At 37.5% G+C, this 68,551-nt stretch overlaps 1 long non-coding RNA gene across 1 annotated transcript; it reads left to right on the forward strand.

The window, feature by feature from the left end:
* Positions 1-46,834: 46,834 nt before the first annotated feature.
* LOC108640674 lies at positions 46,835-60,644 on the forward strand. Its single transcript, XR_001921371.1, has 3 exons — positions 46,835-46,943; positions 57,843-57,954; positions 59,599-60,644. It is a non-coding gene; the product is annotated as an uncharacterized LOC108640674 (long non-coding RNA).
* The last annotated feature ends 7,907 nt before the right edge of the window (positions 60,645-68,551 follow it).

The following is a 68,551-nucleotide window of genomic DNA, read 5'->3' on the forward strand; positions in this document are numbered from 1 at the left end:
CAGAAAACAGCATCATGCACATACCTTCAATGCATTTGTACTTTTTTATTTAATGCTGTTCCTAGATTTTGTAATGGTACCCTGACATTGCTTCTTATACAACAAAAATCACTCACACAATTTTGAAAGGAGCTTAATGAGCAGTAATACATGTTGTTATTGTTTGCATTTGCTATTTATGTAAAACCATTAAGTCACCATGGAGATTAGAGGCAAATAAGACCATCTCTTATAAAGGCTGCAGCATAGAAAAGACACAACTAGTCAACCATGGGAGTTGGAAACTGAGGATGTATGACAGAATAAAAAAAAAGTCTAGCTAGGTTCAAGGTTAAACTAAAAGGTGAGATTAGATAATGCTAGAAGAAACAGTGATAAGACGTGAGGAGAGCATGAAGTGATGTAAGGACAGGCATTTCTGAACATAAGAGGATTTTGCAAAAAGGCATAGCCAAGGTGTTTTTATGAAGATAGTAACAGTGACATTGAAAAGCTATATTTATGACAATAAAACCCACACTGTCACAAAGAGATCTGTCTTAAGTAAAAAAAAGATCAGTAGACTTCAGGAAAGATCTTGACCATTTTGAAAGTTCAAGGGGACCTTGTTTTTTATTTGGAAGGGGTGGGAACTTTGTCTCCAAAGATGTGTTTCATGGGTGATCAATACTAGATTTCACAGCCCTTGGGCTAATACTGGGTCTGCAGAGTTGAACTGTAAGTTTGATCAAAAACAACCTAGCTACCCTCCTTTAAGTTTAAAAGCACAGTAATTTATGTAGTTTCCTTCCTGATCCATACATTCATCTGCTTTGTATATGTCGTATGTCAACAAATCTCTGTTGCCTGCATTCAGGATGCATAACCTCAAATCCATATGGAAGTATTTTTATATTATAATTACATATTTATGAGTTTGAAGTGGGATCAAGCAAAAATTCAAAATTATTTGTGTTTATATATAAAGATAAGTAGGCTAAATAATACAGCCTAAATAATACGTTTTCTAGTTTTGGTGGTTCTAAGTTTTCAAAATATATCTTATTGTTATGTGTCTGATTCATACAGGCTACCCAAAAACATTTCCCCAAATCCAACAACCAGTACAGTACACATATTTATGGGGAAATCAGAAATCACCCTATTACCCATGTATTTTCTTTCCTATGCTGACAATTCCTCAAAAAGTTTTCTTATGCTGTTTGCTTATTTGGATAAGTTATAGTTTATTTTCTGTTTTGTTTCTTCACAAAATGTTGACATGTTTTTTGTGGTGGGTCACTTATGATGAGGAAAGGGTCAACAGAAAGTTTTACAAACTGAAAGACCTAGTCTTGCTTAGGATATCTGGACCCTGGCTGCCTGACCTGTTCATTGACTGTGCTTTCTAATTGGGCTGTCATTGTTATCCAACCAGCAGTGTAATGTTGCTAACTGCTAGTTTAGTCAGAACATGAAAATCAATCTGCCAGTAAAGGGCATAGCAAATACCATGCCTATAGAGTATTGTGTATTTGGCCTCGGCATTCAAAAGGAGCTTTTTTATTTCTGCTACTCTGGTGGAATTCTGTAGATTTATTTCCAAACTAAGTGACTTATAGCTTCTGATACTGTCTTTTGAATGTCTTTTTGCATTGCATTAAAAAGTGTTTTTTGATGTAAGACAAACTGCAGAACACATATGTTTAAGAGGTACGTGACAAAAGAATGCCATACTCCTTGAGTTGTGGTAAAAAGTTGTGCTGTGCATCCTAATGTTTTTCTCTGTAATTACAGCAGTTTTTCCTTTCTGGAATAAAGCTTTAGAGAGTGTGGGATCTACTAGAACTAATAGAATACATGAAAAAAGCAAGTGACGTTGTGCAAAAAAGTAGAGAAGAAACAGCTCATTTTTTCCTGCATAAGTTTCCTCCTAGCTATGCTGGTTTTGGCATTTTGGAAAAACAAAACAATTGATCTGATCTGAAAACTGCATGAAAAGCAAGAATACTTTCATCAAAGTGAAACTGAAAAAAAAAATAAACCCTTGACTTTCCTATACTTAAGTTTGTCAGATCCAAAAGAAATGAGGCAAAGATGTACTTGGATTGGAACTTGATTATAGAAATTACTTGGAACTTAGCCTGGAAATGGTGCTAAGCCATCCATCCCCATTGTTTTGTTTATCATACTGCTTTCTTTTCCTTTGCATCTTAAGCCCTATGAAAACGTGAAAGGTGTTTGCTCTTTCTTTTTCTTTTCTGTTCTTCAGGTAGTAAATAACAGAAGCTTGTTTTAATCAGTTAAAAATAATTTTATTGCAATGTTTGTACCATTCTTTTTGAGACCTTATCTCTAACATACTGATACGAATTCAAGAAGTAAAAAAGACAGAAATATTTCTATATTATTTCACCACAAATATAATGTAGAATATTAAAATTATCTCAAGAGCTAGTGATTGGGTTTTGGCACAGAGGGTAGTCAATCATATGCTTAGTGTACTGTGTACTGTATACCTCTTTTGAAAATGATCCAAAGGCCACTAAGTCAGTGAAGCTCCAATGGCTTTTTAATTGGTTTTAAATCTTTCCGCTAAACAACTGGGAAAGAAGAAACTGAGAGAGAATATGACCAAGGTCGTTAGACTAAAAGGTTATAAATTGTGGATAACCAAGGAAGAGCTGTTTTCTTAAAAAAATATAAACTCCAGGGAGTATCATGTAAGACTAACAGGTGGCAGTACAAGGCAAGGAAAAGGAGACATTTCTTTATGAAGCATCTAGGTAAGATGTGGGACTCCATTGCCATGGAAAGTAAGAGATGCCAGATGTTTACAGAAGTACCAAAAGCAATTGAACAAATCCTTGTAAGGGGGCTGAGCTATTAAGCACACAGACATAATGCCAAGCTCAGGATGTCTGTGATCCATACATTGCTAGAAGCAGTGCTCTGGGGAAAAACTGCTAGGTATCTTCCCTGCTCTGCTTTTCACTGCAAGCCTACTGTTAACCACAGCCAGTAACAGGTTGCCTGACAAGGTAGACCTTTGGCATAACTCACTAGATCTCTTTGTAAGTTCTTAAGTAACTGTATGAGCATCACAACTGGTGAATCTGTTTTTCTATGGATGTTTGACGCACATTGGTTCTGGCAAATGAAAGATGTGAGCTCTGATGTTCTTCCCTGAGATTTGAACTGTAAATAGTGTGCTTATCTGTTGTTTCATAATATCTCAAAAGTATTGATCATGTTCTGCAGCTTTTTTCTCAGAAAAGTAATATCTTCAACACACCTATTTTCATGAATAATGGTAGGTATTTGTTATCTCTGAGCTTACTCCCCTTTTGGGGGAATGTAAATATAGTAAAACTTGGACAGAGGGATCTGAAATTTTGTGAGTAAAAACATACATGGAGATATATGTAGCCTTGATCATATAAGCTTTGTTTAGTTTAGAAAGGAAGCTGAAAACAAGATGTCTAACTGTTTCTCTGTAACAAGCACAATAAAATACAGGACAAGATGCAGTTTAATATAAGTACTGTACACTCACACTCTTACAAACCAAACAATTAGACATGGTCCACACCCTACAAATCTTGCCATCTAATTAGGATGGTTTCAGTACAAACAATTAGAAGCCTGACAGTGGGAGCAAGAAGGGTTACAAGAGCTTTATGAATGTGAAAAAAAATAGCTGGTATGAAGTATGCTAAAATGACAAATGATGTGAAATTTCCTTCCAGCAGCGCACTGTGAGGAGGATTAGCTGCTGATAAGAGCTAGGTAGCTGGGATTTTCATTATTCGTGGGACTTCTTTATGATGAGATATTGCTCTGAATACTGTGCCCTATATTCTGAGGTTCATCTTTCTTTCATAGGAAAATTCCTTTGAAATCTTGGGTTCAGTCAGTTGTACAAAGGGGGCATCTTTTCCTTCATATGTATCAGGCTTACCAGGCATTTACACACAATTGTAGGGTGGCATATGGTCCTCCAGACATAGAGGAAATGCACAGCTGCCACTAAGAGTGTGGGTCTATACCAAGGAGTAGGGGGAACATCGATGCAATGCCTAATATTTAAGAGGAGAACTGTGGAACCTGTACTTTCAGAAATAGTAGAGCAGATTTCAAAGATACGTATAATGTGTGCTCTGTAGTTTGACACATTAACAGTGGTTTGACATCACTAGAATTCTTGCAAGTGACCAAAAGCAATAAAGAATTGCACCACAAATGCTTAGACATACTAAAGACATTTATCTGAACTCAAGTTTTATAGCAAGTTTCCTTCTGAGGGAGAAAAAAAGGATATTAATACTTCAGCTAAGTTTGTATTAGACTAATACCAATTTGTCATTTTATCTTTATTTGATGATTTATTTATGAGGATTATTTCATTTCAAGACCTATACTATTTTCTGAGTGCTTACCATTTTAAATACTTCTATACCTTGTGCTGTTAAGCCTTTGAACATACAGACAATATACTTCTCTTACATCTAGATTTCTTACATTATAGCAGAAAGCAAACATTTTTAATTTATCAAAGAATGTCTTTCATTTCTTGCCTGCATTTTGTTTCCTTTATAAATAATTTTTATGTACAGTTTTAGAAATATAAACAAATCCTCCATGACATTCTTTCTGATCATTAGTGTTACAGTCTCTCAGATCAAAAGTTTTGCTGAGTTTCTTTGTGAACATGAAAAGTCCTAATCCACACACTCAAGAAACTTGCATTAGAAATCTTTTCCTTCTCTTGTTTCTGGTCTCAATAAATATGAAAGATAAGTATGATGAATAATATAGGTCTCTTCAGATATCCCTTAAGTTTAATGGATATTAATTAGTCAGTTTAAAAGAGGCTGAACCACCCTATATGTAACTAGAAACGAATGTTGGTGGATTTTTCCTAAAATTCTGAAAATTCTAATGTTTATTTTGATATTATAATTGTTACTTATGTCATGTAAAATTATTTTTTCAGCAAAATGCAATACGGTTATTGTAATGATAATAGATAAAAAAATAAGTGGGGTTCTTCGGGGAACTGACTCATTATTCTGCTTGCAGGTTGCTCATATTTCCAAGATTAAAAGCAGAACAAAACTTATTACAATGAAAGCAAATGGCTACAAAAGAGATCTCCATTAATAGGTAGATAATGAATAAATATGATTTTATGGAATGTGTGGAAAGAACGAGAATACCTGTTCTTTCTCTTCATCCTACATTTTGTGCATTCAGAATGAACTATCCCCCAACCTCACAGCATAGGGAGCATTGTGAAATTGCTGTCATGTCCTTATTATCTCTGCCATTTTCTCAAAGCTAATTCAAAATTTCCCTTCATTTCTTCCTGCTTGTATTCCTACTGTCCCTGGCCTGTCATACCTCAAAATTTCATGTTTCTCCCATCTATCAGTATTTCAGAGGATTCACTGTGTAAGTCTTTCACCTGTGAACTCTGAAATTTTTCCCTTTTATCAACAAACAGGCCCCATTTTTATTTTATTTCATGACTGTAGTGTCAAATTTAAGTAACTTAAGTCTTGTGCTCTCTCATGCAGACTGCACTGGCCATTTTTGATGAGCAGGTAAGAGACCACTTTACTACTTCTGTGTTAAAAGGAGTCACTAAATAAGCATGCAGATTGCATCGTGGTTACATCCTTGTGCCTTTACATGACCTGATGCATTTACTCTGTGATTCAGTGAGTATGTCACAATTTTGGGGGGATTCATGCCCAAGGATGTAGAAAAAATTGATGCCTGGAACCTACCTTTAGGTTGATTCTTTTTGCTCTAATGTGACAGTCATCACAATCATGAACCTAATTAATGTTTGGGGCAGAGCAAAAGCTCAACCAAAGACTTTTTGAAGTCAGTAGTACAGAGGATCTCCACTCTGTTCCTAGACTGGAGGTATGAATTATGTGTCTAACCATTTAAACTCCTTCTAAGTGTCTTCCAGAGGCCAATTTATACCAAGCCTGAGAAGGTATTTCCAGAGGGTGCTTTATTCTTTACGGGAGATTTTATGATTGGTGTCTATCTTCCGCTGTTGATGGTGGAGGGATCTTTGATTGGACATCTGCACTGTTGAATCATATGAATTCTGCTTGAAATTTACAGTATATTGCAGATGAGGCTGAGTCCCTTTAGCCTTTGAAATGATTCTTAATAATGTTAAGCACAGAGGGATATGTTTTCAAAGACATTTAGATGCTTAGAGGTATCTAATGGGATTTTCATGCTCACTAAAGCAGACTGGACATCTAACTTCAGTTGATTTACCTGAGGTAGGTAATTATTCTGTTTGCTTATATGTTTTTTTTTTTTTCATAATGCCCCTCAGCCCCTTTTTATAATTTTGATCACAAGTGTTATTTCATTTCCAAAGAATGTGCCCTATTTGTATCTATTTTGGTAGACTATATCCAGGTAAAATGTGTTAAATCTCCATCTTTATATTATGAGCAAAAGAGTTTTCATTAAGCTCTTGTACAAGATCATCAATTTTGCAGTGTAGTCTGGTGGACTGTCATGTGGAATCATCACTTTTCCAGAGAGCTGCTGGTACTTTTACACTTCAGCTACCATACTGTGATTTTTTTCTGTTGAGTCAACTGAAAATATATATATGAAAAATGTCATGCTCTTTGAATCAGGAGAGTAATTTTCCATGTAGTATAGTATAGTGTTTTAAATATGGTGGACACCAAAATATTATGCTTTAAAGGACTGGTGGTATAAAGCAATATCATTTATTCTTTGTTGCTATTCCCATGACAATAAGAATCCATTCAGAAACACTTTCTGAACAAAACTTCTGCTACTGCTAATGATGACCACACAGACAGGAAACATCCAGTCTTACTACTCATTTACCTTAAATAGTTTCTTTAACCATATCAACATTTATTTAAAATAATGACTACCTGATTTATTCCAGTGTTCCAGTTTTCACTTTGCTCTCATTCCGCCAGTCTGGAGTGACAAGAATTTTCTACTTGTCTTAACTTTCTTTGGACAATAGATTTTATTTTTATAAAATGTTATTTTTAAATGGGTGTGTTTTTAAAGGACTATTTGTGAATAAAACACATATACTTGATAGAATTTGAAATAATTTTTTGTCAAATCCTAGATAGACATACCTGTGCTCTGGAAGTTACTACACATTTGGAATCTCGGTTCCTTTTCTGTGTCATTTTGTCTACCTTGTTGTTTCCCACTTGTAAGGAATAGAGTGATTCATAGTCAATTAAGTAGTGGCAACACATATAAAAAAATAAGAACTGCTTAGATTGATTTATGCTGAAAGTCACTGTAAGTGCAGTGTGCTATTCCTTAGCACATCCTTCAGAACCTGCCTCCCTTCATTCTGCAGCTGTAACACAGGTCAAATGGTTACTTGTTCCTGCACTCTGGGCTTCTCACACCCACCTTGGTCAGAGGTTTTGCAGCAGTGAGAGTTACAGCCTCTGGAACTACCTGGCAATATGGCTGGATGCCAGGGCAAGATGCATGGTGAAGAAAAAAAGTCTATGAAGATATGATGATTCTGTAATTGCACACTCAGTTTGCTGCTAGGAAATTATCTGCTCTGGTAGGATCACCTAGGAACTGTGTACATTGAATACACACTATTAAAGCCTGTGTCTGACTCCATTAGCACAAGACAGAGAAACCCAAATCAGTTCTAAAGGCATTTTCAAGCAGCTGCTGCCACAAAAAATACAATATTGGCACAGCTTTTCACATGTGTAAAGAATATGAAGCATTATTTTAAACTTCCATCCCAATTGCACCTTATAGACAAAATGCTAACTTGAGTAAATTTTAAAGCCAGTTATGTAACAGGGATTCCATAAAATAGCTCTGAAATACTTAAAATGGATGTTAAAAAATTAGAAATCCTGACATGACAGCTGCAGTAATAATATCTAGGTTAGGTTTTGCTAGACTTTCCTCTGTCCTATAAGCTCAAAAATACCAGTCTTATTTTTTAAATATCTTTTCATAACCTAGGAACAACATTTATTACATGCCTTTAACATTCAGTAGCTATATACTAAAACCATATGCCCTTGAGTACATATTTTGTATGTATAATATAATGGAATGATTTCCTACTGAGTTAAGCAGCATTTATTTTTCTTTGTCTTACCTGAACTATGATGGACCACAGGCTATCTGAATGCTGCTGTGGTAAATTAAACCTGACCTTTTCTAATGGGAATTCCAATCAGTAGGAAACTGTGAAAAATAATCTGTACTGGTGCTTTTCCTGTAGACTTGAAGTTTTGTGCCCTTCAGCAGATCTCTAAGGATATTTTCCACCACAGTATACTGGTGTGACTAAGGAGGATTTGGGGACAGTCCAGGTTCTCTCATTGTCGTGTTTTGTCTTAATGTCAGACACTGGCACCTTTCTGGAATTGATTTTATTTCTTCATGTAGTGAGATCTACCTGTAATCTTTCACTAACGTGTGTAGGACTTCTGCAGATACCCATTAACATTCACTCTGTGTTAAAAATAATTGGTCTTCCTTATAATGGATGTTGTTGAGAGCAGTATTCACTAACAAGTCCCATATATGGCTTGTTTAATTATATATGAGTGAAAGAGTTACAAGCTCTAATTTGAAAGTCAGTCATAGAGATAACATGAACTTTACACCTGTCATGAAACACTAGAATTCAAGACCCAGTTGTGAAGTAAACATTTACTTCCTTTATATGTTGTTATGGAAAATTATTTCTTTGAAATGTAGCAATCAGATTCTGATAGCCTGTGTATTGGCAATGCTAAGAGAAAGATTGCAGCTACATACTGGAAGCTGCTGTTCTATGTACTTCCCCAATTAAAAACCTCTACAAAGATGTTTAGAACACACTGGCATTCAGAAATGCTAAGTTAAGGCTGTTATATAGTTGAACTGTTCCATATGTACTTCATATGAATAGGCTGACACCTGAAAATTGTAAACTGGGTGCTCGATTGCCAGGCTGGTTTCTTGACAATAAAATGTTTGGCTGAATGTCAGTACAGGAGCCTAATGTCTGGATTATACAACTCAATAAGGCCCTAATGACCCTAATGGTATATCCAGATAAAATGATATTGTCTCAATCTGAGGATCACTGTCACATAATGACCATCCTCAGGTATAATGACTCTGACTTCGGTTTTAATTGATAAAGTGAATTTTCAATCATTAGAGTAGTTGTGATAGGCACAATTCTTTTAATCAATCTGAAAATGGACTTGGCTTTTTCCTGTTGGTGTGTCTGTGTGTAGAATTTAATAACAATTCATCATTAATTTCATAGCTTGAGAATTAAATTCATAGCTTGAATTTGACAATGGATTTGCTTTGTTCCCATTGGAACACTTCAGAGACTTGGCTCAGTGCAAGCAGGAGCAAGTCCAAACTCCTTTGATGCAGAAATAGCAGTGCTACAGCTACTGCAGGGAGATTAAGATGAGAAGAGGAAAACATGAAAAATCCAGTTAATTGATCTTTTCCAAACATGATCAGTGAAATCATGCACTCTGTTGAAGGCAAGAGTAGCTTAAGATTAACTTCAGACAAGAAGACATTTTATTCATGTCATCAGTTCATGTGGAAGGTAAAGAAAGCAAGACTGTTACATATTGTTTCTGAGAACAAAACCACTTTTTTTTCTTATGGTGGTATCTGGAAAGACCAAACAAGAATTTGGTCTAAAATTTTTTGTACATATGGAAAGTAAGGAGAAAACCTGGACTTAGGGAACTTTATCTTCCTGATAAGAACTATAAACGGATGTATTACACTTGGAGACCTCAGTTACAGAAAGATTAAATTACTCAAAAGATGTCTGTCAGAGCCAGGAATGAACACAAATCTTCTGAGTTTCAGTCCGGTGTTTCAACTGCAAGACAAGTTCTTCCCACTTTTCATCTATGTTTCCTTTATGGTTGTAAGTGTGATTTGCAGTGTAATGAAGTATTTGTAATAGGTTTTAACAATACCAGGACTGCCAATTTAGTTGGAGTTCATGCTGGAACACAGATGTATAAACATGCAAGTAGCAGATCAAAAGGAAAGCATGGGGGCACAAAAGCATTCTTGCAAATGTCTTGTGAGAGAACTTAGCTCAAAGAAATTCTCATGCTTCTGTATCAGGACCAAACTATCCTAGTTACATGAACAAATAGCACGATATGACTTCAGTTTGAAACAGGATTTGGACAAAATGATGTAGCCAAAGATTTACCTAGCTTCCCAAATTAGTTTGAGGGAATGAATGTTTTCTGGCATTTTCCTTTTGTTTCAACTTATTGCTCATGCTTGCGATATATTTGTGTAAATTAGAAAACACTGTAAATTATACAGTCCTTTGTCAGATCATTATTTGACTTATTTCTGTGGAAAACTGTTGAAAAAAGTGGCACAAATAGAAAAAAAAAGATTGAATTTAATCTTATCAGAGAAGATGACTTTTTTTTCAATGAAAGTGTACATTTTCTCCATGGGAAGGTGGTAAGGTTAGGAGACTTGGCAGGGAGCCAGAAGTCCCGTCCCCCCCCAAACCTCAGGGAGAAGAGGGAGAAAAACAACCAAGAAAAACCGAAACGAGAGAGACAGCTAAAGCAATATATATATAAATAGAATTACACTTATGTTACAGTTATACACAATTGAAATATATATACAATTTCACAAGGGAAAGGGAAGGGGGAAGGGAAAAGGAACAAAACCAGAATAGAATATATATATATCCCAATTAGTAGCCCAATATCTGGCAACTAAAATAGTTAGCAAAGAAATATCTCACTACTCTCCTTGGGACAACCGAGAATCACTCTGGAACGATCGCCGGCAACCTCCGTCTCCCAGGGTCGACAAGACCTTACCAGGCCTCACTCCTCAACACAACAGACTCAACAGCAGGGAACCTGCACCTCCAAGCCGCCGGAAGGAAGGAGGGGCAAAGGCCTCTCCTCCTTTCTTCTTATAGCCCAGCTTACATAAAAATCGTAGGGAATACTGGGTAAATCTGGGCCCTTCCTTGGTTACAAACTGGTCACCAAGGAAGGCCTAGACCAAACTACCACAGAAGGAAAATTAAGTTCCTGAAAGTGAAATTATTTTTGTTTCTGCAGAAATTGTAAAATCATTTTATATTTGTGTGTTACGTTCTGAGAAACTTTGGGGCTTATTCATTCTAATGCATGATTTACTTCAATTTATGATTCAGAGTAATGTTCAATGATTACTTTCATGGAAACCAATTCAGAAGGGCCATTCTTGTAGTAGAGACAGTGACATTTCTATCCTTGTAAAATTAAAGAATGAAGATAAACACTGTTTCTAGGGAAATATTATCTTTTCTATTGTATAATGTACTGTAATTAAAAAACTTAAATACTTGCAACTACATATTCCTCAATGAATGAATTAACTATGAAAGAAAGTCTGGGTTTTTTTCACTGAAAAAACCCTTATCGACAAGCTTGAGCTGTAATTCTGCAAACTTTTCTCTGCTTGAGTAATCCTATGAAGCTCAATGGGGCTACACAAATGCATAATCACATAATTGAAAACATAGTTTTAAGTATAGTTGAGCATTTAGTACACAAAGAAAACAGACTGTCAGATAAAATAAGAAAGTAAACCCTTTGTTTCAAATCCACAGTGGATTTTTCATAAAGGCATACTTGGAAAATTTCTGTTGTTATCTCTATGCCTTTCACAAGATGTGTACCTGTTACTGTCCTCCAGACAGAAGATGTAAGTGAAAACCACAAAGTTATATGAGGATGTAGGGCTGTGCTTTCTTAGTCATGCTTTAGCCAACTTCAGTGCTTAAGATTTGGAAAACAGAGTCCATTTCACTTAACAGATTATGGTACTGCCAAGGCAAATAACTTCATATACTTTCTGACAATGTAACTTTAACCTATTTTAGGTAGTAAGATTATTGTAACTGTAATGATTTGGGACTGTAAGTGATGCAATATTTACAGGTAGAGATGGTATCTTTTTAAAAAAAAAAATCTCATATAATTGGAAAGATGCTAAAACTTTCTGACAAGATCACAGAATCAGATTTTGTAATTTAAACCTGAAGAAGAGTTAATGTGTTCAGGGCTGCTTGAAAAGATTGGAAGACTAACCTTTTCACGCAGCCTATTTTAACTTGGATCTGTGGATATCATCTCAGAAATCAGATAGGTGTGTGTCCTACCTATTCAGCCCTTGATTTCTCTGTTTGCATCCATTTTTTTTTTTCATGGCTAGGCTTCGCCAACGAAGATTTGGGAAGGGTTCTACCCACGTTTGTTGCATGTTGCATCCATTACTAGCATGGATATTAACTACATGGCAGTATTTCTTAGTATTAGAAAGAGAACAGAAAGAGACTTCCAATTGATTTCACATTTGTAGGTGTAATTGCTTTGGGTAAACAGCTTTCAGTAAATGCTACCCTAGACTAGCTGGCAAAGGTAAGAGTGAAGAGCTCTGTAAACCTATAGGATTCCTTTTGTTTTAATGCCCTCACTTTTATTGGTTTCTGAAATGGCTTTTCCTAGTTGTGCTGTAATTTTTCTTTTTGTATTATATATTATTATTATATATTATATATGTATTATTTAGTAGTAATATACACTACTAAGTACAAAATGAATGATTGTGACTTATTTTCTAAGGAAGACAGTATTGAGTTTTGTGGGTCTTAGTATAGGAAGATTTTACTGTCCTTTCCATGAAATTTTAATAAATCAATGAGGAGATAAAAGTAATGGGATTTACTCATAACTTGCAAATTTCTGTCTGACAGTTCCATACTTGAATAAATGTTAATGATTTTTATTTGATTAATTCTTGAAGAGGACTCCTAATTTGCATCAAGGAAGGAAGAATGTACACATACCAGTAATTTGATGGAGGCAGGTAAATGCTAATTGTTTGCTGTGTTGTCCCTAGAAATTAATGCTTTTAAAGAATTATTCTGATCATCTAACTAAATAAAAAAAAGAAATTAAATTTAGGAAAACTAGCATACTCACTGATAAATTGTCAAGCAAAGTCTATCCAGTTTCTCCCAGGATCATAGTGAATTTCACAGTTAATTTCTCTGTTTTCACTATAGTTGTGGAGAAAATTAATTGATTAAAAAAGAGGAATCAAAAATTCTCATTAAAATGGAAAGATTTCATAGAGAAAAAAGGCTGTTTTGTATGTATCAGTTCTGTATGTAGTTCTGTTGTCCATGTGCTCTAATTCTTTAAGCTCATCTTTTTATTGGCATTGATTAAACCTGTGGTAAAGCATAACTCTGAGTGCTAAGTATATATAGCAGACAATAATAATAAAGGGGTAGAGAGTATTCTAAGGGATATTAAATTGAATCAGTATTTATTCTAAATAGTGCCTCTTGAACTTTCTCAAAGAAAAATTCTTTAAGTGGTAGAGAGCAGGCTAAGGATATATATACTTTTCAGGTTTTTTTGTCAAGGTGTTGACAGCCTCCCACTACCTAAAGGGGTCCTACAAGAAAGCTGGAGAGGGACTTTTTACACAGGCATAGGACAGGAGGTGATGGGTTTAAACTGAAAGAAGGCATGTTTGGATTAGATATAAAGAAAAGATTCTTCACTGTGAGAGTAGTGAGGCACTGGAACAGGTTGTCCAGACAAGCTGTGGATGCCCCATCCCTCGAATTGTTCAGGGACAGATTGGATGAGGCCTTGAAAAACCTGGTCTAGTGGAAGGTGTCCCTGCTCATGGCAGGGGGGTTGTAACTACATAACCTACAAGATCCTTTCCAACCCAAACCATTCTATGATTCTTCACAGGCAAAAAAATAACTGGAAAGAACAATTTTTTTTAATGTAAAGGGTAATGACATCAGTACCCACCAAGACATTCAATAGCTCACAAATTACTGACTCTAGATCATAAACTGCTTTACTCTAGCAGCTGTATTGTTCTTTAATGAAACCAGCCACTTTAACAGCAGAAAATGTAAAGTCAAGTAAATGATGACTGAAATGTCTGCTAGCATTTTCTTTAAACTGTGATTTCAGTTTTAATTTTTTAAGACTTATTATATGGAAGATTAAAGCACATTTTTCAGTGTATCATTTAAATCAGTCATGAATAAGTTGATACCAGTGGGCTATGTGTTTGAATATTTCATCACAAAGTGATGGAGCATCTTATCTTCCTTGTTAGAGTGCTTTTACTCACCAGTCCATTCTGCTCTCTTATTTGATGTGACCTGAATAAAGAATGACCAAAAAGTTCAGCAAGGACAGAATAAAAAAGCCGTATCAATAGAGGAAAAAAAAATTCTTAAAGTCCTGATGATATTATTGCCTTAATTCAGTCAGGGCTATGGAAATAATTTTCTGAGTTATTCAAAACCATGTAATTATGTTTGACTTGCACAAATATAATTTAGTAAAGCAAAGTAAATATTTCTTCTTGTAAACAGAAACTAAATATAGTTAAAATTGATTTTTTTTCCTGTAAATTATGGACCTGACTCTTCAACTCAAAATATTTTTTGGGACTCCAGTCTCTTGTCAAATTAGGGAAGAAACTAAAAATTGAAAGAGAAGTCAGTGTTTCTAGAAGCACTTTCCTTTCTTCATGATTCTCTTGAGATCAGAAACTGGAAAACCTTAAAAGACATTCAGAAATGTAAGGTTTTTTCTCTAAGTACTGTAAATCAGCTAGAACACTGTTTTATCTATAGGGCATTAGAATCAGTACAACAGTGTTCCTCCCTGACTTACTACTCATCATGGCTGGGCTTCACCAACGAAGATTTGGGAAGGCACTACCCACGTTTGTTACAAGCCTGCTGGTGGCTAAAGAGGCCAATACGAGATAGGCATGTCTGGTTGCAAAAGGCACAGCAGAAAGACTCCTTAGGTGGTATATTCTGCAAGACACGATTCTTTCTGCATTGTTTTTTCTCCTCGAGAGTGATCCTGCATGCTTTCTCAAAGGAAGCAGCAGCATTATAGATGCTGCTGTGTGTCTCCAGACCTCCCGATTGGAGGCCAGAGTAGACCAGTTATGTTGATCAACATGGCCAAGGCTGAGATGTTGTTTCAGAGAGTCCTTGTATCTCCTCTTTGGGGCTCCTCTCTTGTGGCAGCCGGTGGCAAGTTCACCATAACTCAAGATCTTGGGGAGGCGGTGGTCCTTCATCCTTGAGACGTGTCCTGCCCATTGCAGCTGTGTTCTCAGCAACATGGTTCCAATGCTTGTGACTGCTGCTTGTTCTAGAACAGACATATTAGTCACATAATCTGACCAGTGGATGTTTAGAATTGTATGGAGGCAGCGTTGATGGAAACGTTCTAGGAGTTGCAGGTGGTGGCAGCAGATGACCCATGATTCAGATCCATATAAGAGAGTTGACAGCACAACGGCTCTGTAAATACTGATCTTTGTACTTTTCTTCAAGTGTTTATTTCACCAAACTCTTTTATGAAGCTTTCCGAAGGCACTGTATGCCTTTGCTAACCTGTTGTCTATCTCTCCATCAATCTTACCATCCTAGGAGATGAGGCTACCTAGGTAATTAAACTGCTGGGCTGATTTGAGTTCTGATTGGCCAATGGTGATGTGGGGATGATGGAAGACTTCCTGAGGTGCTGGTTGATAGAGAACTTCTGTCTTCTTTAAGCTGACTTCCAGCCCAAAGAGCTCAGCAGAGTCTGCAAAGCAGGATGTTAAACGCTGCAGAGCTGCTTCTGTGTGGGCGACAAGGGAGGCGTCATCAGCATAAAGCAGCTCCTGGACAAGATGGTTTAAGGTCTTGGTGTGGGCCTTCAGTCACCTTAGGTTGAAAAGGCTTCCATCAGTACGGTATCGAATGTAGATACTGTCGTGATCATCGAGGTCTGCTGTGGCCCTTTGGAGCATCATGCTGAAAATGATTGTGAATAGGGTTGGTGTGAGAACGCAACCTTGTTTCACACCACTGGTTATTAGAAAGGGCTCAGAAAGTGCATTGCCATATCTGACTTGGCCGTGCTGATTCTCATGGAGTGAGATGATCATTTCAAGGAACTTGGGGGAACAACCTAAGCATTCCAAATTCTGCCATAGACCTTTTCTACTCACAGTATTGAAAGCCTTGGTGAGGTCAACAAAGGTTCCATAGAGACCTTTGTTCTGTTCCCTACACTTCTCTTGCAGTTGTCTGAGAACAAACACCGTGTTTGTGGTACTCCTGTTGGCTCTGAAACCACATTGGTTTTCAGGTAGAATTCCTTCTGCTATAGCGGGTATTAGTCTGTTCAAAAGTATTCTTGCCAGGATTTTGCCAGCAATGGAGAGCAGAGTAATACCACGGTAATTTGAGCAGTCTGATTTAATTCCTTTCTTCTTATACAAAGTGATGATGACTGCATCACGAAGGTCTGATGGTAGTTCGCCTAGTTCCCAACAGGGCACCACAAACTCGTGAAATTTCGTATGGAGTGCTTGGCCCCCATGCTTCCAGATTTCAGGTGGAATTCCATCAACCCCAGCTGCCTTGCCAATTTTCACCTGCTGTATGGCCTTAAGGGTTTCTCCCAAAGTGGGGGCAATATCCAATTCATACTTCACTGGTTGTTGTGTGATGGACTGAATGGTTGTGTCTTGGACTACCCAGCTAGTGCTGAAAAGAGTCTGAAAGTGTTCAGACCATCGATTCAGAATGGAGGTTTTATCTGTTAGAAGCGTTTGCCCATCAGCGCTGAGTAGAGGACTTTGGACCTGGTATGCTGTCCATATGCTGTTTTCAGGGCCCCATAGAATCCTCTTTGATCACCTGTATCTGCGCATAATTGAGTTTTTTCAGCTAGATTGATCCACCACTTGTTCTGGATGTCACAGTTTCTTGCTGCATGCAAGACGAAAGGCAGCTTTTCTTACATGACAGGATGGCAGTGCAAGGTGTGCTTGGTGAGCAGTTCTCTTCTTCCTCAACAATTCCTGGATCTCTTGATTGTTTTCATTAAATCAGTCCTTGTTCTTCTTGAGGGAGAACCCTAAGGATTCTTCAGAGGACTGCAAGATGCTGTTTTTAATATGGTGCCAAAGTGTTTCAGGAGAGGCATCTATAGAATCTATGGAATGGTTTTCGAGCCTAGTTTGAAGATTTACCTGGAATCTATCTCTCACTGTGGCTGATTGAAGCTTGTTAACTTGGAGTCTCCTCCTTGGGATACTGCCCCTTTTAGGTTTGAACTTAAGATTGAAGTTAAGTTTACAGCACACAAGTCAATGGTCTGCTTGGCATTCTGCACTAGGCATCATGCGGGTATGGTGGACATCGAGGACATGTCTCTGTTGCACCAAGACATAATCGATGAGGTGCCAATGCTTAGATCTAGGATGCATCCAGGTTGTCTTCAGACTATTTTTCTGCTGAAAGATAGTATTAGTGATGGTGAGCTGTTGCTCTGCACAGAATTCTAGCAGAAATTGACCATTATTGTTGCAGTTTCCAACACCATGCTTGCCTAATACTCCTTTCTAGGCTTCAAAGTTCTTTCCTACTCTGGTGTTGAAATCACCATTGTCATAAGGATAATGATCTTATCATCTGCAGGAACCTTTTGGTTAAGGCGGTACAGGTCGGTGTAAAATTTATCTTTTTCGGCATGGTCAGCATGGAGAGTTGGGGCATATACACTAAAGAGGACAACGTGTTGGTTGTTGTGTAGTGGAAGGCGTAGGGAGATAATACGGTCAGAATGACCTGTTGACAGATTTTTGAGTTTAGGAACAACTGAGTTTTTAATCATGAAGCCAACTCCTGAGAGATGCCTTTTGGTTCTGGGTTTACCTGACTGAAAGAGTGTGTAACCGGTACCATGTTCTCTAAGGCTGCCTTCCTTGTGGAGACGAACTACACTGAGAGCAGCTATGTCAATGTTGAGAGGTGATAGTTCGTGGGCAATTAGGGCAGAGCGATGCTCAGGACGTCCACTGTCCGCAGTATCAAGCATGGTTCTGATGTTCCAGCATGTGAGAGTCAGTTTGGGTACATCTTTGGAGGCAGATATATGCCTTTGTCTTTTGATCTTTGTGTGACTGCATTAGAACAAGATGCCCGTTGGTTGCAGTTAACCAACCAGGTGAAATGTTGAGACGAGCTTTGGTTAGGCCACCTTTTCTAGGCCCCTCTCCGAGTGGAGCAAGCAGTGCTGTCCTTGAAAAGGCTGCTTGGCCATTCAGGATGCTGCCCAAAGAGACTGTCATCTCCGGTCAGTCTTTAACCACCAATGTCCTGAACTGCCTGCATGTAGGGTTGGGTCTGCGGCTACCAGTGCACCTTTCACCTGCTGTTTCGACCCTCACCGTTGCTACAGGGCTTTGCAAATGTGGGTAAAACCTTCGAGCCTGCACCATGGATTTTTTAGGTGAGACGCAGTATGCGTGGAACTGGACCCACCCTTTAATCCTAAGGCTCATCTGCCAGAGCCGAGCGAGCTTGGACAGTGGCAGTGAGGTCCTCAGGACATAGGTTTGATTAGTGTGTCCTCTGAGATGGATGGCCTTACAGGGCTAATCGAGCTCCATCTGCCTGCGTTTGGAATTAGAGTTGTCCTTCTCCTAGGGTGACTGCCAGAAGGCTAACGAGCTCATCCTGCCCATGGATATATTATATCTGACCCTATGGTTTTGACCTGTCTGGCATGGGCGACCTTACCGGAGGCATGTACCATCACCAGCATAGCTCGCAACCGCATTGGGGTACACAGGCTTCTTTCCCATTAAAACAGTTAGGGCAAGCCTTTCACTCCCTACTTTTCTGCCACCCATCTATATTTAATCCCAGGGAAATACCAGGAACATCCCTTTGTCTTGACCACGCTTTCAGGATGCAACAAATATATCCAGAACATACCAAACCAGGGCAGTAGCCGCAGGTGAGCCAAAAACAAACTGTTCCAGCCCCTGTACCCACCTGGGGCTCAGGTACCTCTTAAGGCCCCAGTCTGGTTGAGACCCCCAACCCCCAGAAGAACCTGCTATCCACCCTGACCTTATCTTCTCCCCACTGTGTTACCTCATATCTTCTCACGCACTGTTCACCTGTGACACTTCATACAGGGCTGTCCCGGCCACCCTCCTGCCAGTCCAAGGACCCTCACGGCTCGCCCAACACCCTTCCCCTCCCCCAAACTGGACCAGCAAACCTCTGTGTGCTCCGAAGCTCGCCCTCTCCTCTCCCACGAGAGCGCAGTCCCTGCCGGTGAAGCTCCCCTCTCCTTTCCCCCGCCAGGGCCTGCCCCACGCGCATCTGGGGGCCGGCCCCGGGCCACACACATCTGGGGCCTGGCCCCAGGCTGCGCGCATCCCGACTTACTACTATGCTGAAACATTTAGGCTGTTTCTCAGGAGAGCTTCAACAAGCTGTAATTATCTATTGAGAGTGCATCCTCTACCTGACATGCTGTTGCCACTGTCAGTGTCCGTTTTCAGTGGACACTGCTTTCTACACTTTGATATTCTTTCTGTGAGACTCTGAAGTCAGCTTAATGTGACCATGCCTTTTATCAGATCAGTCAAAACTATGCAGGATTGAGATTTTTCTTTCAACTTTCAGATCCACAGAACAAAAATCACGCAAAATTCTCAGTAGTGTTTCAATACCTGCCAAGAGTCAGGAGCTCTCTGGGTGTAGGAATAGCAACTGGGAATTGAAGGATCCCTAGCTGTGGCTGGCAGTACCTGTACTGTCTGCAGCTGTTACTGTTAAATCAGAATTTCTTTTGTTTGTCCCATATATCTCAACAGGAGGTGATACTGTACATTCTGTAAGATTGTCAGATTATAAATCTATCAGAAAATCAATGCAATTGTTCAGTTGGGACTTTGTGACCTCTTTTTCAGATGTCAGTGGAGATGGCATCCAAAGTAACTTCCCTGTTGTCCTGAACAGAAGTCACTGTGTTGACTTACTTTGGTGGGCAAGGGGGATATATAGCCTGACACATCACCCTCAACACCCGTACAGAAAAAGAGCAGATGCTGAAGTGTTTGACTGCCTTATGTTGTCACAGTCTGTCATCAGTGGATTTTGCTCTCTTGACTGGTGATGTTGTATTCATATAATGCCTAGAAGCCACAAAGCAAGAAAACAAAGTGAATATGTTGCTTGTCAGCCTGCAATTTGTCTGTGTTGGCACTTCTCCATAGATCTTTCATCAGATGTATTCATTTTGGAAAACTAATCTATTTCTCTTTCTGTTTACTCACTAAATAAGTAACAATAAATAGTATGCCACAGTTTTAGGTTTATATTTCTGCTTATATTATGAATATCATAGTATATCAATTCTAGTAAAGAATATTCAATGTAAAGCAGCATTTGTGTGACGGTTTCCTGTAAAAGGAACAAGTGGTTCAATGAGCAGAGGCAATAAGGAGACCTGACTCTTCTGAAGCCATGTCTTGAGAGTGAGCACCTCTGTGGAGGTGCATTCATACTCAAGCAGTACCAACAAATAGGTATGAGGGGCTATACTTGTAGAATGATTAAACCTGCTAATTAATGTGAGTTCAAGTTTACTATTTTTCATAAGTTGGAAAATTAATACAATTCTGCTGCATATTTTCATAGAAATAGAAACAGAAGAGAAAAATCTCATGCCCCTTCTCCCCAGTCACACTTGTTCTAGCTGGGCAATAGTTAAAGCACTGCCAAAGAAAACTAAACAGACTAGTGAACATGCACTGAAGAGCACTGCATAGGTATTAAGAAAGGGTTATTAGATAAACTACATATATAAAAGTGAGATAATGCAGTGGTGTAGATTAAGGACTGTTTAAACAAATCAGAAAATAGTCAAAATGAATGTTCTGCAAACAGAACACTTCAGAATTCACCTGACTCTTCAAGAGGGCTTCAAAGTGATAATTAAGTGTTTGAGAGGAGCTGTAATACTTGGGGGATTATCTTGCACACGGAGAGGGTCCTATTTACTCTGCATCAGTCAAATAGGCATAATTTTAAAATTTAAGGAAGTTATTTGAAAAAAGTGATGATTGCCAAAGCTCCTCAACATACCATCAAGAGAAATATTTGAGATCTCACATAATATCATTTAATTTCAGTGGAAAGTAGAGTGAGATAAAGGAGTAGCTTCTGCTGAAGCAGGTGAAGTTTGACCATTCAATGTAATGAAAATAACTGCCCAAAATTAACAATGCTGTCAAGTTCTGAAGTGTCCTTCAGACTATGTTTGCATGACATAACAGAGAGCTGCAGAGAGATACTACAGTTAGACTTGAGCATACTGTCATGGACTGTGAAAGCAATATAGCTGTGTAATGTGGCACTATCTAGGTTAATAAGTGCTTTTCAGCACACAATATAAGATTAAGTGCAATTATAAACATAGTAGCATTGTGTTTGGTGTCTGTGATAGTCAAGTATTTTTGCAAGGCCCTTAACTGAGTTCTACAGATCTGCACCTCAGAAGACACATTCAGTGTCCTCAGCAATGAATGGCTGCTGTTGTGTGTGGTAATGCATAGAATCCATAGGCACAATGCAACTACTTTTTGTGAATATATAAAAATAAAGAAATCAGTGTATTTCTAGCATTTGCAACTAACATTTCAAGTTAATACAAAGAAGTATATTATAACTTCAATGGTTTCATGAGAAATTCAATATATTATGTATTCTGTCAATGTTCTGTCCGTTTTAAGTACAGCAGTATGAAAAGCTCCAGAACCCTATTCTAATGGCAGATTATTTTTATTTAGAATTTAAAAAGTCTTTTTGCATATAATCTTGATTTCTGAGTGTCTTGATCTGTTTGAATGTATGTGCAGATGTACAAACCCCCCCCCCCGAATGTCCAGAATTTTTACACAGGATACAAATATGTCTGAATCTCTGCTGTTCGTGGTGTAAACTGGTAATGTTAAGTACATGAGGAGAAAAGAGATGGCACTAAATGAAATAAAACCTGACTGTTTGATTGAAAAACGCTGTATTTTCTCATCTCCCTGCTGTTCCTGTCGCCGGCAGCAGCGCAGATTTGACAGCTACAATTATGAAATTGGCATACCAAAGAGAATTTTTTTGTTTCAAAGAGTTAAATCCCAGTTAGTGTTAGAACTACATTATTGCACATCTCTCCACAAAGAAACATTGCATTTCCCCAAGGACACACATTGGAAAATAAACAATGAAAAAGTTAAGTTTAAAATATTTTCCAATCACTGTGATTTCTGATGGCTTTTGTATGTTTTAACAATTTCTAAAAAACACATGCAGATTGTTTTTTTGCAGCACTGATTTATAGCTTAGGAAAAGGGCTTTAAAACTGGTTGCACATCAATGAGAATTTGTACATTGCATCTGAATTTATCTTTTGCAAAGTGAACAGACATGAAAATTTTCCAAAACACTAACTTGCACCAGATAACTTACAATGTAAAAAATGTGGAACAGAATTTAAGTGGGCTACACATTTATTGTAGGATGTCTCTGACAAGATCTGCGGTTAACAACATGTAGTTGGTGGTAATAGAAATAAAAACATGTTTAGTCAACTTCTTAGGCTAATTAGGGGATGAATACCTGAGAGAGAAGAAAAACATAGTTTGGAATGCAATTATATGGGAAATTTAATCTTATGTCTGACTACAAAGCTTTGTTTGTATGTTTGTATGAGTTGGTAAGATTAAAGTTGAAAGGGAAATATTCCTGTATTCGTTATCCCTGATTCATCCTGGTTAATCTTTTTTCTTTTTTTTTTTTTTCTTCTGCAGTTTCATGATAAAATGGTTCTTCAAAATGGATTTGGATTTAACCCTCTGTATCTGTCTCTTGCCTTCTGGATTTTGGAAGGTTTGAAAACCACAGCCAAGTATGATTTTTGTTTTGAAATTTTCCTTCTTTGTTCATATTGCCAATCTATTTACAGGACTTTTGTGTGGTAGTTTTCATTGGTATGCATATGAACTCATATGACCAAAGTTAAATATTTGTCAGCACGAGCTAGTTAGGTGAAATGGTAAAGCTTTTCCTAGTATTTCTTTAACACATAGAAGAAAGTTTGGGATTATTGACTGGTATATCAGTAGTTAATATACATCAGTTAGTATCAGGCTGTGTCAGGTAGCCTTTTACTGTACATGGAAATACACAGCAAAACTGTTTGGTAGTCACGGCCCTGGCAGTCAGGTAACCAAACAATGTGGTGCCTTCTAGTGCCACAGAGTATTTTACTAATTAAGTAAACATGGCTCTGCACTGTTATTGGGTGATAGTGATATATTCAGATTTGTAATTGCTTTTCCCTCAACTGCTGCATGATATCTCATTGTTGCATAGAATCACCTAAATCATGCACCTACAATTATATGATTTTATTAGGCCATTGACTCAGAAATTGAAGTAGCACTAATGTAGATTCATGTAGAATTTGGTTGAGTGGGAGTGCTCATGTCTTGCCAGAAGGGTGGGTAACTTAGTGGTTTATCATGTGTCCAAACCAGAAAGGCCTCATAGGAGAATTTAGGAAGACCAGCAGCCAATTCCGTTTCTTTTCCCTCCTTGTTGCCTTTTTTCTTTTCTTTTCTTTTTTTTTTTTCCCAATCAGTGAAACATTGTTTTAGCTATTAGCAGGTGGCAGAGTGCAATCAGAATCCTGCTGAATAAAAAATAAAATGTGAAATTGGAATAAGAAATCAGAAAACCTATGGTAATGAAAAGTCAAAAAACATGAGCGAGAGAGATTTAACAAGCTATCATAATCACAGGGTTTAGGTCAATGTAGTCTCTAAATATCAATCTCAAAGTAAATCTTATGTCAGTTTGAAAAATTGTATTTTTTTTTAAATTGTCTACAGTAATGCAGTTGCTGATTACCATTCTGTGGCAGTACTAGGAAAAAAAAAGTCAGAAAAAAATTAAATCAAAACCTTCTACTTTTATGTTAAGAGTGGATTCTGATATCTATTATCTGGATTCTAAGCCAGATCATGCTGGGACTAAGTGTATTGAAGTAAATGCCATAAGATATTTTGAAACAGATGAATTTACATCAGAATAAGACTTGCTGTTCAAAATTCTCTTTGCTGTGTCTGTAAGAGGGCTTAAACATTGGTGCTGGATTTGTGGTGTAAAGATCATATAAATAATTTTAGACTCAATGATCAGCAAGTAGCAAATAGATCATTCCAAAGAGTATTATGTATGGTGGTGACTCTTTAACCCTCTAACAAAGCAAAATGATTAGGTTATGCTTGTTCTGTATGTATGGGGATCCCGTATAAGTCAGCTTGATCCCAGAGAATCAAGCTGTGGGGCAATTAATATATTTGCATTCAGATTGGCTAACGATATCACCCTAACTAAAGGAGAACTTCTGTAAAAGCATCATCATACCCATAGTCCTCTTGTTTCACATACTTGGGGATGATCTTATAACTTTTTGTCTGAAGCAAAACGGAAATGAAAACCCCTTGATGCTCACCCTGCTATTTAGAAAGAATAAAACCCCACTCCCCTCCCACAAAATCACCATTCTCTGTTAATAAAAAGCTGAAAAGGTTAAACAAAGTAAGTTAAGGACATTCAGTGTTACACTCCCAGGCTGGTGGTAACAGCTTATGACTTCCCTATAACTTGTACAGCAGAATATGGGGGCTTTTGTCTTGAGTTACTGGCACATTGTTTTCATTGTAATGAAAGATAGAGAAAATGTAATGGCATTTAATCTTTGACTTATGCTGGACCCTGGAACAGATTAATCTTTATTAATTGTACATTGCCTATGCTTGCAAACTGAGAAAAATACAGTAGCAGACTAAAAGCACAACAACAAATAGCTTGAGGAAAACGTTCTCTCAGTGCAGAATAGTACCAATGCCAATGTGGTTATTATGTGTAGTTATCAGTCCTGCCTTCCTTTTCCTTGTGGTCTTATTTTTTCTTCTTTCTGCTAAAAAATTATCAATTTGAAAACTTCTTGATTTCCAAGTTGGAGCTCTACATCTCTGTCACAGTTGCTTTTAAATATTTAGAAATTGATATGATAAGTATTTCTATAAATTGGAAAAAAAGACAGATCCAAGAATCTTCCTACCAAAGCCCTATGAATCTGATCTGTGTGCTCAGGTAACTTTTGAAATGGATAAAGTCCTAAATCCCATAAATTTACATCATGAAATCCCCTTTGTTTCAGGTGGGAGCCTAAATACTTTAACACATATGGGCTCTGAAGATTTCAGAAAATATTAGCAGAATGTGACAAAAAGATTCAAGGAATCTGAATCTTTAATCCATCTTCAAGTTTAATAAGAAAAACAACCTAGTTGCTTTAGTAAGTATTTATTTAACTAAAACTGGGCAAGCTGGGGAAAGCTGTATTATAGATAGAGTTGCAATTTACATGTGAAATCCATTATGATGACATAATACTTATTTACTGTTTGAGGTCATCACATAATTTTAAAAAACAAAGCAACATAAATAAAATCTTTAGAGCTTAATGGGTAATGTAACATCTAATGTACTGACTGTTGTCACGTGGTGACACTGTAAATCTTTACACTTTAATTTAGTAAGGACACAGAAGAAATCCATTTACAAGCACTTAAGCTGTGTGATGATGTTGGTTGTACTTGCTTGGTGATTTCCTTAGGATTTACCACAATGACCTGAGTTATAGAAATACTATTTCAAGTTAAGGGAAAACTGACCTGGGTTCAAGCTGAAAACAAATGTTCTGACAACTCCATTTTAACTCATCTGTCAGTATCTCAGAGCTTTTTGCAAGAAACGAAAGATTGGTTTTTTACTGTTATGTTGGTTCTTAATCTTCAATAGATACATATATACTGGGACTAGGAGAAAGAAGCTAGAGGAAGAACAGGGGGAAAAAACCCTGAATGAGAGAAAGAGTAGCAAAATGGAATATGAACTTTAACTGTGTAATGGAAACAGGCAGCTTACTGAATGGAAATTTTATAGCAAGAAATACTTCTATCTACAAGTCAAAATGCTATTTACAATAGTGGCTTCATATTTTAAGAATGATAGGAGAGGTATAGAGACCAATTACTGCTATTTGGATTAGATAAGAAATAGAAAATTTACTTCAAGGAAACTGTCAAAAGGTCTGGTGTAGTTAGAAGCTGTTATCTAGTAAATAAAATAGAAAAAGATGACAGGTGGTTTGCTGTGGTTGAGAAACATTAAGAATATTTACCCTTTGCACTGCACATATGAATAGATTACAAAATGCAATTTAATTCAGAATGGTAACTAGGGGAGTGTGCACAGTCAGTCTTCATAGTAAAAAAAGACATCTGTATAATTCATCATTCATTATGATCTAACAGTGTTTTGTCACATTGCACAAGATCAGTATATCCTCATTTCCCAAAAGTAGGAAGACTTCCTGAGGCTTTGTGTTGCCTCCAATCTTAATCATATATCCTTCCAACATTATCTGCTATCTCTGAGATACTACATAAACATTAACTAATTAGTCCTTGCCATAAATCTGTGAAATAGATAATTATTTCCAATGTTGCCAGCTTTCAAAGGCAAGAATGACATTTTTGCTCTTTCTGCTTGAATTATTTTCTGTGGACTGGTTTGGTTTAAATAGCAGTGGTAAGATACTCATTTCTCTTCTGTAAGAGATCTACCAGGGATAAGGATAATCTGAGAATGTGAAGAACACCAAGACCTTATTTCCCACTTCCTGATGGCTCATGACATTATCAGGCAGGTTTTTATTATATAAAAGAGGGCATTGCTTGTGTCAGAGGCAGTGCTTTGTAACAAGCAGTCACAGCCAGCACGAAAGGTATATTTAATATCTTAGAAGTCATGGTCAACTTTTGGAAATGAAGTCCATAAAACTCCTTGGGACATTGAGAGTTTGCTACTAAGCCTCCCAAGCTGCATCAACAATTCCACTGAGTCCTGTTGGAGCATGGTACTTAGATTTTAAGCCTCAGCTTCTTGTTCTCTTCTACTACAAGTCTAGTGGGCAAAGCTAGTACATCTGTCAAGCTTAAAATGAAAAGACCATTTGCAAAAGACAAATGATGAATTTATAATTGGAAATATAAGGACCAAAAATTGTAGTTGAAGGTCTGTGTTAACTTACCCATGAATGAAATAAAAGCAGTTGACTGTGAAATAATTGTTCACTATCTGAATTTTAAATGTTCTTGTTTACTTGGGAGGATTTTAAGGGAATTTTTAATAGAAAAATACTTATGGAGGAATTTGAATTGTAGACAACCAAGAAAATGACAATTTTTTTTAAACAGGTCTTACATAGGAAATCGCCTCAATGCATTGAATGCTCTGTCCTGCATAGCTTGTTTGGTTAGTCTACTTGTAAAGGGGAGTAAATATTTTTGTTGTGCTGTCAAACAGAAATGAAAGATGGAAAAGGCATATTAGGTCATCTTGAGGCCAAATTCACAGGTACTAGAAGCTGGTATAATTCCACTGACATCAATTCCCATTCTTTTCACTTGGAACTGTGGATGCTCAGCACCCCTGAAATCCCTGATATGTGTATTCAGATTGTTTCTTTTATTTCAACACAGTTTTAAGAGCATAGTCCCTAAATTTTTGCTCATTAACATATATTGAGTAACATAAACATTCCTGTTTTACTGTATGTTTTTACCTCTAGCAAATTTAGCAGATTTAGTCTTTGGCAACTAAATGGAAGTAGAATGATACTTGCACATTTTATACCAGAAAGATAGGCATCAAAACAGCAGAATCTGCTATGCATTTACGAGGGTGTAAATTACCAACATGGTTTCAATTCTGAATTATTTTGATTGGGAGGGATTGAAGTGAAAATGTGACAAAAAATAAAAATGCTTTGCAGTAACCATAAATAAGTAATGAGTTTTTTAAAAAAAATTCAAATTCTTTTGGATGCATTGACACCAAGATATAATTCAAAGAATGTCCTAAGCAGAAAATTTGAGAATAAGTGTTGACATATTTCTATATATTATATATGGAAATTATAATTTAGTTATAATTTATAAAATATAAATTATAAATTGATCTATTTATCACTTGTTTGCAGTTCGAATTTTTTCCTTTCTCTGAATTGTCATCTGGATTTATGAAAGGGTGCAAAGTCAGAGAAGCATAGGGTAGAATTAAGTATTCAGAAAAAGATATTTTAAAAAATGTTATATGTATTTTAAATAACTACCAACTGGGAGAGTTTCTGGGTTAGAGTTAGTGCTTAGAATCATAGCGAAACAGTAACTTAGACAGTGAGATGGAGAAATCGCTTCCACTTGTATCTACTCCGAGTTCCAAGGAAAAATGTTGTTACTATAGCAACTGCCACATTACACTCATGCAGTCTCTAGAATGGATTAAATTGCTGAAAAATTCAAGGTTTTGTTTGACTCTGTTCAGAACTGCAGCTAAATGTGCTGCAGTTACTTAATCAAAGGTATGAAAGTGTGCATATTCTTACATATTACTGACAAATCTTGGCTTGCTTGTTACTTTAGCTTGGTTTTTCTGTAGCATATACTAATTCAAAATAACTTTGTTATATTCATTTACTGTTTAGGTGGAATTCATTTGGCTATATGTGTGTGTAAGGTAGACACTGAATGGATGAAACATACTATAGAAAATTTCCTGCCTTCTGTTCTTATTAACATTAGCTATAGCCAAGTGGTTTAAAAAATTACAATATTTCCTTACTCTAGGAAGTCTGTGTGGAGGCCATCCTAAGATTTTTTTTTTAAATTAATCATTATATCACTATGGCAGCTGAAAGCAAGTCATATGTTTTGTTTTCTGTGACAATTCACTCTGTGGGCTCAATGCACTTGGTCAACAATTGCAGGTAAAGTCACCTAACATACATCCATTATTTGAACAGTTTCATGTTTTATGTTTTAAGTGCTTAAATGCAGTGATTTTTCGGAGTGATGATTTAAACCTTCCTAATGTGTTTAAACACTTCAAAAGTTTAACCACCTAAGATGCAGGCAAATTGTGGTGCGGATATTTTTTGAATGGTGTTCATGCAGAACAAAATACAAAATAAACATAGAGTACAGCTGTAGAAAACAACACTTCTCTTTGAACAGCTGAGATGCCACATCATCTCAAAATGTGTTAGGAAAACTATAGATAGTTTGGAATTGTAGATCTTTTGGGCCTCCCCAAGCTGTGACTTCTGACAAAGTAGGCATTGTACTAGACATACCTAGAAGAATTTAAAACTGAAGTCCTGGGATTATGTGTATTTGTATGTTGTATTAGATGTTTTTGTTGTTGCCATTCTAGACCATTTCCTCTGTTCTAGAGAGTTAATGTTTTAGCATTGTAGTTGCTGTTGGTTCTTCCCGCTGCTCAATGAACACTTTTTGTTTGCTCCTGATGTTCTGGGCTCACCCCGCTGGGACAGAGGGCAAAGCACTTTGCAGTGTCAGGGTTCTTAGTTGCTTTGGTGCTGGTTTTGTTCTAATGTGGCATGAAAAACTCTGCCTACTTTTGGTGTTTTCTTGTTAAAATTCCCAAAGTTTTGAGTATGCAGCAGCCCCTTCAGAAAGCAACTGGATGGAGTCCTTCTAAAGGTCTGAGGTTTCACCTGACCTCCTAAGTGCCATTAGCTTGTCAGAACTGGTCACCTGTTACCCTTCACTTTCTGAATTTAACACTTTCTTTACAGTTCAGTTTCCATTCTTACACGTTTCCCTGATGAATCCTGACAGTCTCTGAGACTGTACTTTGTTCAGATGTTCTATCTTTATTGGATCTTTTTTAGCCTGTGCTTCTTACTGATTTGATTTGTTTTTATCTATTTCGTGATTATTTGATGACATGACAGTGTGGCACTCTATTTTCTGCTTATTACTTCAAGTTTTAGACTAAATTAGTGCTTTCTTCTACCCCTCAAGGTAATTTCTATTTTTCTCTGAGAGGACACAGCAGTCTGGTGCTGAAACATTAGCAAGTCTTTTGTAATGAGTGACAGATATTTCATTTGCTTTCTATACCTGATATAATAACTCTTACAGCTTATTTGAATCTGTCATTTGCTATTTTACATAGAAATGATGCATAATTTTCTTTGTAACATCCTTACTTGTGGATTTAACAGCACCAGGTTATCTAGGATAGCAGTTATTGGCTCTATGTGTTTATGAAACACATTATCATAAATATTCATGATTTCTTGTGTGTATTTGATATCAGTTTGCAATGTAAATTCTGCCTCAGGACCAACTTCCATCATGACAAGTACAAGAAATGTATTCTTCTTGCCTACTTTGTGAGCTTCATAAATTAAAACCTTTGGAATACATACAATGTAATTTGCCTTGCTTTGTCCCCTATGGTATTTGCTTCAATACCCTGTTGCTCAGATTTCATAGGAGCTACATTTTTTTCTTCATCAGATAACCTTGGTTCTCTCTTCTTTGTCTTAAACTGTCACTTTATGCTTTTGTTACTCACTTCATTTTGTTGTCTTGAAAAACAGGTTACTGTGCTGCCACTTCCATGGCAAAACACATCCTTGTGCTGTTTTGGAGATGGTTAGACTCAAACTCTAGTTGTTTGAAGGTGAGACACTGTTCTTGTTTAGAGGGCTAGGGAAATTAAAAGAAGAGAAAAATGGCTTCTAGACAGAAAGAGGTTATTTTCAACTTTTTTTACCGTAGATCCAGCTGAAAGCAAAGCAGTGCACTGTGGGGAAAAAAGTTACTGAAGCCATTTCACTATTCCGTGTATGCTCATTCACGTGGGTTTGTTTTTTGTAGTTGCTTTTCTTTTTCTCCCCCAAACTTCTCACTCTCAGTAAATATTAAAATCTGTTTCTGGGTATAGTAATAATGTTATACATTCTGTGAAAATGTGTGACATACAGCTTAGTTTTCTGAGGATGGCTTTCTGAGCAGATACAGGGATACAGCAGAGAATTACAAACAATTAGCTGAATATTTCTTCGCAGTTTTCTTGACTACAGACATCAAATGTATTTTTATCTGTATTTCCATTAATTCGCTTTTTGCTTAGTTACCATAACCAGATAGCTTTGAAATTAAGGATAATTTTTAATGCATAAAATACTTGCAGAAAAATGCCTACTTACTTCTTTTATATTGATGATAAATTCTCAGTACCAAATAAGAACATTTTACCACTAAATCTTTCTTACAGTTCTGTATACCCCAGTTTTCATTCACTATTAGCAAGATTCACACTTGTCAGGACCTGACAACTATTCAACAATTTACTTTCCTAGTTTTTAGTTGCGATAAAAATTCAGCTCACTGTTTATCCTGCAGAACTCTCATTTTGCTCCCTCTTACTGCTAAAATTATCTCCAAGTTTTGTTTGCTACCATTTTTTCATTTTTAAGTTCTTCCATAGAAGCAAAAGTTGAGAAAACAATTAGACATTCCAAGTGACTTTTAGAAAGAGTTTGGGGTATTAACAGGGCAAACTGTGGTTTGGTACATGGGGCGGAGGTATGGGGGGATGAGGATTGAAGCTGCTGCAGGGTTGTCCTCTGTGAGAACAGACTGTGGCTGTCCCTGGGTTGCACAGAGTCAGCTTCAGCTGGCTCCAAAAAGGACCCACTGCTGGTCAAAGCTGATTCCAGCAGCCAAGCTTGAGGTGCCTCCATAAAAACATACTTAGAGAGTGAAGAATGCTGTACAGCAGCTGTGAGAAAGAGGACTGATGCATGAGAAAAAATGTGAAACAACCCTGCAGACACCAAGGTCAGTGAAGGAGAGGAGTGGGTGTTACAGGTGCCAGAGCAGAGATTCCCCTGCATCCCAAGGAGCAGAGCATGGTAATGCAAATTACTCTGCTGCTGCCCATGGGGACACGTTTGGAGCACATATGCACATTCCAGCCCATGGAGGATCCCAGGCTGGAAGAAGATGATATGTCCTAAAGGAAGCTGCAGCCCTTGGAGAATCCATGCTGGAGCAGGTTTGCTGACCCATAGAGAACACACACTGGAGCAGTCTTTCCTGAAGGACTGTGCTCCGTGCAAAGAATCCATGCTGCAGCACTTGGTAAACAACTTCAGTCCATAGGAAGGACTCACACTGAAGCAGCTTGTTAAGGGCTGTATCCTGTGGGATGCACCCCAAGTTGGAGCTGGGGAACAGCATGGGGAGGAAGGTGGAGCAGAGATGAAGTGTTATGGACTGACCACAGCCCCCTTCCCTATCCCACTGAGCATGGAGGAGGTTGAAGAGCAAGGAATGAAGGAGGGAAGTTGGGTCTGGGAAGAAGAGGGTGCGAGGGCAAGGTTTGGTTTGAACTTTCATCCTCCTACTCTATTTTTATTTGGCAATAAATTAAATTAATATTCTCCAACTAGAGTATTTTTTTGCCTGTGGTGATTTCCTGTCCTTAATAAACCATAAACATTTCCATCTCATTTTGTCTCCTTGTCTTGCTGAGGAAGGGGAAGTGGAGAGTGACTTGGTGGGCATCTGGCAGCCAACCAAGGTTAACTCACTGGACATAGTTTGCTTGCAGTGTTGTAAGAAGCTGAAACTATCTTCGGTTGATGGATTCCTCTTGTGTAGAAACACAGTTGTGTTTTCTACAATTCCAGTGTCTATTGCTGTACCATTTGCAATGGCCTTATGATATGATGACAGCAGAATCTACCTGTAGATCTTCTCTAATCCAGTTCTCAGTAAATCAGAGGACTGATTCTAAATGAAGTATGTGTAATTTATGTATTCAAAGTGAACTTTGAAGGACACAAAAAGGGAATACGTTTCTTACACATTCTAGACAAAATTTTTAGGACAAAACACATAAGCAGAAAATTATAGATGCTTTTATAGGGATGTCCACTCAAATTATTTCTTCCTAGCTGATGATTTATTCTTTTCTCTCTTACCAATCTATTTATCAACAAATTACAACCTCTTCCTCCACTGATCTAGATATTAAAGTGTAACATTGCAAAAGGGCAAGCAAAATGAGCAATGTAAGGATTAGAAAAAAAAAGAGAAAGGAAGCAAAAATGAAACGTGGTGAGGTAAGAATAAAAAGAACAAAGATAAGTACTTTGACATGAAAAGGACAGGGAGAAAGAAGAAAGGCAAGAAAAATATTCTGAAGTAATAAACAGTGGTTATTCACTTAATGAAACACTTAGATGTATCTCTGTGTGTGCATGAAGGTTATATGTCTAGAGGACTCCCAAAGCACCTCTCAGCTAATTATTTAGAGAGAACTGTAGCAACATACTTCAGTCATCAACAAAGGTCCTACCAATATGACACAAATGAATATTTTTCTTCAGTTTGTAGCTTCTTGGTACCTCTGGTATATTAGATCTCACTTAAAATTAGCTGTTAAAATTCATGAATCTTTAAAGGAGCTGTTGAGAGATCATTCAAACTGTACAGAAGAAAATAGTAAAATGGGCAGAGAAGTAGGGAGATTTCTGCTGGGGAAGGGATTACAGAAAGGCAAACATCTGTAGTGAACTTGACTCAGGAAAACCTTCATGCAACACTGAGTGCCAAGAGCTACGTGAAGGATCTCCGTGAAATTTAAAAAGCCATTGAGTCAGAGTAAAAGACTAGAGGGATATCAGCAAGAAATAGCAAAGTGTATATGCTACTTGGGAACAAGTTGTCTTAAAAGTAATATGAAGACATTGTATATTGCCCAGTTGAGGACTGCTCTTTGAAATTGCATTCCAACTTTTGGGTGTAGGACATAATCCATGTCCTGTGGACAAACTCCTACTGTTCTTTCCTAATTCACATGGTGATCTCTTGAAACCCCATTGTATCTTCCCATTGTTTTGTATTTTTAAACAAAGATGAACACCTGTTCTGCCAGTATGAGATGCTCATATCTGTGAGCTCATACCGTGTTTGAATCATCTCTGACTAGGAAAACCATTCAGGCTGCAATTTTCCTTCGCATTTGTGCTTATTGAAAAGACTAAATACTTCATCTCAGGGAAGGAACTAGAAAATGCTGCACTGTCTTGCTGGCAACACTGCTATCCTAGAATCTTTTCATGTCTTTGTAAGTATCAATATGAATATACAGAAATAACTTCAACTGACCATGGTTTTTGAGTAGCAAGAAATCACAAGTTTTCACATACAGAAGTGCCAACCTATTCCATGGTCAGTAGTGATTTTCCTTCTATCTTTCACTGAGAATACCTAGTAAAGAAAACTCTGATTTAAAGACTGATTGATCTGCTAGGCCTTCTGTCACAGAACTCCTTCATGATCCCTCCATCTGAATGAAAAATGGCATTTTAAGAACCTCTTTTCATTTGTTTTGAGTTTTTCAATGTATACGGCTCGGATGATTATTATTAATAAGATGTCCTAAGTAATCACCCAGGCAGAAAGGGGAGACTAGTTATTTACATAACCGAGATTCCTAAGAAGAAAGACACTCCCTCCATATGTTTTCATAACTCTGTAAATTCAGTCCCTCTCCCTTGCATTCCTTGTCCCATTCCCATTTCATTCAACTTCAGAAACTTATTGCAAAATGTTGTCCCCCTCAAAGTGAATGAGAAACTTTGAAAGTAGCCTGTTTCCCTTACTGAAACCACAAAATTGATATAATCATACATTGAACCAAAATAATTTCTGGCATAATTCTATTGCTACTCACTGGGACATGTATGCAAGTTGTTGTGGTTTATGTCTATCATGGGATATAAACAACATTTTTGTTCAATTTATAATGTGTAACGCTTTTAGCTTGGCTGGCTTGTCTTTTGTTTCTGTATGGGTTTTACAATGGAAGGCACTTCAATAAAGCCTTTAATTAGCAAAATACTACAGCAGGTATTTGCAGCTAGATAATTTATGATATATAATATAATAATACATTTCAAAGTAGAAAATAAAGAAATAATGTAGACTTTATTAAAAAAGGTTCATGTTTTGGCAGGAGTAAATGTTTGCCTATTCAATATCCCTTTCTGTGGATTGCTTTTAGGTTTTTTTTTCTTAATTTTCATATTTTTAGGAACTATGCTAGTTCTATTGTATTAATACTGCATTCTGTGGTATTCTACAAGTATTTACTGGCAAAAGGGCTATATGTGATGTCAGAAGGTAAGTACACATAAGATTGTAAAACCTCAAAAAATAAAAACAAATCTCACCGAAGACATAATTCACATAGAAAATATTTTTTTTGTGAGAGTTTTAGGTCAGTGTTACAACTTGGTTTATTTCAGAGCTTTTCAAGTAGGTTCTGCAAGGATTATTATATAATGGAAATGCAAACATTACCCCCTCTTTTCCATAACAGTGACCAAACTTCTTTTATTCAAGTTGATTTTGCTTCTATATTTTAGCACTGTACAGAAGTCATGGATGTCCTGGTCTGATTGAGAGCCATAGTTAACCATTGATTAGTTTTAGTGAAGAAAGGATTAAGTATCAAGGTTTCTTACTATGCTGAAACTTCTGAAAACTATACGCAAACAAAAAATAGAGTTTTAGATTGAGCAATTCCAACAGCTGAATGTGATTTTCACTTGCATACATGAAAAGCAAGTAATAAAACTATAGGAGTGAGTGATAGAGAGAAAAATAAGAAAAGTTATTTTTGAGAGTAAATGCAATTAGTTTGAGCATCGTAATTCTAGAAGAAACTAAATGATGCCATAATTAGACCCAGTCAAAACATTTTCTGAGAATGATTTTTAAAACCAAAAAACATAGTGATTTATTATCTTAATGCAGTTGATAAATAGCTTCAGAAAAGATAAAAGCAAACAACACGATTCAAGAAAACAAATATATTTCATTCTCCCTCCCAAATTAAGAAAAATACAATACTTGTCTTTACCCAAAATAAAATTTTGAGATTAAATTCCCCTACTAAAAAGCTAACCAATCAACCAAATAAAAAAACCTCGAAACACCACAAACAAAGCATTCTAGTTTAATTGACCAAAATGTTCAGACTAAGTAAATGCCATCACAAGGAGAAAGATTAGAAAAATACGTGAAGTCATTATAAGCAACTGGAGACATATCCAGAGGTGGAATGTGGTAATTTGTGACATTTATGCTTTTTATTCCTAGTCATTGATTTCTCTTTATTTATTCTGGAAATAATGCAAGAAGAGTCTATCAGTATGGGTGAGTGAAAAAACCCAAATTGTCTTAGGTCAGAATGTGTAGGGCAAATACTGTGATGATGTAGCTTTTTTTATTAAAAATATTTCAGAGCATAGTCAGACCTATGCAGATCAGAGTTTGTATGTTAAGATTATACTAAACTGCATGCTCACTAAAATATATTTTTCCGTGAACTTCTTTTCATAAAAATTTAAACTGTTATGGGAAATTTTAGTTCTTTGTCTATATGAAAGCTTGTAGTTTATACAAATGGTTCTGAAAGTCATGATTACAAATTACCTGTATGTGGAGCACTGACAATGTAGTCAGAAATGTTTTCTCTATGTAAAGCCAGTTATTACTTTTAGAAGATATATCATGGTTCTATAGATCTTAGAATTATAAGAACACAAACAAGGAAAGAAGTAGATGGCTAAAAGGTCTTTTTTTGTTTGTTTGTTTAGGAAAAAATAAAGACCAAAAATATCATTCATTGCTGTACTCAAATTTATTACTGCTCTGATTCACGTATTAAAAAACCCCACTTATCTACAATCCAGGGTGACACAGTAATGCATTTATAATATTCTGTGCTACCATTATGCTACCAAGTTTGGAATGTTAATAGAGTTATCTCTTGTTTACTCAACACAATGTACGTGTCCTTGTTAATACTGTGTATCGTTCTGTTGCTCTATTTTCAAATGCCACTTGTTTATAACTCAAAAAGGATTTCCTATTTATCTGCATTTCCTGGCAACTACTGTTTGTTGGGTCTTTGTTTGTTTTTGTTTGGGGGGTTTGTTTATATCTTTTGTTTTTGTCTGTGTGTTTTTGTTTGTTGAGAATTGAGAGGTTTATTCAAAAGGTATTGGATAAGTCCCTCCCTTGACCAGTTTGACTGATTCAAGAAGATCTGGTTGTTAAAATGCCACTTTAATCCCTATCGAGGGAAATTTATTTGACCAGAGAAGACAGTAGAAAATTTCAGAAACTTAAAAATGCTTAGTGAATAACAAAAATCAAATGAAATTCAGTGTTAATAAATACAAAGTAATGCATACTGAAGTTAAAATTAAAACCCCCGGTGTACTTCACAGCATTCAAAGTCAAGAGTCTTGCTTTAATAAAGGGAGAAAAATAATTATAAGCAATTCGGGGCATGGCTACAGTCAGGAAAGTTAGCATGATATAGGGAGACATATGAAGTAGGATGAAGAATAATAAGAGATTATTATAATTCTTTTGTGAGTCAGTAATAGGGGTTCTTGTATAATACTGTGTGCAGGGTTTTTCACCCAATTTCAGAGAGATAATAAAAACTATAAGGGGATTCAGAGAAGGACAATATCTATTATAGAATCTGGAGTAGCTCTCACACAAGAAAATTGGGAGTGTTTTCCTTGGAAAGAAGATGAGTAAGTGGGAACACAATAAAAGTGTACAAAATACTCAATACTGTAGAAAGATTAATAGCGGTTTTTCCTCCTCTTTTTTAATACAGGAAAAAAAGAGGCATTAATGAGAACATTGTTTTATTTACTTATATTTAGAATAATAGAGATATCTATCCAAGACAGTAGGCTTCCTTACATAATTACACACTAAATATCTTTACATAAAACCTAAGCAGCATTAGGGTAACATAATCCACAAGGACTCAGACGGAGATCTACGTGCTCTACAGAAAACAGTCCAGGGACATGTGTAATAAAGATAGTAAATTGAAAGCTGATATTTTTCCCCCCACACATAAAGTAATTAAATGGGAGAACTATAGTGCAACAGAAAGCAATAGGACCAAACATTTAGCAAAACTCAAAAGAGATTGCATTCTTGTAATTTTAATAATGATATACAAAATCATTACAATTAATTATAACAACTTTGTAAACCATATTATGTCTCACATTTCAGAGCTTAAACTTATCTCTAACGATGTGAGACCAAGATGAAGCTTGGTGAAGATTGTAGATAATTTTCAGTCCGGAATGATTTTAGACTTTCCCAATGCAAACAATTGAATTGGATGCTCTAAGAGATCATTTGATGGACCTTCTTGTGATCTCATATTTTGATTCTTATGTTTCTGTGTTAGTAAATATGCTGCATGTAGCTCTGGGAAAGCAGTATTTTTATGAAGCAAGATGTTGAGAAGCACAGAGTGTTAAGCTTGCATCACTAAAGAGCCAAAGTGCTTCAAAGAGGCACTCCTGATGGTGACAAATTTTAGCCAGATGCACATCTGACTCACGTATGGGGCTATAACTTGGGTTAGACAGAACCAATTTTTACTGAACATACATTTCTGAAAAAGTAAACTGAATTTCTGCTTTGTTACCTATTTTGGTTGTTGGTTTTAAATTACGTTGACAAATGTATGCAAAAATATATAGGTCCAGATCCTGGCATCCATTATAAACAATTTCCCTCTCAAAGAAGTGGGATAAATTTGTATGAGACACTTTAGAGCACCTTTAATACTATAGCAGGCAATACTGTGAATGAAAAACTCAGCTGCTTAAAACATGTTTGAGCTAGGTGGAAAGCTGTAAAGGTGTTTCTTAAGAAAGACAACATAGAATATTTTTTTGGTTTTACCTTACATAACCTATAAAAATCTCACAATAAATATCAGCTTGCTGAAAGTACAGATATGGACAAATTAGTGCTGGGTAATGCTGGTGAACTTGGAGTGCATTAAAGATTGTGCACTAAGTGTCTATTTATCTGCCCTACAGTATATGCAAAGGGGTACTTTGTTTTTACTAAGACTTGTCACAGATTCAGAAGATGTATATTCAGATATGTATCAGACAGATAATTCTACTGAAATTTTTTTGATAACTTCTTTGCATGTTCATAGATTTAATTGGGGGTGCTGGGGTTAGACAACAGCTCTTGAAAAACAATTGCAGGATATACTGCATCTATTTTAGCTTTTTCAGCCTAGAGAGAGAATACTCTGGGCACAGTAAGACTACTCACAACATCAAGAATATTCCAATTGCTGTGGTGTAGAGGCTAAAATGAACCAAAAAGAGAGACGCTGTTTTAAGGAAAACAGGATGCAGTTTCATCAATATTTCTGAGAACACTGGAACATGCAAAACTGTGAATAAGAAACTCTTAGCTTCCCAGTTGGCAACTTATTGATTATAAGAGCAGTTCACTAATGAGCTAACTAGTAGAAACCAAAGCCAAAAAAGCTTGCACATCCAAATATGCTGACATTATTTAACAATGAGCATGTTTGCACAGGAGCACCTGAACTTTGCTGGTTGAGGGAAAATGGCTTTACCTTCTCTCTTGATTTATTTTTTTAGCCCACAGTAATATATTATTTAGCTTTATAACTAGGATAGTATTTAGGCAGAGTCTTTAATCAGACCCAATTATACTGTCTCAACAGAACTCTGAGAACTAGCTGCGTTTCAAATAATTTGTATGCTACATCTCCAGGTAGTTGACTCTATTTTTTCTAAGGAAGAGGAACATAGCACACTGCATAATTTGTGAGCAGTTAATTTTCATAGCAATATAGAGAAATTTGACTTGTCAGTACTGAACCCACTCATACAATCAATTTTGCTCTATACTGTCTTTGGTTAGCCAGAGGACTCTGTCTCACCTTGACAGATGTTCTTTTCTCCATTGCCATGCCTTTGTTGAGTCTCCCATGAACTATGAAACCTTGAATAGAAAGCTTTGGAAAGCCAGCGAGCTTACAGGGCTCTTTAAATCTGCCTGTCTTCTTAAATGACTGTTTTCTTCTTTCCATCTAGACTTCCAATTAAACATTGACAAAAGGATATGTCAGGCTTGCACGTAGACAGATGTATTCCAGAGTCTGTACTGTAGCTCTGTTCTCTTGATTGTCCAAACTGTGAAATAGGGACCAAACAACTAGGCTCCTGTGTGCCTGGATGAGACCAGAGTGTGTGCCAGGACCAGGAGCTAAGAAATGTTACTGGGTGCTATAGTTCAAGCATAGCCCATCCCAGTCAACTGAAGCTCCACGATAAACGTGTTCTGACACAATAAAAGTGTCCATGATAGTGTAAAGCTTATCTGTTCAGAAACTTAAGCTTTTAACTATGGGGTGATTTTCCTGTATGGATCACAAAATGATCCATCACCTCTAAGCTGGGATGCAGCTGGACAGCAACAATAGAGCTGTGTAGCTGTGCTGGCTCTCTGCTGACAAATGATACAAAGTGCATACTGTACTCTTTAATTCATGTTTGCTCTAAGTGGACCATATATTTCTGCAGCCTTTCCTCCCTGAAATAAATAGATGGTAATATGCTTATATATATATATTAAAATTACTTTAAGAATTGTATTAAATGAAACGCTCGTGTTCCGTTGCTTCCTCTGACAAGAGAACACATGCTAATCAGGTCACTTAATGCACTGAAGTGAAGAGCATGATAAAAAGTCTAAGCAGATTTTCCCTATGACTAACATAGAACAGGGTAATGGGCATAGCATTTATGTCCAATGATTTTAGGTAGCAAAGATAAAATGCTTGAAGAACACCATTTTCATTTTCTGTGGAAGAAATATAGCATTTTCCTTTCCTTCTCACACAGCAGAATTACATTCTATGATAAATAATAAAATGGAAATATAATTATTCTAAGGAGTTAGTTTTAAAGAGGCTTTCGAGGGTAGAGGGAGGGGGACTTTTTGTAGTCATTTATAGTAGATTTGAGTTATGCAACAAAAAGCTATAAAAGCTTTGTTGTTGATTTCAGTGTGCTCATGAGCTGGGATTAATGTTCTTTGTGCTTGCTGATGTAGACAAACATGCAGTAGTTCTAAATTTATACCACACGTTGTGGAATCAAGCTTGCCTTTTCATTTAAATGCCTTTATGAACAGGAGGCATTTTTTATATCTAATGACTCCTAAAATGGCACACACTGATGGGTGAGACTAGAAAAATAACAAGATAAATAAAGAAGATACTTAGCTACAGTCTGTCTATAGCAATCGTAAACATCAATTCTGTTGAGACCAAGCAGAGTTAACTTTTGTGATTTAGATACAGGGGATTTGTTTCAGTGGCTCTATATGTGTAGATGTAGACATATAGATTTGTGTATGTGACATTGTGACCAGGCACTTTGACTATTTCTTTTGCTGAGAGAGTGTACAGAGTCTGCATTCAGAAAATTAAAAGGGACTGTTTGAAGGAATATATACAAACGCTGACAGAAACTCATATGCCACAAAACTGTGGTGATAATGCTGTTTTAAAATGTGCACTAGTGGGGACACAGAGCTAATTTCCATAACTACTGCAGCATCTTATGCCTCTAAGAGGAATGATTGTGCAATACGAAGTGGAAGATACTTACTAAGTGCATCGGTGAAAAAAAGGCAATATTTTATATAAGGTATGAAAAGAAAGCCTTTGGAAAGCTGCGTAAGGTACAGCACTTCCTTATCATTTTTGTAGTTTGAATTATGAAAAAACCCAATAACCAACTGAAAACTCAACCTTTGGATACAAGTACTATCTTTGAAAATGGCATGAGAGCATAGATAGATAATCACATAAATTTAAACAGAGTTTCTCAGATCATGGTAGTTCTTTGTCATCATGTAGACGAAATTCTTTGGAACTATTTAGGAAAAATATTCAAAATGCCTGTTTCATTTTACTAATGCAGAAGACAGAGATGTATCTGTGCTAAGTTCTTTTTTAGTCCTCACAATATAAAACAAGTTTACTTAAGTTTAAATCTGGAAGAAATTATACTTCTATTGAAATGCTTATTATATAAATGGCCACCCTATCATCCTTGCTATGCAAGAAAGGGGATCTGTGAAATTGATGTAATGACAAAACTAGCCAGGCAAGGATCTATTAAACGCAGAAAGCAAAATGCAGAGGAAATAGGTGCAGTGTAGCTGCCTAATCTAAGAGGTAGCTTATTTGGACCAAAGTATTACACATAATCAGCTACTTATATAACCAGTACCTATACCTTTTGCTTCCTTTCTAAAAGGAAAAAATAATGGTTATAATGGCAATGGATTATGGGAGCTCTAGGGTCATGTGACTTCTCTTGCTGAGGAGCGGAGAGTCTGGAGCTCACATCCTGGGTGACTGTCTTCACATGCTCATTTGGCTGCCTTTTAAAGCATCTGTTAGCACAGCAAAGTGTGCTTCCTTCTTAGTTTGTCAGTGCAGGACTGGAAGGCCTTTCACATACACTCCAGACAGAACTCTGAACAAGTTGCTGGTTTTCAGTGGATGTCAGTGTGTTTATACTGCATGGATCAACAAAAAGAACTACTGCCATGTGTGACAGAGGAAATGCTTTAAAAATGTCAGAGGTATCTTCATGTTGGCCTGAGTGCACTATTTTGTACAATTTATGATTACAAAAAAGAATCTGAAGAGATTAAACTGGAAATGAATATAAAAAATGAGATGTGCTTTATTAAAATTGAAGTGTTTCAATTGCTGTAAACTGCATCCAACTATTAAAAATATATTATAATCTGCAGATGCTGTGACCACTTCCCTGGGGAGCCTGTTGCAGTACCTAACCATCCTCTGAGTCAAGAACCTTTTCCTAATATCCAACATAAACCCTCCCTGACACAACTTCAGGTCATTCTCCTGGGTCCTGTCACTGGTCACCACAGAGAAAAGATCAGTGTCTGCCCCTCCACCTCAAAAGGAAATTGTAGACTGCAAGGAAGTATCCCCTCAGTCTCCTCCAGGCTGAACACACGAAGTGACCTCAGCCACTCCTCACACAGCTTCCCGTCAAGGCCCTTCACCACCTTTGTTGCCTTCTTTTGGATGCTCTCTAATAGTTTAATATCTTTCTTATGTCGTGACACCCAAAACTGCACACAATATTCAAGGGGAGGCCGCCCCAGTGCGGAGCAGAGCAGGAGAATCCCCTCCCTCAACTGGCTGGCGATGCTTTGCCTGATGCCCCCCAGGACATGGTTGGCCCTCCTGGCTGCCAGGGCACTGCTGACTCATATTCACCTTGCTGTTGACCAGGACCCCCAGGTCCTTTTCCGCAGCACTGCTCTCCAGCCTCTCATTCCTCAGTCTGTACAAACATCCAGGGTTGTCCCATTCCAGGTGCAGAATCTTTTTGGGCACTGGAACGGGCTCCCCAGTGAAGTGGTCATGGCACCAAGCCTGACAGATTTCAAGAAGTTTTTGGATGATACTCTCAGGCACGTGGTGTGACTCTTGGGGATGTCCTGTGCAGAGCTAAGGATTGAACCTGATGATCCTTGTGGGTTCCTTCCAACTCAGCATATTCTGTGATTCTGTGATTCTGTGATTCTGTGATTCTGTGATTATATGCATGGGTTAAAAGAATAGAATAATGGCTGAAATATTATTTCTTTATAACACAAGAAACTTGAAGTGCACTGAAGTTGTTACATTTGTATTAGGACATATGTTTAAGAAAAAGTGATGTGATCAGTGCTAAGAGCTAGTGTCTGTGCAACAGGAAATTCAGAGGGATTACATCAGATCAACAGTAGTCTGGCCCAGTGACTGAATGTCCATTTGTGTTTGGAGGGTGTGAGTTGAGTCGCTGGAGTACTTCTTTCAGTTTCATCCATCACATACAGGTTGTGTACTCCAAGATGTCTCTGTGATTTGAGCCAAAGTGCAGTACTTAATCCTTTCAAAGCATGCTCCTAAATTAAAGTACTAATATAGATGTATCCTTTAAGTCCCTCTTGCCACCAGTAAATGCAGTAACTCTAATCAGCCCAAAGTTAAAAAAAATACTTATATGTGATCAGGGCTTGTTTAGGCACATATCAGTTAGCTTCAATTGCTTTTACTTGGAACCAAAGCAGAGAAACATGCTTACATTTGCACTTAGGGATTCTGGCTCTGATAAAGTCAGTATCACTATATCTTTACAGTTGGTACTAAGTGTCACAGCACCTATATGAACTGCAATGAAACCTCTATGGATGTACAATGGCTTCATAGGTGTTGTAATGAGAAACATTTGATTTAACCCTGTAAAATGAAAAATTACATGTCCTTCTGTACCTTTGCAAATTAGTGACTAAAATCACAACTGGAGATGGTTTTTCTCTGACTGCATTGCTGGAATCAGCTGTACAATAGAATTTATACCTTGCACCGCATGAAATGAAAACTCCTAGGGATCCTAAAAACTAGCTGTGAGATGAGCTCTCTAGGGAACAAATAATCACCTCATTGACAGTACTGAGCTGCATTAATATGCACCAAAAGTGATGCTAGCAGTTTCTAGCAGAAACAGGAGACCAAATTATGGTATTTCTTTTACTCACATCCTGCAGGAGTCTCTTCATTGACAAATAAAGTGGATCTTATTAAGCTGAGACATACCTCTTTGAACTAGACTAACTCTAGCATTGTGTGCACATATTTCAGTTTCCTCATGAGGAATATAAAAAGAGAGTTGCCCTTTTTTTTTTCTATGTGCCTTTTTCCTCTTACGAATAAGACCATAACAAGGTACTTGTGGGGGAATGCAAAGACTATGAATGACTCTAAAAGTGGGTCCATCACAGCGACAGCTCTCCGGGATCGAGCGGAGTGGAAAAACACCAACTACTTGCATTTTTATTGTGCGGTCTTCCCCTGAATTATGTAATTCCTCTTACCCACGCAGACTCCCTGTACAGCACCATTACCCACGCGGTCCCCCTGTGCAGTGCCATGTTGTCTCCCCTCCCCAAACTGGTCCCTGCCCCTGCACAAACATTATTGGTTGTCTCATCTTCTCCCCAATCCCTGGTTTGTTATTGAACTTTGGTCCTCCTGTATCCCCCATTGGTTAGCAGAGCCCTCAAACCACTCCCTTTCCCCCGGACCTTTGCCCAATCGCATTCCTCTTTCTAAGCCCTCCCCTGGAGACCTTAAAAGCCCGTGGGAGTTTCAAATAAACCGCTTTTCACTGCTGGAATCCAGAGAAGAGACTTGTGGCTTGTTCCTCCTAGTGAAGGGGGATCGCGCCACTGAAACCCTCTCTGAGAAGCTGCGAGCGAGGAGTCACTAGCAATCAGCTCTATTAGGTACTCTACTTTAGACAAATCTAAAAATTGATATTTCTTCTAGCTTTTCTTTTTTCTAGGCAGACAGAAAAAAGAAGGGATAGGCTTAGGTTTAACTAGTCAGTAGGTTTAAAAAGAAATGGCTTATTATGAAGACATATATATATATAAAATAAATTTCTCACTGTTTGTGGTTTTGTTTTGGAAGGTTTTTTGTCACCTTTGTTTTTTTATAGGAGGAAACATTCATCTTCATTGGGAAATCATACATTTTCCAGGTGTATAACTCAACATAGTGGCTGCTATTTTTTAGGGCATATTTTAAAGACAACTTCAAGGTGAAATGCACAGAAAACAAGCTGTGCTATAGTGGTGTGTTTTGATGCTCACATAGCCTGAGCTCTGATTTACTGCTACTTCCTTTCTGCCAACCACTGTTACATCACTGATGTGGTATCCCTTAGTGTTTTACCTGGTTTCCATTGGTTCTTGACCTGACTTTATGCTGCGGTGGAACCAAAAGGCAGATCAGAAGTGCATTGTGATAGATGTTGCTGTATGGAGTCAAAGCACAAAGGTGGGGCTACATAAAGAAAGAGAAGTATCTAAAAGGCTTAGGAAGCTCTATTTTGTTATATATTTGGGAGAAAACAGGCATAACTTAGAACAAAGCCATTTGTAGAAGGGAAAGTTGTAAATAAGCCATTATGTGGCCTTCCTCAACTGCCTGTACGTCAGTGTGCAGAGCTTGGTTAAGCTCTATATTCTGTATATTCTGAGCTTGGTTAGAATATAGAGCTTGGTTAAACTCTATACTCTATATATTCTCTATTATATAGATAAGAATATATCTATTAATGATTTATGGAAGTCTATGCACTTCCATAAGCCTGTTAGAAAGATCAAAATCAAAAAGATTGGGTGCAGTACTATGCACAATTTAGACACTTCCATGAATGGTTACAACCTATCTAGGAAAATAAGGAAAAGAATATGAACCCTGTGTTAGAGAGCTCTCCCTTGAAAGTGGAAATGTGTTTATCAAGACCTTCTGATGACTGGTATTGGGGATATTGTGCTGGGGGTATGCTACAGGCCACGTGACCAAGAGGAGATGAGGATAACTGAAAACGCACAGAAAGTTGCTGCCTATACATCCTTACCTTTGTGTGGGATTTTAAACATCCAGACATTCTCTGTCTGGAAGGGCAGCAATATGCAAGCAATTCAAGAAGCTACTGCACTGCATATTGGCTGCTTCCCAGTGCAGATGCTGGAGGAATCAGACATTATAATGGTGTACACGACTTGCTGTTCACATGTCTCTCAGGTTAGAGTCTGAAGGAAAGCTGGAAAGACACACAGCAGAGTTGAGACTCTGGCTTTCAGGAAAGCAGATTTTGATCTGTTTTGGCAATTCCTTTGCCCAAGTTTCAAATTGTTAGGCAGAATTTCTGCTGGAAGCTGCCATGAAAGAAAAAAGTTCATAAGCAAAATGGTTGTTTTTCAATGAAAACTTACTCAGAGTTCAAAAATTAACTCTATTTCATTTGCGTAGGAAGATGAGAAGTTTTGGCAGAAGAGTCACTTGGCTTCTGGATGAACTGAAACACAAGAACACACAAGAAGTGGAAACTAGGCAACAAAGGAGGAATACAAACAGAATTGCTTGAGCACTTGGAGCAAAATCAGAAAGACCAAAACCTAGCTGCAGATAAAAGTACTGAGGAACATAAGGGGTAAGCAGAAGAATATGCTAGAATCAGTGGGATATTCAGGGAAAATGTGGGTCTATTGATGAGTGTAGGAAAAACAGATGGTACAGAAAAGGCTGAATGACTCCGTGTCTCTCTTTGCCTCTGTTTTCACAAGCAAAATTTTCAGTACCAGCAAAACTGGAGGTTTTGGGGACAACATGGGATAGAGAAGCAACAGGTTAGGGACTGCTTAGATAAATTGAATGTATTCAAAACCTTGGACCATATTATATTCACCTGATGGCACAGAAAGGTTGACTGAGGTGATGCAATTAGATAAGGTTGCTGAATTTAGTTCTGCTAATGATTTTCTGGCTGTACAGCTGTTGCCAGGAATGCTTGGATTGACATTTACAGCCAAGGACAAGGCTGATAGTCCACACTAGAACAAATGTCCAATGATAAAATATTAGGCTAACCATATAGCTTAGGCGAGGGGTTTCCAGAGAAGAAAGAAGTATATACTGCAGAATGCAAGAAATAAGAGCATTGTGAGAAGCCTTACATACTGCCAGAAAAAAAAGAAAAAAAAGTTTTGTTTGATTGTGTCTGACCTATTAATTTTAAAGGATGTGCTTTGTGCTGAATATTCTCATGAGACCAGCAGCTGAATGCTTTCTCAGTAACTATCTCTCCGTGAATAAAGTGTTATGAGTTTCTATCTTGGCCTTTCTGTAGACCAGCAAAAACACCTGCTGCCCTAACTAACTGCTCATGAGATTATTATTTTCTTAACAAGAAAGCATTTTTCTCCCTGAAATCGTCACTAAAACTTGGTCTGGCTATCTAACCAGTCAAGACTAAAGTCCTAAAGTACTTTTGACTGCTGCATTCATATTGGTGTCTTCCAATTAATTTTGGAAATTTAGACTATAGTGCTAATGCACCATCAGCTTCAGTGATGCAGAGTCCATATCTTGCTTGCTTTCAGGATTATTGGATCCTATCTGACATACAACTTGTCAGGAGTGCTGAAATGCCTATGATAGTGTATTCATGACTTTAACTGAAGGACCTGCCATCAGCTATTTGGTTTGACCATGTCCCTACTACTCTTTCATAGCTATTGATCTAAGTTAGTGATAATGGATTTTGGTTGTGTAAACACCTGGGATTTTCTCAAATTGGACTAGAACAAGAGAATTTATGCACGAAATGAAATATCTGCTATCGCTATTTATTGAATCAGTCAGAGAATATAAGAAAAAAAAAGTGAGGTAGTTGACCAATTACACAGTGCAGATAGGATGAAACTGGTTTTCCTTGATTGCAGGAAAAAAAATTTAAAATTATTGGAAACACGGTAAGAGTATTTGCCCAAAACTCCACGTTTGCTGGCTTTGACTGTTAGACTCTCTTTGCTAGATTTTGGTTGGGGAGGAATATTAATATATTGTCCTCTAAGTACTATATTATTCTCTAAGTGTTAGGCATGGTGCTATTTCCTTCTATCTCAATAACAAAGAATATATAAATTTCCTTTTAGGACTACAGAGCATGTTCCATATCAGATAATAATTTCACTGTAGGTGAAATGTGAATGTTAAACTCCTAGAGCAAGTTTCTGAAGCAAACCTCTCTATTTTTCTCATTTTTCTAAATATTTTTCTGAAAGTGAGACCATGCCGGTCTTGAACATGGTAATGCCTGTAGTGATTTCATTGTTTTGTAGTGGAGGGCATGAAGGCAGAGACAACTACAGGCTTATTAGAGAGTAGGCAGTAGAAGCAGAATAACAAAGAAGAGAGAGAGAGATTTCTGAAGGAAAGTGTCAGCGTCTGAAAATGCAAACCATCATTCAGGCGATAGGTACCATTTTCCTTTCTGCCTTTTCTCTCTCTCACTTTCTCTTCATTCTTGTGTCTATTCCTTTGCTTCCTACTCTGTGCCTTCACTTGCTGCATGGAGTGCACTGTAAAAAGAGCAGTCTATATTCTAGTTTATGATATGTGCTAAAGGACTTAGCATTCATTTTCCACCTAAATTCCAACAAGGCTCAACAATTAAATCAATGTCCTACAAGATTCGAGGAAAGATATACCTAGTTCAAAAACACGGAGGAATTTACATCCATGTTACAGCCCCTCTAGGATTGGGATACAAATCTGTGTTACCTCTCTTTTAAGACAGTTCCATGACCATTAGGGAATCCCTACACTGCTTTCTCATAGTTGTGTTAATACTTCTATTTTTGCAGCTGCTTAGTGAACCCAAGTAGGGAACAGACCCACCTAGCAAACAGCCCAAAATTTGGCTATTTAAAGCTTCCCTTTCTGCTTCAAATATAGCTATACGGATAGATAGTCCAGTGAAGAAGAAAAGACAATATGGGAATGAGAACCTGGTGGCATGGAAAAGGGGATTCAAGCTTAATTTTAATGTCCAGCTATGACCTCAGCCCTTCTGGATCTAGTCTTTAATTGTTTTCTCCATTTTAGCTACATTATAATTGTGTCTACCAGCAGCACTCTGGAGGCAATACAGTATCAATTAAATATTTCTAATTAAGAAGTATCTAAAAAATAATTGTAACATTTCAAAAAGCAACATGTGACTGATCCTAAACAGATTAATTGAATATCTTGAAGAACTGTTGGCACCAGTGCAGATAGTTTGTCCAGATCACAGCACCTTTTATCTGTTTCATGAAATACATGTAGGTCATCCAGTGTGCTGCTTTTCAGGATAGTATTTCATTTGTGAGCTGCTTGGCATCTTGATAGTACTTGCTGGTGAATTGTTCAGCATCTTGATAGCTGTTAGTTATAGTTTCTTTTATTAGATTTGTCACAAGTACAATTAATGGCTCACTAACTCTTGGCATAGAATATACATTATGCTTTTACAATTTCTTCTTTTTTTGCCTTCTTGAGGGACCAATGTCATAGCTTCTTAGTGATACAAAACCCTTCCTGATCTTAACCCATCACAAACAGAGCATTAGTTATGTAATCTCTAACTAGGGTCAGGGTAACAGATTTAGTAACGTACCTGACTGAGAAAAATGACTGTAGTAATACGATCACTTAGCTTATTATTTTGGGGCACTAACAGTGTGTTTTAAATACAAGTATCAGGAACAGCATCAACATGTTCAGTAGATTTTTTTCTGTGCGTGTGTCGTTTTCTCTTTGCTTTGCCATTGCTTTTGTTTATAGTAAGACAATCTTCCTTTTTTTTAGACAAAGCATGAAATGAAGTCACAGCATCTTCTTTGATTGAGATGGAAATTAAATAGAGAGATCTGCCTGATCACACACATATCCACACAATTATGGTTTTATACAGATGTCCCTCACTTTAGTGTCTAAGATTTTAGAACAAATGATGTAAGATAGATATTGTTATTCTTTGAAGGTGAAAAGGGCATACAATATTGAGGAGAGATATTGAAGAATCAAACAAATTGCACAAATTAGAAGGGAGTGAATGAATGAGTGGGAAAAAAACACTTGACAAAAATTGAGAAAGAAGAAACAAAGAAAACAACCAACAGTGGAAGAAAAATCACTTCAAGAATGCAGCTACTACTTCTGAGTTCAAAAATCAAAAGTATTGCAGTAGTAGGAGAAGGATGGAAGGGAAAAGAGCTTAAAAAGAGGAAAAAAGGAGAATCTTTTTTTGTTTTCTCCCCTCAGCTGGTTGGTGTTCCCTGGAATGTGTTATTATCCTCTGTATTGACCTGACTGATTTGACCAATTTTGTTTATTGTTTCTTCTTCCCTGTGTAATGACTCCTAAGTGAGCAGAACCTGTCGAAATGCAGGTAATGAGCAACTGTGAGAGATGACAACTGCCATGGATCCAACACAGAGAGCGCTGAAAGAGAGGCTAAACACCTCCGAAGGAACCAGTCACTTGCCACTGGCATTCAGTTGTATATCAAAGATCTAGCAAAGTTCATTATATCTGGCCAGCAGCTGGTCCCAACCACAGGGTGATTCTTTCTGCATCTCATTCAGTTCAGCAGTGACCATGATGTGTGGGGTCCCATGTTTGAGGGCTGTTGTCCTCAATATCATACCGGTTCGATGATGGCAGTTCTGGGTATTATGATGATGCAGCATGAAACAGAGAATCTGTGGGTGTTTTGAAGAACAGACACAGATGGGATGCTGCAGAGAACTGGCACACAGGCTGGTGTAAAGAGTTAAATATGTATAGGACTGCCAGGCAATGAGAGACAAATTGAAATACTATGCTTCCTGTAAAGGAAAAGTCACATAAGCAATGTTTAATTTAAGTGCTGCTGAACTCAGCAAATAGGTGTTCTACATATCACTTTCCATGCTTCCAAATCTTTAATTCACTCATGGTTTCTGTACTCTCTTGACCTGCTGTAATAATCACTGCTTCACCTATCCAGGTGGTTAACTTGCACCATAGGGAGAAAAGCCAAGGCACAGAAGTCCCAAGCTAGCTGCTTAATACAGGACTCTGAGTATTCAGAATATTTCGGCTGCTACAGCAAATTTGCACTTGTGTTTCTAATTATTTTATTCCAGTGGGGATATGCAATGTGTCAAAGGATGAAAATATTAATAGAGACTATCATGTATCATTCTCTATAAGTAGTTCCTTTTTGCAAAGGACAAAGTTATGAACTGATAAACTGAAGGTTAGGATTAAATCAGCCATTTCTATGGAGATAACTTCAGAGAAATACAACTTCTTCCTACTGCTGATCCTACTCTAACTTGTAATGAAAGGATTAGGTGACAAGTGTCACCAGCATTATTTCTGATGCTAAGAAATTGCTAATAATGTGATAGAAGTCTGCTGTGAATATTGCATGAGGAAGGTTATCTATAGCATAGGTTGAACAGGGAACTTGCTTTTTAGTATCCTGACAGCATAATTAAAAATGCTTCTTACTGCTTACAGTGTCAGCGCTTTGCTTCTGCTGTTAGTCTATGAGGTAGTGCAATGTGCTACAGAAGTCTGTCATGGTCCTTCTTGACCTAGAAAAGTCTGAGACCAGATGATCCAAAGTCATGTAAAATCAATGAGTTTTCTCTCCGAAGAATATTGCCAGACTTTGGGTACTGCTCAAAAAAAAAAAAAAAAAGAAAAAGTAGTGATTAACTTTTCTTAAATGAGTAAGCAGCAGGAAACTTATTTTCTATTTCAACCCTTACCATGAAAATTCTTGTTGCCTCAGTTTAGCCAGTTCTTTTTGACAAGTGCCTCATAGAAGAGCTGCTTAGCTAGTGCAATTGAATGGTTGGGAATATGGGAATATCCATATTTTGGATTTCTACTAGAAACAGTGTTCATAACACAGGGATGTTTAAGCCATTGCTAAGCAGTGCTGACGCAGAGTCAAGGCCTTTTCTGCTTCTAGCTCCACTCAACCAGCAAGGAGGGTGGGGATGAACAAGGAGTTGGGAGGGGACACAGCTGGAACAGCAGCCCCAAACTGACCCAAGGGAAATTTCACACCCTTTGGGGTAATGCTCAGCATATAAAGCTGGAGGAAGAAGAAGGCAGAATGTTCAGTGTGCTGGCTTTGTCTTCCCGAGGCACCATTAAATGTGATAGAGCCCTGCTTTCCTACAGATGGCTGAATACCTGCCTGCCCATGGGAAGTGGGGAATGAATTCCTTGTTTTGCTTTGTTTGCGTGAGCAGCTTTTACTTTACTATCTTTATCTCAACCCATGAGTTTTCTCACTTTTACTCTTCTGATTCCATCTCCTATCCCAATGAAGGGGAAAGAGTGAGTGGCTGCATGGTACTTAGTTGCAGGCTGGGAATAATCCATGAGAACAAGAAGTCTTGCTAGCTTGCCGTTTTGTTTAAAAATAAGTTTGGAAGTTTTTTCCCTACTTTTATCATTCATTTAATTTGATCCATTCTAGTCTCTGCACTTGAGTTTCCTGCATGATTAATTCTATAATATTAAAAATGTGATGAACTGCAAACTTTATAAAATTGACGGATAATTATGTTTCTTATGTTAGTCAGCGAAACGAATGATGAAAAAAACACTGTGGCCTGATCAAAACCATTAAATAATTTAAAATGAGGACTTCAGAATCAGGTTAGAAGAATTATATTGAAAATAATGGTTATCTTGCTTTATAAGCTTTCTGATGTGTCCTATCTTTTGCAGGGCTTTTCTCTTGAAGAATGTTAAGCACATATTTGTAGTTAATTTGCTGATACTATGTGCATGAGTTATTACTTTTTCTTAACTTCGAATTGTGCAGTTCATTCTTTTCATTCCTAAAGGGATAAAGGCTAGGATTTTCCAAAGGAGCTTAGAGAATTTAGGGCTAAATTTTAAAAGGTGCCTGAAGATTGAGATAGATGCCAAAGGGGATTTTTCAAAAGGATTCAACTTTGTGTTAGAAGAAATAGAGGTGGATATTGAAATTCTTGAAAATCATACTGGGTTTGTATCAGTAACCTTTAAGTTCCTACAGGTATTAAAACTATCTTCTTTGTCTATGTATATTTTAGTAAGTAGTGCAACATGGTAGGAGCAGATTTGTAGACCAAGATGATGCTGAGAAGCTGACGTTCACATTATTTAGTTTTGAGGTGTTTATCTTCAGAAGAGCAGTAGTCCTATCCCATAGACTGCATTCAAATTAGCAGATGGAGCACATTAAATATGTCACAGAATCCTAGAATTGTTTGGAAAGAATGCCTAGAAGTCCTCTAGTTAATATGCAGCTCAGTGAGTCTGCTGACTACTGAGTGCTGCACTACTCTCCCAGTGAGGAGTGCTTTAGAAGTCCAGCCTGAACCTTCCAAGCTGCAGCTTCTGTTATTGTTGGCTGCATCTTCTGTTGTTGTTTACCTCTACCAAGATAACTTCAGGTTTCTGTTTTGTTTCATGTTCAAGCACTGAGCATTAGTATGGAAGCGCATGAAGCAGGATTGTGCCTTTGCTGCCCTTTCCTATGCAGACTTTTATATACACTGCTTTCTAATTTACCTCTGGACATAGAGCCCCTCGTTCAAAGCTCTCCTTGTTAGGTCACCGTGTCTGTCTCCTAGTGCACTATGAAGAAAGAAAACAAAGCATTACTGGTGATTCAGGAATGCATCCAGCTGTTCTTGTGCCATGGATGTCTGTTTCTCTCTGGGTCTATCCTGTTGACCAGAAAGATAGAAGAGAACACTACTTTGACTTCTGTCTGCATTTTCTTTGCACCCTTATCCCTAGAGGCAGATGCAGTAGTCTAACCTTGGTAAGCCTCCAGGAGATTTCCCCTTCGTCTGGGATGCTCTGTGTTTGTGAGTTTCTGACATTTTGATTGCCCCTGAAGCAATACAACTTAAGCCTCTTGGAAATCATATTGACAGAAAGTTCTGGTTGGAAAATGTAAATTGAAAAAAACAAATGAACAAACTCAAAATTGATGTTCTACATGAATGTTATTGAACTGCAATATATTCTTGGGCATAGCTTTTGCCTTGATCCTCCTGTAGTCAGTAGAGAATTCAGTGGATGTGTCTAAATTGCCTGCACAATTCTGATCCCTGGTTGTCCATCAAAATCATGCTCTGCTTTTATTCCCTGGCATCCTTCAAAAGCATTCCCTGTTCAGTCAATCTAGATTGACCCCATGAGGTCTTTTACAGTCTTCTATAGCAACATACTGGAAGCTCCAGTGAGTTTCCAGCCTCACTCCTCATATTTTGTTATTGGTATAGAGCTGCAAAGAAAAGTAAAAATATAGTTGTTATTGGTAATCTGGAGACTCAGGTGCTATTTCCAAACTGATGTTTATTTATTGTGACAGTAGACCAGATACATAACTCTCCTCTACCCCTGTATTTTCCAATAAAACCATAATGTATAATTCATGGCTGTCCATATAGGGATGTTGTAGCAATACTATACTGTTACAGATACCTTAACTGTCAGTTTTGTCATGCAAAGTATAGCAAGTCAATTAGAATCACCTTGAGCACCCACTTCATTGTGGTTATCAGATACCAGGTGCACAATCTGGGTATGGTGAAGTAAGATCTAATTTTCCAGGCTATCAGTTTACTGCTTGGGTACATTAACTTATACTACCGTGAAGTAAAATTTGCCCTTTCCATGGATTAGTTGCTTTTTTCAAGTTCCTGAATTTGGCCCACAAAATCTTGTTTGAGTGTTCGTTGCCTCTAAGAAATACATCAGGGTAAGAAAAAGTGCTTTCCTCTTGTGGAAGCTTTGCTGCTTTTTTCCTCATCAAGCTTTACTTTTGTTTTTGTATGGTTTTGTCCCTAATTAGGCTCTTAATTACTTTCTCTGAAACCACAGTGAGTCTCATTGCTTTGTAATTCCCCTTATCTCCGGTGACTTCTTATTTTAAATATAGATGGTGTTTTATGTGAACAGATTGTTATCCTCAAAAATAATTGCTGTTGTAAAGCTCATATTTTTTATCCTTTTCTATATCAACACTGCTTCAAACTTTATGTCACTCAAAATTTTCAAGCTAGTTTAGGTCCTGCTCCCTGGAAAATCTCAAACATATTGACTATTTTTCTAGTTTGGGGCTAATATTCTGCATAGTTGTGTTCATTGAAAAATGAAAAAAAAGATGATCATTCTTCCGTTAGCAGTACTCTATCTATGGTCACTGCTGGTGTAAAGGAAACAATAAGCTACAAAAACAGTTCCACAAAAAAAGTGAGGAGAAATAGGCAGGTAGGTCAGCAACATCAGCCAGCATGGGGAAGGCAGAGCCTCTGGTGTGCCTTTTCACAGGATGAAAGAATGTGTGGAAGGCTGTGTGACAGGAGAGTGTCTGCTGCTTTTAGGGTATCTGGTCAAGGACCTTTTCAACGTCAGGGGACAAGGGATAATTGGAAAAGGAGGAAGCCATAAACAAGAACATAGAAGGATACAAACCTGGTGGACAAATGATAAGAGAGTCAGTGATGGGAACTAAAGCTGATCAATCACTCTAACTGATGGGGACCTATGTGAGAGTCAGAATGTTTATTCCAGTGAGGCAATCTGGAGACCTTGGGGCACCTTGTCAGCTGGGAATCCAAGGGATAAAGGGGGAAACCAGAAACCAAGAGGTACCAAGACACAGACCTGATAAAGCAAACATGGAGACAGTGAGAAGACACAGACCTTTTGACTCACAATAATTATGAGCTATCAAAGAACCACAGATGCTACTTTCAGGAAGATCAACCTGGACTTTGCAACTGATAAAATTGTGAACCAGGGGGACCCTGGATCAGGAGGTGACCAAGGATAGACAGATCAGTACAAATCCAGGGAGAACCTGGAGGGGAAGGAGTCTGGTCACCTGTAAAATGGGGCTGGTCAATACATTGCCTGACCAAGCCCTGCACCTGATCTCTGCAGTATGTCCTATCTTCTTATGTCTTATTAAATCTTTCTTGACTGTCTCTCTGTGTATCCTCACTCTCTGTCCCCTGTGCCTGTGTGTTGCAAGGACTAAGTACCAGTCACTTGTGAGATCTGTATGTGTGTCAATGGGTTTTGTGTTAGCTACTGGAATCAGGCCAGGGATGAGGGTGTCTGTGGTGTCAGCTGCTGGAGCCAGTGGGGCCTCTGCTGTAGCGTGTGGGGATCTTTAATTTTGAGCCACTAGGACAGGAACTCTATGTGTTCCCAACTAGGGGAGGGGGAGGGGGGGACTGGGGTATTAGGTGGTCTGTGCTGGTACATCCATAGAGACTTGCAAATGTGAAGTGTGTGAGGGATGTGTGTGAGTGTGTGTGTTTCCTAGTGAGCATCAAGCTAGAGGAGATGGCGAGTAAGGCACCTGGGTGCTGGATGGACAGAGGGACTGTGCTGGTACTCAAGGGAACTGTGAATATGTGTGTGCTCATGAATCTAGAGATTGTCATGTGTATGCCTGCACTGTTGACCTCCTGTCTCTACCAGCTGAAGAGGAGGAGGGGACTTGGATGTCTGGCTTGTGTTTTGTGAGTTCTGTATGTAGGTGCTGTTGAAGGCAGCACCTTGTCTATGGCAGCCTGTGTGACCAGCCGTGTCAGTGTTCTCTGTGTCCTTGTGTCTGTGTGTGTGTGTGCACGTGCGTGTGTGTCTCTGGGACGTATGTGCAGCTTTGCTACTGGTTGAACCTGCAATTGGGAAAGCAGCAGCCATGTTCTTCAGGCTGGGCAGAGACCATAGGTGCCCAGGCACCGGGCTGGACTCCAGCAGATGGGCAAGAGGGTCCTTGGCTGGAGCCGCTGCAGGAGGTGGGAGTGAATCTACCATCACTCAACAGAATCATACTTTCAGATACTGCATCATCCCTTATAAATCCCTTTTAAGACATTGTGGGCTAATTACAGGTAGTGGAATGACTTCCCATAGGAATACACATCCAAGGCCTCTACCTTTCCTTTCATTAAGTTATGATATACCTGTTGATCTGCATTGGGCAAGAGCCCATTGAACTACAATTACCATTGATCAGAAGATGTGTAGTATCAGTTTGTTCCCTTATGCACTCTCAAGTGCCCAAGGCAGTGTTGTGTTTTGTCCTTCTAAGTGGGAGCACAAGGTAGAGGCCTAGGCAGGCACAGAGGGTAGCACTGGGTTGGTGCAATGTGGTAAAAAATGTAGAGAAGAAGACACAGGAACATGGACTGGGGAGGTGAGAAGGAGTGTAGGGTGGGTGACTGGAGGATGTAAAGGATAATACGTCTGGGTGACACTGCAGTGAGAGGATGGAGGAGCTGGGAGCAATCAGCTGAAAATGGAAGCTTCTTTCAGGATCAAAGGCTGAATACTGCCTAAAATAGCTCCAAATGAAAGGCACGTCAAAAGACGTTATATGTGTTCTTAGAACACTTAATAGGTGCTTTTCAAATCTTACCCTTATGAACAAGTAGTTTTCAGCAAATAATTGTAAATGTTTAATGTACATGTTTTCCAGATAGAATGTCAAAATGTGAGGTCTGGAAATTCAAAAGCAAAGTAATGGTCCTGTCTTGCATCCCGATGGTTGGAAACTGATCTATGGGGACTATGAAAAAATGCAAGATCATGTGAGTGAGTATGTAGGTTCTCTACTTGTGTCAATTATTCATCGTTTTCAATGACATTTTGGCAGCTGAAGACTGTTGATGATCCAGAAATATCTCTTTTTATGTGTTGGTAATGAACTAATGGACCTATTCTGTGGTCTGAGTTAAGGTAGGCTTGTAGTTCTCTGGTTTACAGTCTGATTTTTTTCTCTGCATTTCCCTTCTGAATGATCGCTTATTTAATGTGTGCACTTGTTATCGTTGGTTTCTGTAAGGAAAGAAAATGCAAATGTGTTCAAAGAGCTTATAGATCATCCTAGCTATCAATATGATACAAAGTTAATAATTCCTAACAATTTATTCAGTAATGCATTGGACATTACTGTGTAATGGCATCTGGTTCAGGAAATTTTAGATAAAAAATAATACGAATGAAGCTAAGTATTGAAGAAAGTGCCAGTAGCTCTCTTGTTTTATTTCAGTTTCCTGTAATTTTATACAATAACATGTCTGATTTTTTTTATTAATATCTGTTGTGCAAAAAAACCCTCATGTATTTCCTGGTAACTGAACTAAGGCTAGAAATTTTTTTCTAAATCCTATTTCAGAACATGACACTGATATCTGGGATATTTTTTTAAGATTGCTTTTGTGAATTATTTGTCTATAAAGGAGAAGTATAGAATAATACATCTCCTATTTATGGATTCTACAGATATGACATTATACATGGACCTTGTTCAAATATTCCTATTGTAGCAGGAAAAAGTAATCCAAACCACTAGATATACGTAAGAAATTGCTCTGGCAGTCATAGCTGATTTCTTAATGTTTATGGTCTGGGGTTTTTTTGAAAATCAGATGAGCATTATATTCCAGGTTTTAAATCCCCTAGATGGCACTACAGAATGCTGTATTTAAATGTTTCATACAATATTGTTAAATAGATGATGTTAAATAATTTTTCTCTTGAAAAATAAACATTAAGGAGTTGTTTAACAAAATGAAATAAAAGACAAAGCTTTTGTTTAATACATTCTTGGTGTTTTGGCATGTCCTTATGTACAAAAAGTGGAACGGTATGCTACACGTGCCAGATCACATATAACCCTTTCTGCTGGTGTGGTCCAGATGGTGGCTGTCAGTTTCAAATCCAGACTTGGGCCTCTAGGTCTGAATTGGAAAATGAGTGTGTTTGATCTAAAGAGATTAAAAATCAGGAAAGAGAACAAGAGTTGTTGTTTTATATTAGAAAAATACTTGGCAATTGAAAGTACTAAAAATGTCTATTGCAAAGAGTTGTTATTTGAGACTATGTAAGAGGTTTGAATGTTTTAATTGGCATTTACATTTCATGCTTTAGTTGCAGGTCCTTCCATTGTGGACCTTATGGGAATTCTGATAGTTTGTATTACCCCTGAGTATTTCTTTTGCAGTTGGTATGTCATTGTCTGCAGATCACTGCAGTAAATACTTTACTGTACTGCTGAAAAGAGAGAAAAACATTGCCATCTGCAACTACAGCTTGCAAATTACAGCTTGCAATCGTCTGCTATTAAATAAAGACACTTTAACAATATTTTGGGTTTTAAATTAGCAATTTACATCACAAGATGCTGAAAATACTAGTCTTTTAATACTGCAATTTTCTTTCCTTTTAACCAGGCATCAACATGTATTGAATAAGAAAAAAAAGAAAGTAATACAAACCAATGTTTACTTAAACAATAACCATTGACAGCAAGAGACACACAGATGGAAATCCAATAGCTTCTATCTCAGTGGGAGGTTTCATTTGAAGACCTTGATGGGGATGTGATTGAACTGGAGCACTCTAATTTACATCATGGAGAATCTATCATGATGTCTTTTTTATGGCACTGCTGTTCCAAACTAGGTCTCCTATGAGAAGCTGGTCACAAGGAGGGAGAAGGAAAGACTTCAGTTTGAATAAGAGGAAAAAGCAGACTTTCAAGTACTACCAAATACAAGCTATATTACAATAGTCTGCTCTCCTACAGACACAAGTAATGGCAGAACCATGACTTTGGATTTTTTTTTGAAGAGTCTGGTAAAGAGAACAGCAGAGGAGCTATAGGGCATATGTGATGTGCAGTGCTGTATTGCCTTATAGGTTAAGGAAGGAACAGAATTGCATAATGTCCTGCAAGTAAATGGCCCAAAATGTCCTTTTTAAGTGTTACTATTTCATTTACAATGATAGAATGAAAGAGTAGAGAGAAGTTGTCCATTATAATGAGTGCAGAACTAATTCTTTCACTCAGGGAATGTTAGTGTCAGCAAAATGTATGGAGAGGTCCTTGACAGAAAAAGCCCTAGAAGTAATGGAAAGTGCCAGCAAAGAATTCTATGATGCAAGCATAATTTTCTGTTAAATTCTACCAGATGGTCCACAAGGCCTATAAAAGTTCTTTCCAGTTATAAATCTTACAGAATTTTTACTCCCAGGGCTAATCTTGTAATCGCTAATCAGCGAAAGCTGAAGTTCTTTCTTTTTCTGTGATTACACACAAAGGTGTTTTACTTCTAGTCTGCCTGACCTTTTGGGGAAAGCAAATTCTTTATTATTGATCAGGAGGTAAATCTACTGGAGGAGGGGGGAGTAGCATAATCCTTGCGAAGTACAGGCAGAGTCTGCTTGGGTGTTTGGTAACAGAGTGATTGTGGTAGGAGGTCATTTTCTTCCATATACTTCCATGATGCTCCTAAACTGCATATTTATTTTCTTCCCAGTCAGCTTTCACAATATAAATCTGTAGAGTCTTTTGACTAGGAGCTAGGAATCCTTGTTTCTCCTCCAGAATGGTCCCTGACTTTTTTTTCTGATGTCGAACAAGGCACTGAGGTTATGTTTGAGCTGATCTGTGGGTGTGTGCTGTGGCACTTGGCAGGGTCCTGATCTCTTGGTTGCTCTGATTTGCAGGCAATGGGCAGTGGGGGAGTGCCCAGGGTACCCAAATATGTGTGAGAGTGCAAATAGGGGGCTCGTGGTGCATGTGTACATCTCCCAGTTTGGTACAAGCCTCCTCTATTTCCTCCTTTTTTGTTTTGTTTTCTCTATGTATCTTAATTATATCATCCTAAATATCCTAGGATCCTAGAATCCATTTTAAGACTGCTGTAGCCAGCACCATATTATTTGAACCCTTCGTAAGACTCTCCACATGAGGTCAGCAGCAAAATCTCTAGTAGAAACTTGGTAGCTGTCACTTACAGACTTACTTTAGTTCCTGATACCTCTCACTTATTCTGCAAACTCTTTGGACCAGGTTTGTATCTCACCATTTGCCAATATTAACCTTAGCATAATCTCAACTGGGGTGTATAGAGACAGTTGTGATACAAATAATTTTCAAATTACATCTTTTATTATTGAAAATGTAATTATTATTATTTAGGTCATTTTTTTCTTAATCCTTGTTATTTTTTCCTCTGATAAAAAGAAATGTCTCAAAACAGCAGGATATACAAATTTTCACGGTAAGGGAAAAAAAGGAGAAAAAAGTCTTTTAATAAAAATTTAATCTCACTGAAGTGTAGGCAGTTACACTCAAAGCACATACCAGCCTCAGAATATCGTTATTTGTCAAAAGTTTTCTGAAGTTCAATTCCTTCATTGTATATCATTCTCTTGGTGCCTGCTGAGTAGCTAAGAAATTTCAATCATGATTCTAGCAAAATAACTACTATGGTAAGACTGGCTTAGATTCTTACAGTGATTTACCAGCAAAAAGCACTAATGCAATCACTAACTTACTTTTTTAGACTGTTTAGTCTGATTGGTCATGTCTCTGATATCTATTATCACTTCACATTATTATTTCACCTAAGAACCGATGCCATACATTCTGTTTAAATATCAAATTGGTTTGCATTTAATCTTGTGAGTCCTGTTCAGAGGATTTTTGTATCTGACCCATCTGATTTTGCTGCTTCAGAAACAGAGTTCTTGGCCTTTTATCAGGCGCTATTTATATTGCATTTTGGTGATAAGGATCAGTGGATAATGAGCGGATTTTCATTTCTGTGCTGATTATGGACAATTTTATTTCATTGTAAAAGGTTTAAAGGGTTGGTTTTAGTTTGTTTTGTTTTGTTTTGTTTTGCTTTTTTTGTTGCTCATACATCCTATCAGTAAAGCGTATCACTCTAATTTCTTATAGAAAAATGCACACAATTCCTGTATGTGTGGCTTTAAAAGACTGAAAAATGCCATTAATCTACTACTAATGTTTGGAACAAAAATATAGCTGTTTACACGTGTTTTAAGGAATGCTCAGTCTTTTCTGAACCACTGTTTCTGTATGAAAACTGTGCATATATTGCTTAAAATGCGGAGTAGCTTTAATTTTTATATATGCTTGTTGGGAGGCTGTGTTTAATGCTAAAGATTTCATATAGTTCTCAACTTGAATTAAATATGTAATTTCTCTTTCAAGAAGAAAAGGCCATTTTTTCCTGTTTTATTAGTAATATGAAAATTATCTGTGGACTGCTGAAAAAAAGGGAATAAAATGTGAATGTTTACATTTGCACAGATATAATACTTATTACACAGCTTTTGATATGAATCCCTTGAGCTGGATGAAGGCCAGTTTATTTCCTAACCTATCACAGAACAGCTGGAGGCCATGTGTAACTGCAGACTTGCCAAATCCAACATTTTTAGCTCATGGGAATTTGGATCAGAGAGAATGTGGCAGTCCAAGACTGCTTCATAGAGAAACATAATTTAGACATGGTTCCTGTAATCCTGTCAAAGACAGTCTGCAGAGAGTCTGGAAAAAAAAAAAAAAGAGGACACTTTTCAAGAGATTAAGAAGTTCAATAAAAAGACAGGCGTACTGTATTCTGGAAAAGGACAGATTTTCATTTGGAGATCTGTGATGGAGCACAGATTTTGCTGATGCTAAACTTAAAACTAGTGGGCATAAAACTGGATGCTCTCATCCCTGGTGACTCAGAAGCAAAGCAAACACGATTCTTCTTTAAAAATTCTCATATTTTTAATTAGTTTGAATGCATCTGGACAGGCAGTATTAAGATGAAGTAATGCCTTTCTTCTCTTGATGTCTGCTGTGTTGAGTCTGTTTCATGCAAATTTTCAGAATGTGACCTTTTATAAGTGTGCTACAGTTTAGAATGTAGTAGAAAAGTTAATTTTTTGAATCGTTTTTGAAAGGCATTGCTTTGGGAGTTGAGCGTCTTGGCAAACTTCAGTGCGTAGATACCACTGTTATAGACACTTCAGAAATAATAATAATACATCTAGATTGCACAGATATTGGCCCAAAGGGCTGAGTGTTATTGCCAAATTCCAAAGTGAGAACAGAGCTGTACAGATTCCCCATGCAGCTTGTGTTTAATTTTACAGGAGACATTGTTTTAATTTTCCTAATGATTCCCAATATAGAAATTATATTCTAATCAGTGCAGAAGTCCAAGAAATTTTGTGTACATGCCAGGAAAAGGATCTTCTAAATGTGACATAATTTTACTTGGTAGCATAAATACCTACTGGAGCTTGATTAGAACATGCTGTTGAGAGGTGTATGCAAAATTTTTACTATAGTACAGATAATCTCTAAGAACCAGGCAGTAGTCCCAACAACTTGTTTTTGCTTGAAGATAGTCTGCTCATGGAAACTTCTGTTTTCACCTGTACTCTACTTCAGAGACAGGCAGTTGGCTGCCTGGATAGTATTCACAGGCCTGCAGCACACACCAAGGTTCCTATTTTTTCTGTGATGCTACATACTGCGGGCTAAAATCCATCTAAAGGCAGGAACATTAGTGAGTTTGGAGAACTCTCCAGGTGCATTCTATCCAGAGCTGCAAGGTTGGCAACACCTCTGCAGCTCCAGAGGCTCCAACCTCTTCTTGAGCACAGGCAAGTGACCCAGAATGCCAAGAGCTTGGTTTATTCCTCCCTTGAAACAGTGCTGCTCTTTTCTTGATACACTAGTTTATGTGATGCAGTACATCGTCACCTGGGGAGTGGGTCCAGGTCCATGGTTCACTTCACTGTTGGAAGACAAACCCTGTACTTTCCATTTCTCTGCGGACTACCTGGTGGCAAAGAACTTATTCTGCTGAACCCAGGCTACTGTGTGAAAAAAAAAAAAGGTATCTCTGTGATAGGAAACACTGGCAGAAAAGAGCTTAAGTCTGTTGCCTAGAACTGAGAAAATCTATCTGGGATGAGGTAGACTTGAGATACTGTCCCTGACTCCAGTTATGTTTATGCCTTTTAAACTAAATCGCTCTTGAATGAAAACCAGAAGCAGTTATTACTGTCATCTTCATTGCAGTTTGAATATGTTCCTTCCCTCCCATTTGACATATTTGCAAAATGACCTCAGAAGGGGAAATGCGGTCCTGAGCTCTCAACCTTTCCCTGTGGAGGAAATAAAGTATTTTGCCCCGTAAGTGTGAGGCTGTCTGAAGCTTCCTACCCATCTTAGCCTCTGTGGCCCCAGAGTCAGCAGTCACCCCTTGTGTTTGCCACTGAGCTCCTCCTCTACTCTACAGTACCCTGGAGATACCCCTGTGAGTCCAGGAAGGAGGAAAAATGCACATATCTCTTAAGTATAGCTATCACATTGGTATCCAGCTCTCATCTAAGTGCCATGGGGTATTAACCAAAGATTTCCAGCTACTTTAGATACCAAAAGGAACAAAACTGTGATAACATAATATTCAACACAGGTTGAATATTAAACTGGTTGCAAAGCTCTATTAGAGCAGACTTGAAGTGCTTCTTCAAAGTATCACATAATGTCTCATAGGTCCACTTTTAATTGGACATTATTAAAAAAAAAAATCCACTCCTGGACATTTCATGTTTGGCAATTAGGTTTTCTTTGCTATTACCTGAACTGCTGCTAAGGCAGATGGCACTGTCTAGTTCCTGTCATCAGTTGATGAACTTCAGCTGTCTATAAAGGGTGCTATTTAAAGAGAGCTTCTGCAGAAGAAGAAAATGTTGTACCAGTGATAAAAATCAGTGTATTGGCTAATTGTCAGGCAGACAAGTGATCATACAATGATGATGGGCATCTATGCATTACTGGAAGTTAGTTACTGAGTATAACTCTCTCCTCTTCCTGGAGAGAAAAATATAAATATGCTGGTATGTGGTTTTTTTCAGAGCTCAAATGGCCTTGTCTGCTATCAGGCCTTAATTTAATGGGATTTTGTTCCTTGTTCAGAGTTAGTCCCATGCTGAATTTGTGAATAGTTTTTTCTTTTCTTTCAGAAAACACTTTTTTTTTTTCATCTTACTTTCAAATAATAAGACAATATAAAAAAGTTATCCAGCTACATCTTTGACACTGACAAGGTCGCAAGGCAGGAGAAGCAGAAGGTAAGGTCATGAACTGCCTCCTTCTCTGGTTTTGGTGTTAAAATTCGTAACTCTAATGCAGTGGAAAGAGACTTCTTGAAGGTGAATAGTTTGGATTTTCTGCCAGAAATAGAAGTGATTTACAAACTACAGAACATGCATGGGGCCCTAGAGACTACCAATCTCCACGTGAGTACTTGATTTGTTTGTTTCGGTGAACAATCCTAGTCCTATATGTCGAGTATTATTTTATAAAGGCTCTTATTACCCAAAGAGAATCTTATATTTTTCAGACAGCTGCCTACACATCAGTATACCAAATGAGAGAGAAATATTCCAAGGTTGTCACTGTCAGTGCTCAATAAAAGATAAAATCCCTCGGAACACTTTGCATCATCCAAAGAAATAATTTTTAAGCCATGTAATGAAAGTCTCTGCATTCTTAGTCGGAAATAGTTTGCAGACTTGAAAGATGTTTCTCATCTGCATTATGATTTTTTGCAGTAGTTACAGTTAGAGGTCTCAGTCCTAATGTACTAGGCACTGCAGGAGAAGTAATGAATAAAGAAATTTTTTTTCTGAAGGACTTTTACTCCTGATCTAAAAAAACACTTTCTAAGAGGTAGGAAAATGTTGAATTTGTTCACTGTAAGTATTTTCACGTAATAGAAGTTTTTTCCTCCTGCAGCTTAAAGACTGCAAGGGTGGAGTCAAAGTCCTTCTCTATATACTTACAAGACCTCCCAAAATTATTTTTGTCTTACAAAATGCTAACACGTTCAGCTGCTAAACATTTAGTTAGCACCATTTAACAAAGCTTTATGATTCATTATTATATTTAGTATTCTTTGTCTTGAACAGCACAGCTCAGCCGTCATTATGAAGTTTGTGTGAAACACAAGTATATGATGTGGGACTGAATAGACTTTTTCCCTTTGCCTAAAAAAAAAATGTTTTATTACCTCTCTATCATTTTATATTTTCATGGTGGCTTAGGCTTTATATGGGATGAGACCCACCGTATATGTCTCTACTGCTCATAAAGAGTTGCCCCTGAAGAAGTTTTGCATGCAATGTGCTCTTCATCCTGCTTGACTGCCATCCACATATGTGAAACACAGACTTGAGTGCAAGCAGTGTGCCTAGCAGCACATGAACTTGTCTGGCACACTTCCATGATTTGGAAGGCACAAGCAGGCTGTCCTTACAGGTTTGCTTTCCATTTGGCTGAGTGTCTGGTTTTGAGGGTAATACTTAGGCAATTCCTGCCCCAAAAAACAAGTTAGATCAGAGGCAACAGATTATTTCAGTTATTCAGGAGTATAAAAGTTTAAATTTTTTAAAACTTAAATTGTAAAACTGAACATGAAGGGAAAAATTCATTCTTATTTTGTCTAAAACCTTTGAAGAAAGATAGTTTTAATATTCAGAAGCAAGTTTCCTTTTCTAAAAGAATAGATATGAATTCAAATGTGGAAGCAAAGCTCAAGGGGTGGCAGGTAAATTATCGTGAGACTGCTGCAGGATGTAGCTGCTTGGCAGACTGGGAGACTCATTCTGATTGGGAGATAAAGATATTTGGGAAGGCATTTCTAGAGCTGTGTCCACTAGATTCCAAAATTCTCAAGTAAAGTTAATCCAAATCAATACTATCTATTTAGATTCTAATTTGCCTTTGAAATTCTCAAGGATTGAAGTTGCAAGAAGAAAAATTGATCACAAGTTCTTGCCCGGGCTTCAGACCATGACCCCCAAACTTCCAAACTAGCTAGTTTTCCATCAGCAGAGACAGAAGAAAATGGTTTCTGGGACTGCAGGTGGTTTATGTCAGAAAAAAGGAAATTTAGTAAATATGATTCTAGAGATAACCACAACAATACCTTAAACCAGAATGTGGAAAATAGTGAGCTACCTGTCAGATTTCTTCTAGTACTATGTAAAATATTTTTTATTATTGATTTTTATCTTGACTAGGACCCAGATGATTTGTGTGGATATCTTGTGTTTGATTTTCGGTGGGATCCTCAATAAAGCATTTATTTCTCATTTCCTCACTTCTTCAATGGGAGAAATTATAACTACTTCCAAGAATATTGTAAAGGTAAATGACATTAATCTTGTGAGGCGGTGCTAAGATGGACTGTACAGTTGGTTGGACAATAAATTATGACTTAGGTTAGAAATGCTATTTATGGCAGTCCATTCAGTAGAGTAGAAAAAACATGTTAAAGTTTTTTGCAGAAAGGTGCTAAGCTTAGAGGAATGTTTTCTATAAGCAGCTTTCCAAAGTTAATGAGAAATACCTATGTAAGGGGGATTTTAATAAGCATTCTCTTGCTGAGTTGTACATTTTTTATTAATTTAAAATAAGTCATCCAGGTTTAATGTATCAAAAGACAGCTACATTCCAGCTCTGCTGTTGGATTTTTGCATGGAATCATGATTTTTATTTAGGTAGGTGCATTTAAATTTCAAGGTCATAATACTTCTATTTAAGAGTCCATTTACATTTTCTGTACTACTCTTTTCTACTTTACAAAGGTTTGTGGCTTGATTGTATCACGTGGAAACAGACTAGAAAAATGGTTCTAATTCTTTAACTAAAAGCCCCAATTAAAATTTATATTAACTAGCTTAAAAATAGGACCACTATTTCTGTCAGTAGTGATATATAAAAATGTTTTGTCTTTCTTATGTTAAGCTTCAATATACTGTAAAATCAAGATTTTTTTTTCCAAATAGCTAATAAGGTATTGTCTACTCTTTATAAGAAGCACACCTGTGTAGTGATAAGTACCTGAGAGCTAGAGAAGCATGGATCAGTTAGCAGGCTTTGAAGGCCTTATAGAAGCATATCCTGTGTTATTTGATTATAATTGGAGAGACTACTTTAACTTTACTTTTATCAGTACATTGTGTTGTTGACAAAATGTAAAGCATGTAAAGGACTTCTAACCTTTCAAAATTGGCTTCTTCACAAACAGAATAATGTTGTGGATAAAAACCACCATTTAAGCTCCTGTTATGTTGTTATTTCACTCCCTCGGAGAAGATAGCATGGTGAGTGGAATTATCTGGTAGAAAGTTGTCTGAATGACAGCTACTGTGTTGGCACTCAGTGATGAATTCTGGAAGGCTGATGGACATTTTAGAGTGAGAAAAAACCTTTCTCAAAGTATAAACTAAAAAAAAAGTTATGAAATTTAAAATAACCCAACCATCAGTATGAAGAAACCATTGCTTAATTCTATA

The sequence above is a fragment of the Manacus vitellinus genome, unplaced genomic scaffold, assembly GCF_001715985.3.
Source record: "Manacus vitellinus isolate BGI_N305 unplaced genomic scaffold, ASM171598v3 scaffold_0_pilon, whole genome shotgun sequence".
Classification (NCBI taxonomy): domain Eukaryota; kingdom Metazoa; phylum Chordata; class Aves; order Passeriformes; family Pipridae; genus Manacus; species Manacus vitellinus.